Source organism: Papaver somniferum, chromosome 9 (assembly GCF_003573695.1).
Source record: "Papaver somniferum cultivar HN1 chromosome 9, ASM357369v1, whole genome shotgun sequence".
Lineage (NCBI taxonomy): Eukaryota > Viridiplantae > Streptophyta > Magnoliopsida > Ranunculales > Papaveraceae > Papaver > Papaver somniferum.
In genome coordinates, this window is record NC_039366.1 from 28,579,572 (window position 1) to 28,650,719 (window position 71,148).

General features: G+C 37.7%; 6 protein-coding genes across 10 annotated transcripts; 2 read left to right on the forward strand and 4 right to left on the reverse strand.

Moving 5' to 3' along the window:
• Nucleotides 1-16,652: 16,652 nt before the first annotated feature.
• Nucleotides 16,653-18,834, reverse strand: LOC113308546 (protein MHF1 homolog). The gene is made up of 4 exons (XM_026557011.1): nucleotides 18,670-18,834; nucleotides 18,505-18,578; nucleotides 17,402-17,482; nucleotides 16,653-17,051 (listed from the first exon to the last, which is right to left on the reverse strand). The coding sequence occupies exons 1-4, from the start codon at nucleotides 18,777-18,779 to the stop codon at nucleotides 16,909-16,911; spliced, it is 408 nt and encodes a 135-aa protein (XP_026412796.1). The 5' UTR covers nucleotides 18,780-18,834; the 3' UTR covers nucleotides 16,653-16,908.
• Nucleotides 18,835-19,277: 443 nt separating this feature from the next.
• Nucleotides 19,278-24,132, reverse strand: LOC113310025 (nucleolar and coiled-body phosphoprotein 1-like). Of its 3 annotated transcripts, XM_026558565.1 has the most exons (9): nucleotides 23,877-24,131; nucleotides 23,390-23,644; nucleotides 22,919-23,179; nucleotides 22,496-22,530; nucleotides 22,326-22,400; nucleotides 21,929-22,082; nucleotides 21,021-21,841; nucleotides 19,849-20,896; nucleotides 19,278-19,654 (listed from the first exon to the last, which is right to left on the reverse strand). In XM_026558565.1, the coding sequence occupies exons 1-8, from the start codon at nucleotides 23,974-23,976 to the stop codon at nucleotides 19,892-19,894; spliced, it is 2,706 nt and encodes a 901-aa protein (XP_026414350.1). In that variant the 5' UTR covers nucleotides 23,977-24,131; the 3' UTR covers nucleotides 19,278-19,654; nucleotides 19,849-19,891. The 3 variants fall into 3 exon arrangements, with proteins under 3 accessions (XP_026414350.1, XP_026414351.1, XP_026414349.1); XM_026558566.1 differs by lacking the exon at nucleotides 19,278-19,654 and having other exon boundaries at nucleotides 19,689-20,896; nucleotides 21,021-21,835; nucleotides 23,877-24,132; XM_026558564.1 differs by lacking the exon at nucleotides 19,278-19,654 and having other exon boundaries at nucleotides 19,689-20,896.
• Nucleotides 24,133-33,560: 9,428 nt separating this feature from the next.
• LOC113309373 (F-box protein At4g22280-like) lies at nucleotides 33,561-35,814 on the forward strand. 2 transcript variants are annotated; one of them, XM_026557791.1, is made up of 4 exons: nucleotides 33,561-33,635; nucleotides 33,878-34,787; nucleotides 34,902-35,051; nucleotides 35,163-35,814. In XM_026557791.1, the coding sequence occupies exons 2-4, from the start codon at nucleotides 34,218-34,220 to the stop codon at nucleotides 35,622-35,624; spliced, it is 1,182 nt and encodes a 393-aa protein (XP_026413576.1). In that variant the 5' UTR covers nucleotides 33,561-33,635; nucleotides 33,878-34,217; the 3' UTR covers nucleotides 35,625-35,814. The 2 variants fall into 2 exon arrangements, with proteins under 2 accessions (XP_026413576.1, XP_026413577.1); XM_026557792.1 differs by having other exon boundaries at nucleotides 33,881-34,787.
• Nucleotides 35,815-36,174: 360 nt separating this feature from the next.
• On the reverse strand, nucleotides 36,175-36,963 carry LOC113311661 (E3 ubiquitin-protein ligase RDUF1-like). Its single transcript, XM_026560468.1, has one exon. The coding sequence runs from the start codon at nucleotides 36,961-36,963 to the stop codon at nucleotides 36,175-36,177; it is 789 nt and encodes a 262-aa protein (XP_026416253.1).
• A 20,057-nt stretch (nucleotides 36,964-57,020) lies between these two features.
• LOC113309372 (F-box protein At4g22280-like) lies at nucleotides 57,021-59,432 on the forward strand. 2 transcript variants are annotated; one of them, XM_026557789.1, is made up of 4 exons: nucleotides 57,021-57,121; nucleotides 57,343-58,244; nucleotides 58,363-58,512; nucleotides 58,626-59,432. In XM_026557789.1, exons 2-4 carry the CDS (start codon nucleotides 57,576-57,578, stop codon nucleotides 59,115-59,117), a joined length of 1,311 nt encoding a protein of 436 aa, XP_026413574.1. In that variant the 5' UTR covers nucleotides 57,021-57,121; nucleotides 57,343-57,575; the 3' UTR covers nucleotides 59,118-59,432. The 2 variants fall into 2 exon arrangements, with proteins under 2 accessions (XP_026413574.1, XP_026413575.1); XM_026557790.1 differs by having other exon boundaries at nucleotides 58,395-58,512.
• Nucleotides 59,433-66,097: 6,665 nt separating this feature from the next.
• On the reverse strand, nucleotides 66,098-68,277 carry LOC113309374 (dof zinc finger protein DOF5.3-like). The gene is made up of 2 exons (XM_026557793.1): nucleotides 68,009-68,277; nucleotides 66,098-67,471 (listed from the first exon to the last, which is right to left on the reverse strand). The coding sequence occupies exons 1-2, from the start codon at nucleotides 68,039-68,041 to the stop codon at nucleotides 66,341-66,343; spliced, it is 1,164 nt and encodes a 387-aa protein (XP_026413578.1). The 5' UTR covers nucleotides 68,042-68,277; the 3' UTR covers nucleotides 66,098-66,340.
• Nucleotides 68,278-71,148: the final 2,871 nt, after the last annotated feature.

Sequence of the window (71,148 nt, forward strand, 5' to 3'; positions counted from 1 at the left end):
CAAACCTCAACCTATCAATCAAGCAAACTTTTGGCAAAAAATAGTCAATACATGGAGCAACATAGTAACAAGACGACTGCGTGTAAATATAACACCTCACGAGAACCCTACACCTGTAAATACTTCATCCTCCTGTTTTTTACTATTTACTACCTCAGAGGTTCCATCAATGGAATTCTTTTAAATGTAACTCAACAAACTGAATATACACTTTAACCCTCTTTCACCCGTCGACGTAGACACTCTGTTGTCGAACCACGTAAACACTGGTGTTAATTGTTGTTCTATTTTACTTGGGGAAAATAGTCACCTACAATCTCTCGGGACTCCCCTATCAGCGTCTATAAGTGTAGGACCATGGGGACGGCATCCAGCAGAAAGAGATACCCAACCAATCTTATGGCAACGGGTTGACGTAATGAACGTACATTCCAAACAACTCATATCCTAGAACGCTTCCCCAACCCCCACCATCTGGGAATCTTCTGGCCCAGGATTAGCCAGCGGGGTGACAGGTCTCAAGACGTTCACGAAGATACACATATCTTCGGGTTCGCACTCAAACACTTCACTTACACTTATGGAAGCGGGCCGACGGAATGAACGTACATTCCAAACAACTCATATCCTAGAACGTTGCCCCGACCCCCACCGTCTGGGAATCCTCTACCCAGGATTATCCAGCGGGGTGACAGGTCTCAAGACGTTCACGAAGATACACATATCTTCCGGTTCGCACCCAAACACTTCACTATCCCTGATTACATTCAGTTATATTCCAAATTAACCATAACAATAATCAATTCATTAAAAGTTGATTACAGGCTTGGAAATGATACGCGGAAACAAGAAAATAGAAAAAGAATCTTACGAAGCCTCATAATCAACAAAGATCAACTCTTTACAAAAATCTACTTGGATGGTTCAACCCCACCAGCGGGTTTATCAATCTTCCCCTTCTGCGTTGAAGGTACGCTCCCACCCGAGGAAGGGCCTGAAGAACCAGATTTAGGGGGCGGGGGTTTCTCACGGCGCGGATAGCTCTTGATAAGGCCATGCTCGGTCTTAAGATCATACTCAATGCTACCCAGAATTTTTTTAGTCTCTTCCACTAGTTGACACCGAGCCTTGTACGCAATAACAGTATTCATCATCTCAGCCTTTGACAACAACGAGAAAAGGCGACTCACTTCCTTCGAAGCGGCTTGGGCAGCCTCGTCCCTTGCTGTAGCTAAACCTTTATGATAATTAATCTTACTTTCCTGATGCACTAATTGAGATTGAGCCTCTGCAATCTCTTCATTTGCAGAGCGAAGCTGTCCCCGGAGCTTTACAAGGAAAGAAAAATGCAGATGGTTAGGTCCAGGAAATTACAGAATCACACTCGATAATATAAGCATATACCTTCGACTCTCGCCGAAGCTATTTCATATTCGTTAACAATAGCATCTCGGGCTTCACCAAGAAAATCATACTCATCTGACAACTTCTTATAATCCGCTTGAAGGGTTGAAAGGGCGTACTGACTCGCATCTAATTCTACCTGTTTCATTGAATCCAAGTGACGAAGATGATTGACCTCATTGTTTAAACCCTCCAGACCCTTGTTGATCCGATACATATTTACTTCAAGATTTATCTCAGCCTAAGCTTGGCGTACCACATCATCCCTAGACGCAGCTAAAGCTTTGATAAGAGCACCATCCTCAGCCCTAGCGTCATCTCTCTCCCTAGCAAGACGCTGAAGGTAATCTTTAACGTCATAAGATTGAGAAGAACGAGCTTGACGCAATTCTTCTTCCAAGAGATTGATTTTAGCTTCCAATGATGAGACATGTTCTCGGGATTCACGAAGATTATCACGCGTCCACAACAACGTTCCATCAAACAAACGACGATCATTGTTATATTGGTTCTGCAAATCAATCATTTGGACTCGTCTGACCCGCCACTTCTCTGCCGGAGCATTATGTTCATCGGAATGAGCATTCCACTTATCATCCTCGCTCTTTATCTTCTCTACCAACTATGCGATGCGAGATTTCTGACGTTGGCGCTCCTTCCGAAGCCATAATAACTCAGGAACTCCACCCACTGAAGATAGGGTGGGGGAGGGAGACTCAGACAGAACACTATTTACAGTAAAGGACAAGAGCAAGGAAGAGAACAGATAATCAAACCTGTAACAGCCGAAGAATTCTTCTTGGCCTCCTCAAACTCACTACGAGCCATAGCAAGATCCATGCGAAGCTTCTCCTCCTCCTTTCCTTGTTGCTCCTTAGCCTTGAGGAGACTCTTCAACTCACATATCTCCCTATCCCTATCAGCAATGACAGTCTCAGCCACAGTAAGCTCCTCTTCCCGAAGACGAAGCTTAGCCTCCAACTTAAGGGATTTGGCCTTAAAAAACTGGTATAACATGTGATTTCAATGCTCACTCCTCATCATCTGTGAATCAGAAGATTAGAACACCCTGACTCTAAAAATTGTTAAAAATTGATTCCAGGCAAAATGATAAGAGAACTCACCTCTAACATCCGCTGTTGGGGAAATCCATACTGATACCCATCAGCCAACGCCATCATATCAGCAACAGTCGAGGGAGCGTCGACTACTAGAGAAGCCTCCGAGGCCCGAAGATTTTTATCCCACGCTTCTGCAACCTGGTCCTCGGGATACAATTGCATCATCTTACGAGTATAGGCATCAGATTTCTTCTCACCCTCCACCACAGGAGCTGGATTGGGTACGAACATCAAGTTCTTCTTATTAAACCAAGCTAAGATGGCATCAACACCCTCAAGGATCACTTACTGAGGAAAATCATCTCCAGAAGACCCAACCGAGGCCTTACCCATGTCCGTGAATTTAGCACCCGAAGAGTTCGAGGCTACTCCTGCATCCAAATCTGGAAGGTCTCTAGCACCGCTCCCCTCTGGAACATCACTAGCATCCACGAATCCCTTTCCCTTTCCATCCGCCTTGTTAGAGTTACCAAGCACATCCCAATCATCGTTTGGGGAAAGCAGGTTGAACTTAGAAGCCAGGCCTAGGGCAGCGTTTATGTCAAAACTATCCTCCGCAGAATAAATCCGACCAAAGGAAAACTCCTGAGACATAGCAGGAATTTCACCACCAACACCCTCATCACCAAGGCCAGTGCTATCATCACCAGCATCACTGCAACCCGCAGGATTAGCTTCGGCACCAGCATCATGACACCCTGCGGGATTAATTTCACCACCAATACCGCTTCCACCAGCGGTAGTATTCCTTTCAACAAATTCATCATCATCATGACCGGGAGGGGATATATCAGTACGCTCTTCTATGTCAGACACATCTTCATCCTCGCCTAGCTCAGTCACAGGACTGTTAACTTCTTCATAAACCTCTGCCTCCTCGATTGTTGTGGTGGTGGACTGCTTGGGATTTATCCTCCTCTTCTTCGTCGCCTAAAAAGACAAGGCACAAGAATAAAAATCGCTGACTTTGAAAAGAATTAAAACTACCTCAACTAAAGGACAAGGCATATGGAAATCTTACCTTGACAACCGCAGCATTCTTCGCCTGAAGATCAGCATCGGAACTCTCTTCGTAATCTCCATCAACAACATCGAGGGCATATTGGAAATTCATGCCCTCAAAATTCAAATGCCAAGGACGGAAATTCCCATAACGAGCAGGAGGAGCCGCACGTATCTGGCTATCTGCGGTAGGACGCCATCCTTGCGTACCTGAAACCCACCCCCAAGCCCAGGGACCAACAACCTCAATAACAGTTGCGTGCCATTCATAGTCATGGTCACGCTTGATCCGCTCACGAGTAGGAAACACCAGTTTGTTAGTAGAATTCTCTGTACCCGGGATGTACTTCACCTTAGCACCACTTACTTCACTCAGAAGGCGGATCTCACCATGAGGAGCGGCAATATTCCGAAGACTCACACTCCACGGTTTACGATTCCTACTGTTAACATAGTCACCGAAAGACTTGTTAAAATTCTCAGGTGTATACCACTCCCTTTCCTCAGGATTGGGAACATAAAGAGTCATCATTGTCTCTCCTTTGCTCCGAAGATAACACTCCCTCAGTGCACGAAGATAATTCCCATGAAGTTGGGAAATAGAGAGACAGTGTGTGTTCTTCGAAGAACCCTCTCGACCAGCCAGCACATCATAATAAAAAGAATCCCCAGACTTGTACAAAGGCAACATAAGACCCGCTTCAAAGGCCCCCACCGTGGTCAGCAGATAAAATTCATCAAACTTATACGTCGATATCATCTCATAAGTAATATCATCATCAGCAGCGTAAAAACGAACACTGAATAGCTGAAGACCATGCTTTTCCTTGAAAACCTCCAGATCAATATGTTTGAAGGTCACTTTCTTCTCCCCAACAGCGACGCTGCGTATCTCCTGAGAAATATCCTCCTCCTCCACGGGATCAGGCGCAGAATCCTTCGAAGGGTTTCTATCGGAAGATTTTCTCTTAGGATGAATCTTAGATGCATCAGTCTTCGAAACCACTTCTTTCGAAGACCTCCCCTTGGGTTGAGACACTGGAGGGGGAGGTAGAGGATGTTGATGAGACGCGGAAAGAGACGCCACGGACCGAAGAGGTAGGACATCCCGCGTTCTCTTAGGATCATCACGCGGATTAATTAAGGGACTAGAAATGACATACCAGGAGCCTCTTTTGGCCGGTCCCCCTTCTGTGTATTCCATCTATGCGACTCACCCCTCTTAGAAGTTAAGCGCCTCTGACCAGAAGAAGACGAAACCCTATGAACGTGGGCATCACCTTGGGAAGATTTAGATGAACCTCCACCAGGTGGAGAAACATTAGGATCCCTACGCGGAGGAGATCTACGCGGACTAGGTGGTGGAGTTTGATAACAAACCCGCGGATGGTCAGCCATGTCTGCGTAGTACACAAACAAGTTTCAGATTTCCGCGGATACAAAACGAAAATCAAAAAACCCAATTTCATCCAGTTCTTCATAATCATGAACCAGATGGAAAATAAGAACAAAACCTAAATAAAAAGAGGATATAACAAATAGGGGCAACCATGCACGAAGGAAGATATCATTAATGTTTATAATGACGAACAGGGGCAATCATACACACATCTATATATATGTTCTTCATCACAAACACATATAGCAGCAACAGAAAATGAATATATTTTTCAAAAGATAATCAAACACAGTAGAACCACTTACCTATAAAGGAAAAATCAGGGTCGTAAAGAAAGCTTCGAGGAACAACAACAGCAACAGCAGAAAAGCTCCGAGGAACGACAACAGCAGCAGCAGCAAAGACAAAAACAACAGTAGCAGCAGCAACAATTAATAACAAGGAAACAAAAGCAGAGAACAAAAGTTCTGAGGAAAGAGAAGGAATGAAATTTATGACTAGAGAATTTTCATATTCCTTCTCATATATATATACTAAGAGAAATAAAACCGCCCCACTACCCAAGAAGAAGTTATTGCAAATAGTGGGGAACGTACCCTAAAATCTAGGAAAATAATAAAGAGAAGATGAAGAGAGTAACAAAGAGAAATAAAACCGCCCCACTACCCAAGAAGAAGTTATTGCAAATAATGGGATTAGGTTTTTCACTGAATTGCAGACATATAGTGAAAATAAAACCTCCACCTCCACCATCTTCTCAACCTGAGGTCAGGGAAAGTATGACATATAGTGAAAATAAGACAATAAATGGATGCCTACAGTGATACCTGCAAGTGCACAGGGTCAGTTGTAGCTTGTGTGCAAGAACAGGGTCATTCCACAGGGACTTTGGGTGTTACGAAGTTTTCCTAGCTAAGCTATATGCAAGGCAGTGACAATGAGGGATAGGCCAAGGAAGGCAGGGGGGAGTTTGTGCACTGATTTCAGTGCACAACAAGCTGTAAATTGCACAAAAACTAAACAAAGCAGCAAGGAAAATTTAACTAAGCAATAAGAAAAATAGATTCGGAGTTGCAAGTGACTGTGAAAACAAATTGTGGGTTAAGCTAAGGGCTTAGAATCCACCTTGTGTCCTAATCAAGCAATGCAATTCTAGGTTGAAATTAGAATCTTAAGCATACAAATGGAATGGAAAGAAAATTAGCTTGCTCAACTAATGTGCTCCTAGCATTGACTGTCTTTTGACAGTACAATCAATCACAAGCACACAGATGAGCACTAATTTCTCCCATTGCTCAATCAAAACAATGCACTAAGGCTCTAACCTAGCATTCCACTATCAGACAGTGCACTGAGGTTTCATCTAAACCTCAGCTGCAACAATTTAGCTCATGCTCAACATATAAACAACATTAACATTCATCACATATGATAATAAGAGAAAATTCAAACAAAACATGACTGAAAATTTACAAAACAAATGAACCAACAGTTGAGGAACTGGCTAGTCCAGTCCTCTTGGGTGAAGCTCTGGCTAATCCAGGCATAAGCCTTTACATCACACCCACAGTCATATTTATACCCAATTACAAGTTAGGGTTCTTCCCAAAAAATCCCTAAAATCAAACAGAAATTAGGTAAATTATTTCTACCTAATTTGACAGTACAAATCAGACCCATATCTTCTATAATGCTCCTCCATGCTTCTCCCTAACAATAATTAGAGTTTACTCGAAAATCCCCAAATTAACTGAAATTAGGGTTTGGGTTTTTATTACCTTGATGTGACAAATCTCCTCAATTAGCATCGACCCATGTCTTCTCTGCTTCTCCTGGTGCCTTTCCCATACCTTGATTTCTTTTCTAGCTTCACCTAATTTCTCTGCCATGTCCATCAATTCTTTTTCCCTAATTTTCAAAACCCTAGACTAGGGGAAATCAGTGAATAGGAAATGATGGGCACGTTAGAGGGATTTGGGGGTGATGATGATGGTGTTTGTTGGCAGTTGGTGGAAGTGGTGGTTGTGGAAGTGGAGTTGGTGGTGAGGATGGCGGACATGGTGGTGGTACGGGTTCTGCAGACAGGGGAAGGAAGAAGAGATGGAGAAGAAAGAAGAAGTCGATAGAGTTAGGGTTAGGGGGCGTTTGGCTAGGGGTATAGGGTGTTCGATACTTGGGTGTTAGGCGGGTTCAGCGAGGTTTGATGATCTGCGACAAGGAGCGATGGATGGGAAGATGGTAGGTGGATCCAACGGCGATACGGAGGTAAGCGTGGAGCGACCGTCGGATGAAGGGATGTAGCAAAACGGACGACCCAAGATGGAGATGGGCGTTGCGATGTAAAGCGGGGGCTTCAGAGTTTGATGTGCGATGATGGAGCGACCGTAGGATGCTGAAATGCTTCGATCTGACGGATGAAATCCGAGACGGGCTTGGATAGTGGAAATGTGTTTGAGTAAGGGTTTTGGGCCTTGGGTATGCCAAGCCCATATCTTCTTTAAGGACAATTTTTCTTCTTCAAGACCATTCCTAGCCTCTTGGTTTTGTGCACAACGTTCTTCGCGGCTTCCTTGCGTAACTCCTCCCGGCTTTTCACTACTTTTCTGCTCTATTCCGCTCCGCAATTCATCCAAACTTTATTTATTACCTAAAAATATAAAATTAAGTAAGAAAAATATTTATTCTTGAAAACAATGAAAATACAGAATATGGGATAAAATGTAGAATTAATGCACAAAGGATGAGTTAAATGCCAACAAAAAGGGATAAATATATACAATATTTGGCACTCATCACTATGTTCATACATTTATACTTTATACCTTCAATTCGATACTTATGATATATCATGTTCGTATATTTTATACTTCATCCACTATTTATCTTATTGTATGAGCTAAGGACAATGATTGTAGTTGATGAGACGAGGAAGAGTATTAGAACTCTAAGTCAAGGATTCGACATAACCAATCCATTCCCTTCAGGCGCAGCCTAATTACTGTATTATCATGAGTCTGCGCGCATTGTTTGTGAATACTCATATGACATTGATCCGTGTGTTCACGATGGATGAAGATAAAAGTCAGTGTTAAGTGTTGTTGATATGTAATTGTGCATCAATAAGAGATGCATTCTAAAGTAATCATACAGTCAGAGATGCCTTCTATGCGTACACTTTAACTTCGAATACATCCACGGCTGTAAAGGAAGAGTTGCCGCCTCATTAGCATCTAACATTACTCTTAATGCTAAAAAATGAGAGATAACCAACAGCACATTACTTTTTGGTAAGCAAGTTCCAAAAAATTTGACAGTTGAATCAACAGGCAGTGACCTTCAGAACTAAATTGCTTCAGTGAAATGATTCTCCAGGAAATCAGAAAGTGTGTTTGTTATTTCCCCCCGCAGAATGGTTGGTCATTAACAATTATGGTCTTTACCATGTTTTGACAACTTACATGGGTTCTAAAGAAGTTTCCAGTTTCCAATTTGGTTGGTGATTAAGGTCAGAGAGTTTGTTGGTTCTGATTACTTACGGAGTGTGTATCATCTGAGTCTTCAGATTAATTACTAAAGTGTGTAGCTAGCTCAACAACAAAGCTAAAGTCAGTTCAGTGTTATTGTTTTATGCATCCACTGAAAGACTGCTTTTCAGTTCCCATTTGAAGCTTCCGCGCACTTGGAGCTAGGGCTACACAACGGGTAGGGTGGGTAGGATATGGCCTATACCCGCCACCCTACCCGTTTACTGGAGGTTAAGAAAAATTTTACCCGACACCCTACCCGCCATTAAATGGGTAAGATCCTACCCAACCCATTCTCTGGTGGGTCGGGTAGGGTAGGGTGGCGGGTATAACCGTTTACTACCACCAACACAACCTCCAATTCCAGTTCATCAGCAACTGCACCACCTCTTCATACCCTGTAGTTTCTCAACTGACACAAATTCATAGATTCCTTCATTCCAGTTACAATTCAATTCCATTCATCTGCACCAAACAAACTTCCTCACTGCAGTCTGGCATTCAATTACCACTAACCCCAAAGCAACAAAATCTGTAGCAAACCTAGGTAATACTCAGCTCAACCACTACAGCTCATAATAGCTCTGTGAGTTTCTCAGCATCAGAATATCTCTATTCCATTTCAGCAGTCACACTCAACACCCAAGGCCCTTTGCATTCCAGTCAACAATGTCTTATCTACCATCTGATCTGACTGCCATAAGACATCACCTCCTGCAACAACATTTTCCCACCTTCTTCAACACATACACACTGCATTTCTTCCTTGTCTGCAATTCCATTGACACCATATTACTGCTACTGCAGCTTCTTGCAGCTCTATCTCTACCCCTTCTCGGATTTCAGCCATCTAACCATGGTAGCAACACATCTCCAGCACCATGTCCCATCTCAACCAGTTTGCAGCTTCGCATCGACAACAACCTTACAAGTCTAATATCACTTCCTGTAGCTAAAACCATCTTGATCAGTACCAACACCAGCTGGTTCTCAATCTTCTTCAGAACCATATCAGCTACCTAATTATTCAACCCAATTAGCTTCACCACAGAACAATTGGTAGCAGCACAATTCTTCTTCCATGTAGCTCCAAGCACCATCTATATCACATGCAATACAAAATTTCAGCTCCTTTTGTAACCACCATCTTCTGCTGCTTCTTTACAGTGCCCATTTCAGATCCATCTAAGATGCTTCCATAATTCCTTACCTGTAACCAATGGCAGAAACCACTTCAAGCACCAACATTACCATTGCAGCAGCTCAAGCCTGTTCCTGCCATCTCAACAGAGCCTCAACCACAAGTATAAACATGTCTAACAATGGACATGCGAAACACAGCAATGATGGTCCATGGTACTGCTAAATCACAGAGAAGCACCAGAATAACTTGTATATCTAGTAATCACTTGATTAAGCGTAGAAATAGATGTTGTGCTAGTAGACCAACGATGAATTTAGAAACAAAAGCATAACCATAAAAAATGTACAAACAAAAGTATTCTCAAGAAAAGAGTTGTATTCTTTTTGAAATAGACGATGAATACCAGCCCAATTCCATGTTCTTCACGTGACCTTGTTCTTCATCTAACAGTATCATCACCAAAAGCTCTTCATATTGACCTTCTTCTTCAATCATCATCTACGATGATGGAATAAGTACTAAGATCACCAAATAAATCTGCATACAAGTTATCTCTTGTTAGATTCAGTCATAATAGTGAATGGTTTGATGCAAAGTTCAGTCATAATACCAATATCAAGTAATATCACAACAAGTTCTGTATCTGTTAGAAGAGAGATATCACAACATCCTACTATGGAATACAATTTTTCAGACTTTTGGTTCAGTCACAATATCAAGTAATATCACAACATAATTCAGTCATAATACCAACATCAAGTAATAATACCAACATCCTACTATGGAATACAATATGGGTAAAGAAAAATTGTATTCCATAGTTCTATCACAATATCTCCAAAATGCAATATGGGTAAATAAAGAAGAGAGAGGGAAGAGGAGCACTCAGGTTTCATACTTTTGGTTGGTTCACTATTTCAACATGCAATCGCAACAGTGGACAGTCTCATTATATTAGGAGTGGCAATTACAGATGAGAATGGACCATCTTATGGGTAAAAAAAAAAACAGTGGACACTCTCAAACTGTTTCTGTTCATTTCATTTAAGGAACTCATATGCTTCAATTTTTTTTCTTTTGAAGGAACTCATCACTTGTTAGTCTGAGATCCTTATGCTTATGCTCGTCTCTTTAGATTATAAGCTTTAGATTCAGGAATATACATATGGTTATACTATATTGTAAGAAACTGAAAACATCAGAGACTTGACAAATGTAGGAGAATCAATGTAGGAAAGTTGTATACCTGACTCTAAGACGTCATCCTCCTTCTCTTCAGCTCCAAATGTAGATGGATCCATATCAATCAGTCTCCTTAACCAGTTTGTAGGAGAATCAATGCTTCCACAGTTCGGGGTTTTAAAGAACTTCGGAAATGACCAAGTATTCGCTTTCCAGTACTGAAAGCAGATTCACTTGCAACTGAAGAGACGGGAATAGCAAGTATATCTCTTGTTATAAGTGATAGAATATCAAACCTTGCAGCATTGCTTTTCCACCAAGTGAGTATATCAAACTTCGAACCATTTTTGTTGTCTTTTGTTGGTGAGTAAATCTGTTCCGATAAGTATCTTTCCACCTCTGATTTGTCAACATCCTCCGTTATAGATAACTGGGTTTTACGTTCTTCTCTATGGGCCTTATGTCTTCTCTTTCTATGTGATGTAGAACTAGAACTACAACTCTCTTGACTAGGACTACCACCAGTATCACCTACGGACTCCGACGAGGCTAACACACTTCCTACACCTATATATTCTGCATTATAAGCTGTGAATAATTCATTAAAATCCTTTTTCACTTCATCTAACCAATTTTTTACCAATCTTTGTTTCATCCAAGGAATATCATGCAAAATCAGGTCTTCTAGTATTACTTGCAGTCCACGTTCTTTTTCTCTTGGGTCAAGAAGCATAGCAATAAACAATAAAGGATTCATGTTCTTATGCTCACCCCAATACTTGTTGTATTTAAGTAACATCTTCTCACCCATATGGCTTAAGTGAGGATCATGATGAGCTTTTTTCCATTCATTTAACTCTCCACGTACATCACAAATTTCCCCCAAAAATGTATGCGAAGTGACATACGTAGAACCAGAAAACTCAACAGTGGCTTCAAAAAATACTTGTAGAAACAGTTTTAATTGTTATAGAAACTTCATATACATATCATATTAACTCGTAAGCAAAGACCAGCTTCATCACAAATTTCCCCCATTTAACTCTCCACGTACATCACAAATTTCCCCCATTTAATACCAGCTTCATCAACACTCTTTTGGAAATGCTCCCACACCGAATATGTTCTATTCCGCTTCATACTTTCCCTGACCTCAGGTTGAGAAGATGGTGGAGGTGGAGGTGGCGGAGATATAACAACACTGACCCTTTGTTGCACAGATTGATATGAATCTTGAGAGGGAATAGGAGGTCTCGTTGACATCAATTCTGTAATCTCAACCATGCTTCCTCACTAGTCACTTCTGCAACCAGTAAAGAATACTGCAACAGTTACTAAGCCTGAGAACAAAGTAGAACTTCTACTGTAGAAATCCCCATCTTGTGTTCAATGCAGAAAGCCTTCTTGTTCTTCTCTTCCCTTTAATAGATACGGATAATTTCCTGGCATGAAAAAGAAGATCACAATCAAGGAACCCTACAAGTAACCAATAAAAAAAGATATTGAAGTAAAAAAGATATTCAATAAATCGATTTCCGATCTGAAATTTCAGTTTTTGAGGAGTTTGAATAGTACCTGAAGATGGGGTTAGAGAAATGTGAAACCACTTAGAACCAAATTACTTATATGGACCCCTATACCTACATATTTAGAAATGTGAAATTTACTTATATAAGTAATTTGGTTACTTGTAGGGTTCCTTGATTGTGATCTTCTTTTTCATGCCAGGAAATTATCCGTATCTATTAAATGGAAGAGAAGAACAAGAAGGCTTTCTGCATTGAACACAAGCTGGGGATTTCTACAGTAGAAGTTCTACTTTGTTCTCAGGCTTAGTAACTGTTGCAGTAGCATTACTGGTTGCATTATTCTTTACTGGTTGCAGAAGTGACTAGTGAGGAAGCATGGTTGAGATTACAGAATTGATGTCAACGAGACCTCCTATTCCCTCTCAAAATTCATATCAATCTGTGCAACAAAGGGTCAGTGTTGTTATATCTCCGCCACCTCCACCTCCACCATCTTCTCAACCTGAGGTCAGGGAAAGTATGAAGCGGAACAGAACATATTCGGTGTGGGAGCATTTCCAAAAGAGTGTTGATGAAGCTGGTATTAAATGGGGGAAATTTGTGATGTACGTGGAGAGTTAAATGGGGGAAATTTGTGATGAAGCTGGTCTTTGCTTACGAGTTAATATGATCTGTATATGAAGTTTCTATAACAATTAAAACTGTTTCTACAGGTATTTTTTGAAGCCACTGTTGAGTTTTCTGGTTCTACGTATGTCACTTCGCATACATTTTTGGGGGAAATTTGTGATGTACGTGGAGAGTTAAATGAATGGAAAAAAGCTCATCATGATCCTCACTTAATCCATATGGGTGAGAAGATGTTACTTAAATACAACAAGTATTGGGGTGAGCATAAGAACATGAATCCTTTATTGTTTATTGCTGTGCTTCTTGACCCAAGAGAAAAAGAACGTGGACTGCAAGTAATACTAGAAGACCTGATTGTGCATGATATTCCTTGGATGAAACAAAGATTGGTAAACAATTGGTTAGATGAAGTGAAAAAGGATTTTAATGAATTATTCACAGCTTATAAGGCAGAATATATAGGTGTAGGAAGTGTGTTAGCCTCGTCGGAGTCCGTAGGTGATACTGGTGGTAGTCCTAGTCAAGAGAGTTGTAGTTCTAGTTCTACGTCACATAGAAAGAGAAGACATAAGGCCCATAGAGAAGAGCGTAAAACCCAGTTATATATAACGGAGGATGTTGACAAATCAGAGGTGGAAAGATACTTATCGGAACAGATTTACTCACCAACAAAAGACAACAAAAATGGTTCGAAGTTTGATATACTCACTTGGTGGAAAAACAATGCTGCAAGATTTGATATTCTATCACTTATAGCAAGAGATATACTTGCTATTCCCGTCTCTTCAGTTGCAAGTGAATCTGCTTTCAGTACTGGAAAACGAATACTTGGTCATTTCCGAAGTTCTTTAAAACCCCGAACTGTGGAAGCATTGATTCTCCTACAAAACTGGTTAAGGACACCGATTGATATGGATCCATCTACATTTGGAGCTGAAGAGAAGGAGGAAGACGTCTTAGAGTCAGGTATACAACTTTCCTACATTGATTCTTCTACATTTGTCAAGTCTCTACTGTTTTCAGTTTCTTACAATATAGTATAACCATATGTATATTCCTGAATCTAAAGCTTAGAATCTAAAGAGACAAGCATAAGCATAAGGATGTCAGACCAACAAGTGATGAGTTCCTTCAAAAGAAAAAAAATTGAAGCATATGAGTTCCTTAAATGAAATGAACAGAAACCAGTTTGAGACTGTCCACTGTTTTTTTTTTTTACCCATAAGATGGTCCATTCTCATCTGTAATTGCCACTCCTAATATAATGAGACTGTCCACTGTTGCGATTGCATGTTGAAATAGTGAACCAACCAAAAGTCTGAAACCTGAGTGCTCCTCTTCCCTCTCTCTTCTTTCTTTACCCATATTGCATTTTGGAGATATTGTGATAGAACTATGGAATACAATTTTTCTTTACCCATATTGTATTCCATAGTAGGATGTTGGTATTATTACTTGATGTTGGTATTATGAGTGAATTATGTTGTGATATTACTTGATATTGTGACTGAACCAAAAGTCTGAAAAATTGTATTCCATAGTAGGATGTTGTGATATCTCTCTTCTAACAGATACAGAACTTGTTGTGATATTACTTGATGTTGGTATTATGACTGAACTTTGCATCAAATCATTCACTATTATGACTGAATCTAATAAGAGATAACTTTTATGCAGATTTATTTGGTGATCTTAGTACTTATTCCATCATCGTAGATGATGATTGAAGAAGAAGGTCAATATGAAGAGCTTTTGGTGATGATACTGTTATATGAAGAACAAGGTCACGTGAAGAACATGGAATTGGGCTGGGATTCATCGTCTATTTCAAAAAGAATACACCTCTTTTCTTGAGAATACTTTTGTTTGTACATTTTTTATGGTTATGCTTTTTTGTTTCTAAATTCATCGTTGGTCTACTAGCACAACATCTATTTCTACGCTTAATCAAGCGATTACTAGATATACAAGTTATTCTGGTGCTTCTCTGTGGTTTAGCAGTACCATGGACCATCATTGTTGTGTTTCGCATGTCCATTGTTAGACATGTTTATACTTGTGGTTGAGGCTCTGTTGAGATGGCAGGAGCAGGCTTGAGCTGCTGCAATGGTAATGTTGGTGCTTGAAGTGGTTTCTGCCATTGGTTACAGGTAAGGAATTATGGAAGCATCTTAGATGGATCTGAAATGGGCACTGTAAAGAAGCAGCAGAAGATGGTGGTTACAAAAGGAGCTGAAATTTTGTATTGCATGTGATATAGATGGTGCTTGGAGCTACATGGAAGAAGAATTGTGCTGCTACCAATTGTTCTGTGGTGAAGCTAATTGGGTTGAATAATTAGGTAGCTGATATGGTTCTGAAGAAGATTGAGAACCAGCTGGTGTTGGTACTGATCAAGATGGTTTTAGCTACAGGAAGTGATATTAGACTTGTAAGGTTGTTGTCGATGCGAAGCTGCAAACTGGTTGAGATGGGACATGGTGCTGGAGCTGTGTTGCTACCATGGTTAGATGGCTGGATTTGAATCCGAGAAGGGGTAGAGATAGAGCTGCAAGAAGCTGCAGTAGCAGTAATATGGTGTCAATGGAATTGCAGACAAGGAAGAAATGCAGTGTGTATGTGTTGAAGAAGGTGGGAAAATGTTGTTGCAGGAGGTGATGTCTTATGGCAGTCAGATCAGGTGGTAGATAAGGCATTGTTGACTGGAATGCAAAGGGCCTGGGGTGTTGAGTGTGACTGCTGAAATGGAATTGAGATATTCTGATGCTGAGAAACTCACAGAGCTATGCTGAGCTGTAGTGGTTCAGCTGAGTATTACCTAGGTTTGCTACAGATTTTGTTGCTTTGGGGTCTGTGGTAATTGAATGCCAGACTGCAGTGAGGAAGTTTGTTTGGTGCAGATGAATGGAATTGAATTGTAACTGGAATGAAGGAATCTATGAATTTGTGTCAGTTGAGAAACTACAGGGTATGAAGAGGTGGTGCAGTTGCTGATGAACTGGAATTGGAGGTTGTGTTGGTGGTAGTAAACGGTTACACCCGCCACCCTACCCTACCCGACCCGCCAGAGAATGGGTTGGGTAGGATCTTACCCGTTTAATGGCGGGTAGGGTGGCGGGTAAATTTTTTCTTAACCGCTAGTAAATGGGTAGGGTGGCGGGTATAGGCCATATCCTACCCACCCTACCCGTTGTGCAGCCCTATGTAGGTACCAGTTTATGAAGAATGAGGGTGAGAGACTTACTAGAAGGAAGGAACAAGGCAGGAAAAAAAAGGGGTCGCATCAGGAATCGAACCACTGACCTCATACAGATAAGGGCTTTTAACTCTTTTAACTGTTAGATTGTCATTTCCACTTTACACTATAGTTTTTAGTCCCACAGGGAATAGATTACAACGTCTGCTTTGCTTTTTGTGCCGAAACACTTGACAACTCATCAGCGATTCAAGTGTACTGGTGGTGTGGCTTGATATTGTCAGCGGTTAGCCATGCTGTGGCTGCACGGTGGTGATTTTGCCATTTTTTTATTCTTTTTTTTTTGACTTTTTCATATTTTTTTTGATGGACCATGTTTTTTTTAAATTGGGGATGTGAATACAAGATACCAACATTCACTTCCTTTTCGCAGCTACACCCATTTTACATCATTTGTACAAAGTACTGCCATCGAAATTCGGATTCAGAACCAAGAAAATAATTCCTCTTCATGAGCTTCTTGTTCTTCTTAAAAAATCAGACAAAACTCTAAAGACAGCAAGAAACAATCTCTGCAAGAATCATCATAAGAAGTAAGTACAACTATTACTACCAGTCAAGAAGACCAATGGCATCATAAAGTTGAAGATTAACATGGTGACGATCCTAGTAAGAACGGGAAATATACATACGAGTTTGAGGCCATTTTCAGATAGGGTGCGTAACACATTGTTCACGGCACTACTACTAAAAGAAGAAAAAGAAAATGGATAGGGATCATGATATATGAAGTGCCGCAGAGGGAGTTTTGTCTTCCTTCTTTGAAGTTTTCTTCCGCTTCTTCTCAGGTTGGGGTTCTTTCCCCTTCAATTCAGAGCTGAAAAGCCTCAATGACGAGGCCAGATGTTCGTTCCTATGGGCTGCAACCAAACCAGGAGCAGTGTATTAGTACTAATGTTGAACAGCAACAGCTATTCAAGGAATAACTAAAGAGTAATATCTCCAGAAAGACTAGGTAAAATGTGTTGCGAGGAAAGGAACGATTTGGTAGTTACAAATGTACCCTCAGCAATGCACTTGAGTACATATTTAAACACAGAGTTGAAGAGTAAACCATAGCTAAAAGGAATATATCTAGTCGCGTTACGCGCTAAAGATAAGTGTGACATACTGCTCCAACACATTGAGTGCAGAAACCAGAAAATGGTTGAAATTATATCAGTTTCCCTAATAAGACATTTTTAAAATTAAAACAAGTTGATACACTTACCAGAAAGTATAACATCGTCCATGTTCACAGACTTGCGACCTGCATGCTGTGCAAATAGCTCTAGGTCCTTGGCCAACTGTTCTGATTTCCACAAGAATACCCTCCATTAGTTTCACACTTGTCAAAGAGAAGGCAGTTTTACACACAAGAGACATAAACTAGAAACTAACTCCATGCAGAGTCTTATGGACACAATGGTAAAAAACTTGAGAGAGACCCTAAAAGGCTTTTCAAACTGTAAAAAGAGGAAGAAGACATTCAAAATTTTATAGTAGGAAATTTCATTCAATAACTAAGAGCCAAGAGTTTCATTTTTGATACAAAAGGAGAGAGACCTTTTGTGGTGGCACATCACCCAACTCTTATTTCCTTATATATTCTATGTCCTAACTGTAATAAGGGTGAAGACATGCCAGAGAAGATGCAAATCCACACAGAAATCCTAAGCTCTTAGCTGTTTGGAAAAGATGAAACGCGATGAAGGTTTGTTTCATGTGTGTTCATGTAAGTAATAGAGATGAAAGGTACGGTTATTCTCTACACAGTTTACTCTCCAATTTTCTCACAACTGGAAGCATGTAATGCATTGTGCAGGAATTGAAGTATTCAAATTTTTGCAATCGTATTCAGTTTATGCATCTGCTCGTGAGAGGTACAGTAAGTGCCTTATGAAGCCCTACGAAGCATGGACTACAAGATACATTGGTAATTATGCGAATATATATGGCAGTTGGACAGGTCGCAAAGTCGTGATAATTGTTTATGTAGTAGGTTGATACGGCCAATGCGCCAACACAACTGTATCCGTCTGTCTGTATCTGTATAGTGAGAAGTTCATCCTTGTAAAACATAGCTGCTAAATTCTGTCTTAACAGTGCACATGGTAAAAGGAAATTCTACAATGTGATTGTTATAAGAAAAGGGTTAGGAAAATGAGGAAATGGAATTGCTGAAATTACAAAGGCATCGCCGCCACGTTGATCTACAACTCTACATAAAGGATACAGAAAATAAACCATTCTCATACATGTGAGTTACAACTTGTGCAAAAAAAAAATGAACATGAACATGAACAACAAGAAAATGTGACTTTTAGGATTAACCTGAAAATTTGAAGGCAAGATCAGAAATACAACCCATGACTTGCTCAGATACCTCCATATTGTTCTTCTTGCCCGTTCAAATTTCAGTAAGTTCATGGATTGAGACAAATTAAAAAAACCTTTGGAATGAGAAAATTGAAAATGAAATTGAATTTATAGAAACCTTCAGCTTCAGCAATTTTGATAACAGAAAGGCGGAATCTATCTTTCAAGACATTCCTAGTTGATTCTTCTTCTTCTTCTCTCTCGAAATCACTGTCGTCTCTTTCATCCATTGATTTGAAATTCTAGGGTTTCGCTGCTCGTTTGTTACTGTAAAGAGCGAGGGGAATAAACAAGCGGGAAAACATCCCAGTGTTGGGCTTGGGTGCCCAAGTGCCTTATAGGGTGGTTCGATAGACTTTTCGAAAAGTCAAAAGTTCATTCCGCGTCAATTTTGAAATGACTTTTACAAGCAACGATTTTCTTTTCTGCTTTTCACTGCTGAAATTGATTTTTAATTCTGAAAGGAAAAACACTTTTACTTTTTGTATCCAAACATGCTCTTATTTTAGTTATCTGATATAAATTGGAGGGCCGATGCCAGAATGGCGACTGAGAAGATGGTCTTTGGTAAGATGCAAAAGTGATGCTCCAATAGAGATGGAGTTGTCTAGTATTTACAAGTATCAAGAGATTTTTCATGTTTTGATTTTTCATCCACGCCCACTGGCAGTGGTCCTCTATATTTACTGGGAAAACATTTTTCTCAACAAGCAAAAAGTGAAAAAGTATTCCAGCAATTTGAAATATCTAACTCAGGAGGAATCGAGCTACATGTCCACTTTTCTTTCCAGCAATTTGAAATACCAAACTGAGGAATTGAGTTACATGTCCACTTTTCTTTTGCTGCAGTGCTTAGAGCTTCTTCAAACAATTTTTTTACCACCACCTCAGTTTAGTGTTTAGACTGAGTTACATGTCCACTTCAACGCTCTTGATAACTCCAACTGTAGCACAGTTTGCCTCATCCCTCCCAGCAAAACGCCCAAGTGGCGGGGACATGAGAAGATTCTCCACCACCATGGATTTGGTGGGAAGCATCTTCACAAACCTGAGCATACCGTGTTTCAAGAACTTAGGCTACCTTTCGAGTTCCTTTCCAGCTAGCCTGTCAATGTTTATAAAAATCGAACCAAACTTTACAGTAATGTGGGATGTGTGCCAGTCAAGGAAGAATCGAAGTCATGAAGAGAAAACCAGGCAATCATTAAGGTGCTGGTACAGCTCAGTCAAGTACATCTGTGGATTGTTATCTAAATATATGATTACAAGGAAATGCTAGAAACAGCCGTACTAGATTACCTTATCATCAGAACTACTTGCAAACTGCAATAGTTTAGCTGTTCTAGTTCTGTGTGTCCAAGGCAACAGCAATTGACTGTGATGCATCCACCGTAGATTCTGATTCTGACTCAAAGGGCTCACTCTTATTGCATAAAGAAATATTGTCTGCCAAAGGAGCTCTTGTGCTATATAGAATTTCCACGGTGTTTGGGGAAAGACAGAGATGATTAAGCTTTGCTGAAATCTTTTCAAGCTCCTCCTGATCATGGTCAAGAAGAGTGCAGGTATTAGAAGATACTACCACTGCATCACCAAGATCATGTTCGTTATGGGTGTCTTTCTTTCCTATTGGCTCCTCGATAACTTCCATGTTCAGATCCACTGCTGCTACTTGTTTAACCAAACCATCAACTTGATCATCAGTACAAGATAAATTTTCCTTTTCATTGTTCTTTTGTAGTAAATCCGAGCTATCTCTAGGATGCCCTTGCTCATCCAGAGGCATTTCACCTGATGTCTTAGAAGGGGTCATGCTACCAACAAAGCTTTCCTCAGATACCAGAGTTTCTCCTTCTCCAGAAGGAACAATAACATCACTTACAACACCAGTGCTATTCTTAGAAGAATGTTGAATATCCATCTTCTCTTCATTTGCAACAGAACCCTGATCAACAGGGATGATGTTTGGCAATTCTCCAACATCCAAAGATTTACAATGTTCTGTTTGGAGGGTTCCTGAAGATGGGTGCTTCTGAACTTCTAAAGCTGTATCACAATTATCCTGTAGTTTTGCAGAAGCATCCGGTAACTTGGGCGAATCAAGAGATAATTCTTGGAGTTGTTCCGAAGATGCATACTTTTTGCTTGAAGCAGAAGGTACTACAGAATCTAACTTAATGCTACCTGCTGGCTTTACACTCCTTCCCTCTTGAAGCTTATTAACCTTCGTATTGACAAGTTCCTCACTGGGGGTAACAGGTCGAGATTCTCCAGACCCAGTAAGACCATTTCGTGCGCTAGAACGAGATTGTGAACCACCCAGTGGAGTACTTAGTAAAGATTTTTCCTGAAATAGTTAAAATAAAAATAGAATCAACAAATAAAAATAGCCAAAAAATAGCTGAGAACTGTAAGAGATGTACTGAAAAGAAAAATATAAATGGTTAAAATGAAGAGAAGCAAACAGGTACCGCATCAAAAAATCCAATTTTTGGTGATGGCATTCGGAGGCCTGACGGTTTACAGGCTTTGGAGCCATTTGCTGATGCTGTATTTGAAACTAAAGCAGATACCGCAGAAGCTTTCTTGGTGCCTTGATTCAGAGAGGATTTATCAGAAGGTGGGGGAATTTCCACATTTGATGCTTGGGAAGCATGGCTCTCTCTACGCAGAGAAGATATTTTGCGAGGAGAATGAACACCCACATTAGTGGGTCCCTTGCGAGGAGTAGTATGACTAACATTTGCAGATCCTGCGCGAGGACGACTACCAACAGCATTTGCTGATCCTCCGCGGGGAGAATTAACACCAATATTTGTGGATCCTCGGTGGGGGGTACTGATACCAGCATTTGCCTTTGATCCATAAGTCAGAGTAGAAGTTGATGAAGAGGACTCAGTAGACCAGCCGTCAATTGAGCTGGAAGGTGATATGTTAGAAGGGAGCTTGGGCTTTGGAATCGAATTTAGATATGCTGTGAGACGAGAATTTTCAGGACCAGTTCTAGCTTTTGAGGAGATCCGTAAGGGGTTTTTGAGGGTTGGCTTAGAGACAGGAGCTACATTCTTGGAATCGGGTTTACTTCTCAAAGACTTTAAGGGGGATTTTGCAGTAGAATCAGAGGAAGTGCTACCACTTGTGGTAAATGAAGAACAAGAAGCTGATGGCTTCATTTTGGTAGTCGAGGGAGAATCTGAAGATGATTTTGGGCTAGGCGCAAGCCTAGAAGTAACACTTGAGCGCAGCAAACTGGGCTTCTTAAGAACAGCGGCAGTTTGTCCCTTACCTGTGACTGAGATGATAATAGTGAGATGAAGTTGTACAAAATACTAAGCATAAAGACTGTAACATGGAATCTTGTTGACCGCTAGATTTTTACCTGAAGCAGTTTTTTGAGTGTTATTATCAATTTTGACACGGCTGGGAGCAAATGTAGTCTTCTTCGTTGGAGCTGCGGAGATTGGATTGGCCCTGCCTGCTATCTTCGGCGGTTTAAGAGACGATGAGGTTGGCTCACCACTTCTTGCAGCAAGCTTTAATCCATAAAAGATACAGAAGATTAATAATTACAACAACTAGCTCTTAGATAGTTCTGCACTGTGTGGAAGGTATGCATCTCTAGTTAACAATTACATAGGCCACTGCCCAAGAGATTTTGACAGTTCAGGGAATATCACCAATCTGGTATATCCAGATTGAATTGTGTGAACCATGTGCAATGATTAATAGTATGAACATAAAGTTCAGTATTTCCTACTTCGGAGGTTCAAACTTGCCTGTGTAACTCGTGGACGAACTATAGCCTCCTTCGTGTTCACACTTTGCCTCTTGGAAGCAACAACAGGTTTCATCTGAAATTTTATAAAGAATTTGAGTTATTAAAGATTGACGGAAAGAACCTGACATGCCAAAACGGAGTTGGAAAAGTGTGATCTAGATAAATTACCTTGTTTCTACCAGCAAGCTCTGCCTTCTTCGGAGCTGAATAATAACAATTGTTAGCTTGTTGATAAACACAAAAATGAAAAAGGCAGACACGACTCAGCAAATGCAAAAGAAGCCCATCTCCATAACCTTGTACCGTTGGAGACAATCAACGTATGCCTCATTGGTTGGTCACTTTAATGTAGTGAGCACTTAGGCAAAATTTAACATTATCAGGTGGTACTAACTCCTAACCCCTTACGCCTTACCTCTAGTTCTAGCATTAACTTCAAGTGGTCAGGAGTTGAGATAGATTTATGCAAATAAGCCTAAAAAGAAAGCCACGCCTGTCTATAATACACTGCCAGGCCTTCGCTTGGCACAACTGTTTAGTCCTGAAATGAATTCAGACCTACATTTAAGAGCAGGTTTTCAAAATACAAACCTGACACTCCTGGTATCACTTTGCTGTTTGCATTAGCCACATTGGGCAATTTACTGGACCTCTGAATGGACGCCCTTACATCTTCAAAGAAATCAACTTCAAAGCTTTCTCGTGTCAAACTGTCACCATCTAACGTAGAGTTGAACGTCGAGCTTGACTCTGCAGACCTCCGCACATCTTCTTGGATTCCCGGTAGCGTGCTTGGTGCTGCCTTCCTCATTCCATTACTTATAAAAGACAACTCTTCAGCGTCTAGTACACCTGAACGTTTCAAAAATTTGTCACAAAGTCCATGTCAATAAAGATACCAGTTTATAAGCTTCGTCAGACGTGTTTATGTAAATCTAAAGTGTATTACATATAAATAATGAATGATGAAGAAAGTTCCTACACATGACCATGCATACAGCAGGGATTCTTATGTCAAAACCTTGTACAAATATCAAAACTACGATGAATACAAAACCATACCATCATTTGTAAAAAAAGCACTATCCCACGCCAAACTTTTCCGCAAATTACACTTGCCATTTTTTCTAGATCTTCCTCCTGTTTCTTTCTGGTCCATTTGTCCCTGGCCATCTCCATCATCCCTTGTATTAGGATTAGGATCCCCAGTCTCCGACAAATCAAAGCAATCATCCTTACCATCCCCCCTTTCCTCAGCATCTCCAACCACAAACAAATCAAAACAATCATCCTCATTTTGATTTTCTTCTCCAAACCCTGTCACAATTTTAACCTCATCAAATTTCGCAGCTGAAAGAACAATGTAATCTGATAACATCTTAAACCTACCAAACAAATTGAAAAAAAATAAGATCTCCCAAGTTAAACCCAAAAAAATTCATAGAAACCCAAGCAAGAACCCAAAATTCTGAACCCTAAAATCCATTATCAAGACATAATAAAAAAAATTACAGTGAACAGTTGAAGAGAGGATTAAAATGATAATTACCAGGAGTGGAGATGAGGCAATCATCTTCAGAACAAACATCAATAAGATGAAGAGGATCAACATTTACTAGATCGTTCATCATCTCTGTATTTTCAGCCATTGTTTAGAGATTTTTGAAACCCTAGATCTTGAAAATGATTTAAACTAAATATAGAAAAGAAAACAAAAAGGAAAATTGGATCGATTTATTTGATAATGGGAGTTGTGGGTTTTGTTAGAGGAGATAATAACAAGATTTGAATTTGTAGAAACAAATTATTGTTGTAATGAAAAGACCGACGGATTGAGATAAAGATTTTGTTTTTATTTAGAGACCCTTGAACTATTTAAATTTTATGGACAATTAGAGGAGCGGGAGATTTTGGTTTAGCACCCTTATTACTTTATTATTGGAAATAGTGGACACGTCTGCTGCGACAACACGTCTGAGATATGTGTATCAAAAAGTGAGGAGGAATCCTCATTTCTAAAGAGCATGCTAGTGGTGAGCATAGTTTACCACATTTTTCTACATGCTAGTAACGGGTATATATAGAGTATGATAGTAAAATTTTGTTAGGTTATAGTTGTTAGCTAGGCTGCAGATATTATACAATGACGTGGTAAGCGTTTTTTCATATCTGAAATTCTTCTCTTGAGCACGAAGAGGTTATCCACGTTTTTGGATAAACACGTATAGTTCAGTCTCAATTTACTAGTCGTGAGTATGTTTGAGAAGATGAGAAAGACGATTGTACCCTAGGTGAGGTTTATGCCTCAGTATTGGCTTGTCAAAGACTCTTCTGACAATATGGTTCATCTTGGATTATCATGAGGTTGTTTGAAGGTTAAATCATGAGATTGAGTCTCTTCAGATTCATCTAGGACATGTTTGAGACAGAGAGGCAGGCTTGTAAATGTCTCTATTAGACGTTGGCTCACTTGTCTTTGACCAGCGTATCTCACAGGGATGTGCTGGGAGTCGGTCATGACTATGTCTATATAGTGGGACCGACATGACCACTTGTATCTTGAAAGGATGTTATTGGAGTATGTCTAGTTGATTAACCAGTTGTATCTCGCGGAGACGTTTTAGGAATCATCCAAGAGGCCTCAGTAAGTCGAGTCGGGGTCTAGAGTAGACATGACCAGACAGTATCTCGCAAAGATGCGTTAGGAATTAGTCTCTGATCTCAAGTACGGGCGAGTCGTGCTTACGAGAAACGGATGTCTCCACTCATGCTCATAGGTCACTCGTGGACGTTTTATGAGTTTACAAAGCCTACATGACCAGTAATGTCTCGACGGGGAAGTATACCAGGAACCATGGCATCACGACTATATATTACTAACCTCGAACATAAGGATGATGTGTTTGTTGATGCCGATACGTCTTCAGGTTCTTCAGAGTAACACGAACAAGTCACAACATTTTAATTGTCCGTAGTGTAACCTAACAAAGTTGACTCTAATAATCTAATCAAACAACTTCCAATTTTGGAGCTAAAATATGACAAGCAAACTTGATATACGAAATCTTGGAGGTTTCAACCAAGCAATGGTCTAAAAATTGTCTTATTTGGAAAGAATTCTCTTCATATAGGTTTTAGTCAGAAATCTCAGATTTAAGACACTTATAAAGAATGGATGTAGATTCTTCATAAGAAAGCCAATTTGAGTCCCCCGCCTAGACTTTAAAGATAATATGATTTTTTTTAATGCAAAAAAGAATGACTTAATTCCGAGTTCGTTAGGTTAGTCAAACCCATGTATACTTTTGACTTCAGATATCCCACTTAAAATTTCAGGAGTTTTTCAGATTGCACTTACTTTGGTGTTGGAACCACATCTCCTAGCATGTTTGTCCGTTTGATGCGCTCTTTTGGTATGTTGCATTAAAGACATTGGAAAACATATTCATTTAATAGAGTACCCTCGAATTCCTCACACATTGTTGCCAGTTGTCAAGTCTTCACGTTGGACCGTGTGGCCATCTCTAAAGGAGTCCTTGTTTTGTTTAAACTCTTAAATCGTCGATACTTTTAGAAAATGACTCATTCATGACTTATCCTTCTTGGGGTTTAGATTCTCCTCAAGTCTCGACTTTACATCTTTTTCCTTTTTCGTTCGATGGAACATATTTTCTTGATTTTTGGAGAGATAAACTTGAATAGATTCACAGGTACTTCTTAGAGAGGGTTTCTCAAGAGTGAGATGAGGATGAGGGAAACCTTGTATTTTAATCATGAGGCTTGAAACCTCTCAAAAGAGACAAACCCTAATTGCATACCATATATATGTATGCCATGTTTCTTCACTCTCTTAGTGTACTTCTTCAAATTCCTCTCTGGTTTGTAGAGTCACATGACAAGCGAGACTTTGATGGAGACAAATACTATTACTGGCGAGAATGAGTCCGACCTCGGTAGAATGGAGATGAGACTGGCTTTATTAAAAGATAATTTCATAGGGTCTTCAAAAAGAAATTTGAGGCGCAAGGAGACAACCAACCGTCCTAGGGTGATTTCTTCGGACCCATGTTTCTTTGACTTCGAATAAGACTCTTTTGGGTGGTGGTAGTAGGGGGGTCCCTAAAAAGTTAATGGAGATATTCAAGATGCCTTGGGAAAATTTTGGCTATATTCCTACCATGGAAGGGATCACTTATGATATTCATCCCTTAATATCATAGTTGGTTATTGGTTGACCATTCTTGATACAGTAAGAGGAATGTTTCTGAACAAAATTACTTTTGATTCACTTAAAGAATCCGGTGATTACCTATAAAATCTTCGCTAGAATGTGCAGTGGTTGAGTAGGCTGGATTGTTAGAGCTAACGTTTCTCTGGGGAGGCCCTGGATATGGAAGAGAGACCAATAGTTGAGGAGACACGAAGGAAAGGATAAAATCCTTATGGAATAAGAGAGTGTTGTTCTCCAAGAGGTAGAGGCTGCTGCTACTAGATGATTTCCTTAAATATTAGTAGTTGTTTTCCGTGTATCTTGCTCGTACGCATCAAGTGAAGTAAGGAAACTTTCATGAACTCTAACTTGATGCAAACCGTATCTTGCTCAATTGCGTATGGGAGTAGGCTAAAAAACCTAAGTTAAATTTGCAATAGGAAGTCCTCCCTTGCGCGACCTTCACTCTGGAGGCTATAAAAAATTCGTTTAATGTTTGATTTCAGTAGTTGACCCTAACTTTCGAACAAAAAATACTCAGCTTTCATATACTAGTGAAAATCCATATTTTGAGATTTGCTGGTCAGTAGTAAATACAAGTGAATTCGAAATCGAAAATCTAAGAATTTTTCAACAACTATGGCTTCCAGTGTTTTGATCATATCTCTTAAATACTCAAAGGAACATCGAGACTTTTTAAGACGTGGTAGAAGGTACATATGGGATTTTTTTTTGTCAAAGGCACATTATCTAATTCTCTACCCATTTTCCCATGCGGTTATCCGACATTGTCCCCACTTAGCCACTGCGGTTATCCGGCAGTGTAGAATTTTTAATGGGCATCCCCGCGGTAATCCAGCAGAAACTTCCCGGATGGTCACCCATCCCTAGATTACTCCTGCCCAAGCACGCTTAAGTGCAAAGTTTTTTGCCAACTCTGGAGCCAATTGTGTTGAAAAGGCCTTGGTGTTAGAAAAGGATAAACCATTACTTATATTCCACTCGGCCAACCACTGCGGAATATCGGGGTATTACAATACCACCACCTTAAATTGGAATCATCCTCGGCTCCAAAATATATTCGCAAGCCCAGATCTCTGACGCTCTCTGCCCCTAAGCACCTGGACCAACCCCGTCTAGCGTACCTTACGACCCTCGGCAGGTGACCTGTCGTCGGCTCTGATACCATTTTTAATGACCCACCCTCCACTGATACTGTCCCTACTTAGCCACTACGGTTATCCGACACTGTGGGGTTTTCAACGGGCGTCGCTGCGGTAATCCAGCAGAAACTTCCAGGCTGGTCACCCATCCATGGATTACTCCCGCCCGAGCACGCTTAACTACAGAGTTTTCTGCCAACTATGGAGCCAATTTTGCTGAAAAGGCTTCGGTGTTAGGAAACCATTACTTATATTCCATTCGACCAACCACTGCCGAGTATACGGGTATTACAAGTAGAGTATAAACCATAGACTCCTCTTAAACCGATTATAAACCCTAGTTTGTCTCATACGTCTAAAGTTGAGGAATGCTTTAAATGTTTCTTCACTGGATATGAATCCTAGCGCACAATTATAAAATCCCAAAACATCTTGTAGCAACAAAATTATTCAGATTTAAATCATCGTATCCCTAGTCAGAATCTGTGATAATTTTTGAATGAAGAGAAGATACTAAAGATGATAAATTTTAAGAGAAGAGAGATGAGGCTTTAATATCTCGAGCTAAGTTCCCCTCACCAATTTGAAGACCGAGCTTTAGTACCCTAGCCCCCAATAATAACATATTGGTATATGTTGTGATGTGGGTGTGAGGACTGAAACGTGCAACAATAAGAGAATAGTCATGTTAATGTGTCTGGTTATCTCCAGTGATGATGTGTCTCACTCTCTAGAGACCCTTGTGTTGATGGTGTCCAAATCTGCTGTTTGAAAATTTGACATGCAGAAGTTTGATGTATGGTCAGTCCCCAATTTGAGATGTGACCAATGGTTCTAATAGATATGGTTATGTTTGATAATTGAAGCAAGAACTTTTTAATACTTGAGATTATAAATGATACTATGCAGGTAAAAGAAGTTTATAGAGAGCCCTGTCGAGAACTTGGCTACATAAATTTTCATGGATAACAAAATGTTTTTGTTCCACCTCTACCAGGTGCCTTGAGAGGGACTCATGTGAACTTTGTAGTAAATCTATAGAGATCTATCTTTATTTTTGAAAATGGTCAACCAAACTTGAGGGTAGTAGACGTCTTCTAGTACTAACCGAGCAGTGAAAAAACTTTATATCTAGTCGGACACTCGATTTTTGTTGACATTTTTGATGGGAGAATTCTCTGAAATCCACTAGGTACGTTCGCAAGTGGCGAGTCTTGTCTTAACTCGAGGAAGGTGTACGTGGTCTTGTCACACATAACCCTTCTGAAGTATTCCTATGGGCTGGCTGATCTTCTTGAGAGAAGATGGTTTAACATGACGGGGATGGTGGAAACCGTTTGGATGAGCATATTGCGACTTAAATATTTCTCTTGTTTACTCCGCTGATAACTTTCAGAGTGTTTGCTCCCATGAACATCATAGCTTTATTCTCCTTCGAAATGTTTGGCGGCTTTGAGCAGACGCTGAGGAAGTAGATCTCTTAGAAACTTTGTGAAATCTTGAAAATATTTGAAGTTGAAGATTTTCTAATAGACATATGTATACGAGAAACATGATGTTGATACAGATCTTCATTAATCATAATTATGTTACAAACTGGCCATGGCCACCTAGGGATTTAGTCCCTCCGAGAAGAGTGGAACACTACATCTTGATTGAATGTGGTTATCTTTGACAGTAGGCAGCTCTGTAACACTCTTACTTGGGTCACGAATTTGTTGGAGCCTTTCTGATAACATTATATTGTAAACGATAAAAAGATGAATCTAATGGGAAAAGAACGAGTTCCATCAGATAAGGAATGAAAGAGTTGTGGGTAAAATAGTGAAGCGAAGTAAACTGTATGAGTCTCTTGTGATCGGTTGTTGGGAAGTTACCTAAACAAATTTTGGAGCAAATATTCTTCATAACTTCAAGTTTAAAGAGTATTGCGATCTTTGAGAGTGATGACGCAGGTTGCATGGTTTCACCTTTGCTTTTTCGCGTTCGTTATGAGCTTTATCTTGTCCAGCGAGGCCTACTGAAGAGTGACTCTCGTTCGTGCTACTCTTAGCAATTTTAGTACTCATTCTTTGGGAAACATGAACTCGATCTAGATTTTTTGGACCTATCCCTACTGGTCATTCTACATGTGTCTTCAGATAAGTTAGAATGCCAATCTGAGTTTTTGCAAGATTCTGTTGAGTTCCCGGGAGATGGCTTTGGTGCTTACCCAACATTTTCATGCTTTAGTAGTATATTTTTATAGAAGTAGGTTATTGGGGAATTTTTTCTATGGAGGGAGAGATTCAGGTGATCCAAGATGTCACTAACCTATTCACTAATGCCAAACACTCGTCTGAGAGAAAAAAGTGTTGGTAGGGATAACCCTCTCGACTATGTATGTAGTAGATTTATAGAGATTGAGAATGAGACATTTTTCTGTTTGGATTGGTGGAAGCGGCTTCCTTCCTAATAATAACCATGATTAAGATCTCTAACTGAGTGGCCAACCTCCAACTGGGGTTGCCAAATGTAGTTACCTAAAATCAGTGAGATGATAAAAGTGGAATTTTGGGTTTTGTAAGTGAGTTACGGGAGGTTGAGAACGAACAATCCTCGCCTAAACCGAGATAATTGTCATCCAAGGTCTTCTACAGTCATATGAGAGATTATGGATGATCTTAGGGAGGGAAAAAAATATAATAAAGAGATCAGAGAATAAACTAAGATGAATTTATATTGTTATTCCACATCCTTTACTCTCTCTTGGTGAGAAATAAATCGGTAATTTCTCACCTATGCCGTAGCCATCACACCAATATCCTAATTGATATCCCCAGTTTGTGGATGACTGAGTCAGCCTTTGTAATTATATGTTGGGTAGAGAAAATATTTTTTATAGCCGACGTTGGCCAAGATAAAGAAATATTTTATGATTTGTGAGCATGACTAGGATGAGTCACTTGAAAAGGAAAATACTGCTTAGAAATCGTGTGTAGAGAGAGGAGATGATATTGGGATCTATCTTCTATGGTCGGTCCCATAGGTCACGTTGAGGCCGAATTCTTTCCTGTGGGTCCTTTTGTTGAGCGTGAGAAGCTCAAGGGAATTCATTCACGTGTTTTTTTTTTGATAAATATGTGCAGTTCAGACTCAATTTACTAGTTGTGAGTGTGTTTGAGAAGTTGAGAAAGATGGTTGTACCCTAGGATTATCATCAGGTCGGTTGAGGCTTAGCTCATGAGATTGAGTCTCTTCAGATTCAGCTGGGACATGTTCGAGACAGACAGGGAAGCCTGTAAATGTCTCGATGGGATCTTACCTCACTTGTGTTTGACCATCGTATGTTGCAGGGATGTGTTGGGAGTCGGTTATGACGATGTCCATATTGTGGGGACGACATGATCAGTTGTATCTCGAAAGGATATTGTAGGAGTTTGTCTAGATAAATAACCAGTTGTATCTTGCTGGGATGTTCTAGGAATTATCCAAGAGGCCTTAGTAAGTCGATTCAGATCCTAGAGTAGACATGAACTGTCAATATCTCGCGAGGATGTACTAGGAATTAGTCTCTGATCTCAAATAGGGGAGAGTTGTGCTTACGGGAGATATATGTCTCCGCTCATGGTCATTGGTCATCATGGACGTTTTATGAGTCTACAGATCCTCCATGACCATTAATTTCTCGACCAAGAAGTATATACAGAACCATGGCATTATGACTAGCTGTATCTCGCGGTGATGTATGTTAGGAATCAAAGCATCACGACCAGTAGTGTCTCGCAGAGACGTATACTAGAAATCGTGGGTTTAAGTGCCTTGAAGACCAAGGCCATATTCTCTCTCGTGAGAGTTTAGTTTTGACATATGAGATTGATCATGTGTTTTGGTTGAACTTATCTTCAAAGCTCTCTTTTTACGTTCAGTCTTCAGACATCTCTCATTTTAGTTTTGTTAAACCTCAAAGCAACTATTGACTCATAATGATGACTCACCCCTAGTTGTAAACTTAACGTGTTTCCTATGGTCTTGAAATGACCATGCTTCTCTTCATCTAAAAAAAATTCACCATCTGCAGATATATAGCCATGTCTATGCTCAAGTATCAAATTATTGAGGAAAAAAAAGAAAGGAAAAAGTATCATTCTTTTGGGGATCTACTGCACCCAAGTTTTGTCCCGTGATCCAAAATCTCTCCCCTTCTACATGTATTATTAGAAATCTGCACTATAATCCAAAATTTATTGATAACTCACAATATATCAAATCCTCAAAAATTTGCCAAACCAAATTTCATCAAGTATTTTAGAATCTTCATCAATATTCTCTCATGACGTAAACCTTGGCTCGTTATTCAAAATTTATGCTGAAAGCAGAATTTGTCAACATGACCAAGACAAGCATGTAAAACTTGTCTCCTCACTTTAATTATACCAAGACTCGTATTTTGACATGACTCAATATTTATCTCATAATTTATCAAAACTAGCATATAACCTATCTATCACACTTGAAGTCAACATACCAAGTCTTCATTCTAAAGACCGCGAAAGTGGGGATCTCATGAAAACCCATGTTATATATAAGCATATACCCGGAAAAGATATTTACTCCTCACCTAACATTTGCTCGGTGATTTACAGGGGTAGTCAAACAAGATTTCTATGGACTTTCATAGATTTTGAATTTGATTGACTCCCATAGATTCTATGAAAATCTTGAGATTTCTAGTGATTCTCTAAGAGTATTTTAGAGACTCTTTGTGACTTGTAGAGACAAAAAATGAGATTTGTAAGGACAAAAAAAATGAGACTTGTAGATAGTTTATGTGATTTGAAAAGAAAAAATTGTAGAATATCCCCTGATTAATTCCAAACATTACCGATTTTTTTTATTATTCATGTTACAGTAATAATAAAAGTGCCATGACTACTTAATAAAATATGTCCATTGTCAAAATATGTCCATTGTCAATATACTTAACAAAATATGTCCATTGTCAAAATACATCTCATTGTTATCCTATGCCAAATGTTCATTCACTTTATTCCACTCGCCCCACATCTTATTTTCTATGCTATCTCACCACTGATTTTATATGTGGATTTTCCGACAACTTCAAATCGGAAAAAAAATCATAACCTCTAAAACATATATTTTAAAATCGATATATATCGCAAAGACTGACATAGCCGATTTTAACTTCTAAAAAAATCATAACTTCCAAAATATATATTCTCCAATTTAAAAAATCATTTTATTTTATATTTTGTCTTAATTACCCTTTTCCAAGTGGCCCTAAGTGTATTACTGCACAAGGAGAAATGGTTCACTCCCCAGACCAAAAAATCTCCAAATTTCCAAGTCTCTTGAAATATCACCTCTTGATGAGAAATTTCTACCATCCTTATTTTCAAGAAAAAAAATCTTTCCAAATCTCTGAAAACAACAAATCAATGCTTTTCAATTCTCCTTCGAATAATAGGAGTGTTGGAGTGACTCTTATGAAATCCTAATCCAATAACATGGAGTTTCAAAGAATTTAAATGACTTGAATAAAATCTCCAACCAATAACAAAAGGCACTAAGAAACTCTCCAAAGATCTCTATGGACTAACAATAGATTGGTGAATTCCCTTGAAGTCATTCTAAACCTCATTCGACTGCACCTGTTATCCATGGCTTAACATTTGCGCCTAGGTCCAAATTTAAATTTGGTAAATAATTTCTTAAATTATTACCTCGATTACGGGGTACCATTCTTCTTTGATTCGGCAAGGAACTGTTGACCGCAAAGAGCCAAAGAGAACGGGCCCATGAAGACCAAAAGAGTAAAACCCCAGTCTCCCAGTTCTCCAAACTCATTTCCTCTTTTCCTCGGTTTTCACTCTTTCGGTCTCAAATCACACACAAATCAGTGTTGCTGCTGCGGACGGAGTCCTGGTGATTTAAGGTATTTTCTACTACTACTGCTCCTGAATCCAAATCCTTTATTTCCTTCTTCTAATTAGTTTAATTTTCATTAGTTTATACTGTTGAAGTGAAATCTAGGTATTTGAATATAGATGATTCTTAGTAACAAAAAATGAAACCAGAAACACCTTATATTGCTGTTTAACATTTATTTTTTTCTAGATAATTTAAGGATTTTAACTAGTTTTTCTTCTTTTCCTTTTCTTTGTATGTTTATTTAAGAAGCTACTGAAGCAAGTTTGAAAGGGAATTTCAGTATGAGCAAGTCTAGGGATAGGATCAGTAACTTACCTGAATCACTTCTGCACCATATCATTTGTTTCCTGGAAATCAAGGATGGCGCTCGTACTAGCGTATTATCGAAAAGATGGAACTCAATTTGGACCTCCATCCCCACCCTTAGGTTCCACATGCCTCTTTCCTGTTGCATCCCTCCCTCATCCGCCGAGACCGATAAATTCATGGATTTTGTGGATGGAACATTGCATCGTCATAATTCGTCAAATATAGATAACTTCTTTCTCTTCTGGCGTGAGCACTTGAATGAAACTCGGGTTCATTCATGGATCTCTACTGTAACAAGGGGGACGTTAAAGAGCTCCGTCTATACTTAAACCAAACTCAACCCTTATTTATCCCAGTATCTCTTTTTACTTGTGAATCACTGACATCGTTGGAGCTAGGAGCAGAAAATAATGTCACTCTTCCTAAATATATTTCTTTTCCAAGACTCAAGCGCCTTAAACTTCAAAAATTTGAGTTTAGCGACGAGTGCTGGAATGATGAACTCTTTTCAAATTCCACTGTCCTTGAAGAGTTGATTCTGGACTTCTGCATTTTTCGTATGAGGAATTTCTGTATTTCAATTCCTACGTTGAAGCTTTTGAGAATTCGTTGTTCGGAGCACGTGATAGATGGTTTACAAGACTGTGCTCTCAGAATTAATGCACCAAGTCTGTTGACATTCGCCTACTGGGCCGATGTTGCAAAAGAATATGCCATGCCTAGCTTTCTAACGCTGGTGGAAGCAGATGTTCGCTTTAAATTAGGAAAAAAAGGTGCGCAAATAAGTCTGTTACTTCGAGCCCTTGCACATGTGAAACGTCTAACTTTCAGTGATTCAACCCTACAGGTATTCTTGCTTGCTGCTATCTTTATAGTAGTTAGTTTCTGTGTTTCTACTTCTATGGTTTAATCTGACTCCTAGTAACTGACTTATTTGCTGCTATTGCCTTGTGATAGATAGGCTATCTGCTCTGCATATGATTTGTCGAACAATTTGCTGTCATTTCATAATGTCAAAGTGTTGAACGTATCTGACGTATTAACCACAGATCAAGGACTTATTGCTTTGCTCAAAGCAGTACCTAATCTGGAGTTGCTCGTATTTAACGAGGCAAGTGTTCAGAACTAATGATCTGCTTACCGTCATTAGATATATAACAATATACAAGTCTTGGAATAAACAATCATTTCATATCTTTTTACATTTCAATTTCATTTCCAGTATATGAATGATGAAGAAGAAGAAGATAGTGATGAGGACGACAGTGAAGGCGCTCAGGACGATGATCCCGACTCTGTTGAGGGCGAAAACAACCATGGCAATGAAGACAAAGGAGATGTCTCTGACGCTGTTGAGTGTGACGACGAAAGCAAATATGGCAATGATGAAGATGATAGTTGGGCGCTCAGTACTGTGACCACTGGGTGTTTGTTTCCACATCTTAAATCAGTTTTCTTTGAGCAATTTGTTGGGAACCCAAGGGAGCTGAAGTGGGTGAAACTGATTTTGAAGAATGCAAAAGCTTTGCAAATGATGAATATTCGTGTCTATGGTGATTATTTCTGTTTTGTAATTGGGAAAAGTGAAGAAGAACTTATGGCAGAGATACCAAGTTTTCCAAGAGCCTCAACAGGTTGTGTGTTTAGATTCTGTTCTTTGGATGGGATCTCGGTTATTCATTGAAAACAAAATTAGGTTAAAATCAGCTTTATTTCAGTCTCTTACTGTACATCCGACTGTTATTCATTTCTGATTCAGACTCAGAAAATGGTGAACCATATGAAGAATCCCAAAAATGAAACACGAGTCTGAGGTTTCTGTTGTAGACTGCAAATTTGTCTGTCTGGCTTGAAAATTACAATTACAATTTGTTCGGAGCAAAGGTTTTAAATTGGGTATACTAGAGTTTGTTTTACAAGGTCAAACAAATTACTGCCCAAGTTCACATGAAGGCCATGCCAGAGCTAATATCTCCATCTGAAGTCCAGGAAGAATTTAGTGTTCCTGTTGGTAATGTTACTTGTTATCATATTCTTTACCAAATCAATTAGAGAAAGGATCATTGCATTGGCTCAAAGGGGCTATAATCCTCAAGGCGTGCACAGCCAACACCTCTTGTCACAGTCTCACGACTCGTGGAGTCTTATTTGGAACAAATACACACCCGAGTTTGAGGAATGCGCAAAAACACAAATACATTTAGAGTAATCTTTTCCAATGTAATCCGCAGCTATCAACCAATTCCCAGTACCTGCTTGAATGAGACGGCGAGGGAGACGAACTTCGTCGGGAACATATTTCGGAATACATTCCTGATCGTAGAACTAGACCGATCATACACACCATTTATTATTACCAACTCCAATAATAGTATCCTAGGTGCACCAGGTATGTTAAGCCCACCATCCATATCAATAGGTAATTCATGTCGACAGACAGGACAAGAGTTTTTTAACGAAAGCCATGGAAGTATACAATCCGTATGGTATATATGTTTACAAGGCATTTCTCTATATTCTGATCCAAGCTCGAAAACTTTGTGGCAAACCCCGCAGTGTGATTCATGGCAATCACTAATCTCAATAACCGGCGTAGATTCTACTACTGCTTTTGATGCTCGTTGACATGGACCGTCAGTTTGGGTATGTGCCAATCGAGTGAGAACATATCCTACATCCCTCAAGCTATCTTGCACAGCTGATGAACATGGTAGCAGAAGACCTGAACCTTCATCATAATAAAGTTCATAATCACTACCTCTTTCTCCGTCATTAACACCATCACCTCCTCTAATAATGATCGCGGTATTGAAACTACGAGGATGATTTTTACGTTTTCGTAGATGAAACCTATAATTTGTATTATCACTTGACAAATTTATGGATTCAGTATGTGTGGATAGAGATGGAGTTTCAATTTCTTCTATAAACTCAGATTCACATTCAAGACAAACACCTAAGAATTCTCTAACAAATTTACCACACTTATAACACCAGTATGAAAAACGTCCATTTGAATCCATCACAAATTTCACTTCAAACAATAACCCTTAAATCTATTCAACCCACAATTTTCTTCCCTGTTCAGAGTGCAGTCTTATGACTCTTATTTATATAAGTCGTCCTGAATAGGATTATAGAAACTGGAAATCCGAGTCTCTGTAGAATTTGGAAAGACACAGGAAATCCGAGTCTCTGTAGAATTTGGAACCGTGTTATTTATTCATCGTTCTTCGAATGATGTATACAACGTTGAGCTTCGATCTTGTGGTGACAATTTGGTTAGGGGCACACCCATCAATAACTTATTTATTAGTTTATCTTATTTTTTTGATATTTCTTGGTTTTTTATTATTATTTTATTTTTCACAATTTATTTATTTTTTTCATTGTTAAATGTTCAGTTTTTATTTTTCTTATTTTTTGTCGATTTAATTGTGTATTAATTTTTTAATATCCTTATTTTTGTTTCTTATTTAATTTTTTATTATTACTCAAAAAGAAACTTATTTCAATTAGATTTATTCATAATACATTCTTCTTTTTTCAGGGAAAACTTTATTTATAAATAACAAACAAAACAAAGTATTTACAAGAAACTGGTTGGGAGTCTCGCAACAAGCCGAGCTCCAACGCCTTTTTGAATAACAATACCTAACCTGTGAAAAAGAGACCTCCCTACCTTGTCGTTTATCTTATGGTTCGACAAACAATTCCTAAGTCTCTTCATAAAAACCACCGCCTCGTCACTAAGTTCACCTAAAATGGTAAAAGCAAACACACAAAATTCTTAACCAAGTGACGTGCATCTATCCAAGTATTTTTTACGTTTACGAGTAATTGCTCTAGAGATGGCTTGGCCTGGTGTAAAATTACGCGCGCCACCACCTGAGAACGGCGAGATCCCTGTAACGTCAAAGCACGTGTCTCGACCATTCTCCCAATTATACACTAGGATATCTGCCGGCCTCAATTAGAGTCATTGGCTGATTGGAACCCCAAGGTCACTTCTTTACGAGCTGCTACTCCTGATTTGAAACAAATATCAGCCAATACGTCTCGAATTGAGTCATGCCTGAACTTAATACCAACATCACTTGCACAATGCAATGCATGATCTCCAAAAGCATCCATCAAAGTACCGCAACTGGGACAAGGACTATTTTCTTCGAAAAGCGATATACCCATCCTGTAACATAAAACAGATCCAAATTGTCTCGACCCCATACATTGATTTAGTCCACTAATAGGTATAGCCAACAAATAATCCTAAGCATGAGCAGTTTTATTACATTGCCATAGTATTGAATCTCTCTCGGTCATCACAAAATTCTCGGGTATCTCTTTCACCAAAGCGTCAAAGTATGGTACTTGAAGGGTCTTCATAGAATGAGGGGCAGTTTCAGTAATGTTGTGGTTAGAATAGGGTAAGCTACATACCTGCAAGTAGTCATGTAGAACTTGATGTGAGATTAAGCTTGTTTCAGGGACAATTGTGCTGATGAGGATAATTTTCTGCAGATTGAAAGTCTGAAGTTGTGATGCCAGGTAACAATAATGGATAGTGTCATACATGGTGTAGACACCTAGGCCACCTTGTTTGATCGACAAAGTAGCAATACGTTGCTGTAAAAGACCAAAACCAGCACCATCTCCTGTAATTAGCTGTCTTAGATACTGCAGTAAGTGAGTATCATACCTGACTTTAACTTGTTGCAGAGCTTGTGGGTGTGTGGTGCGCATTGTGAAGTACAACCTGGAGACTCCGGTACAGCTGTGTAACAATGAAAGCTCACTTTGAGGGTCCTGAAGTTTCCTAATGGTATCCACTAAACTGATTGTTTTCTCAACCCTGCATTGCACCATATCATCACAAAATTGTAAATCCAAGCTCACGGGACTTCCTAATAATTTAACCCCCAATGATGGTCTGCTGATGTTGTTGGGGAAAACACCTTCCACATAACTTTTGGGATCAGGTGTAGGCCAGAACAATTCCGTTTTGCTGATATTCAGATACAAACCCCTACAAATACCCTCACATTGTATAATTTTCATGGCTTTAGAGACTTCGACTGTATCACCTACCAAAGTATACCATCATCCAAGTACCATGCGTGTAGATCAAGGGTGCATTGGGACACAATTTTCTTAACCAATGGATGCAGATCCAAAGCAAAGAGTAAAGATCCAAGGGGGTCTCCCTGTTGTACACCTTGAGATGATGATAATGTGAAATTGATATAATAAAATTTTGCAGGTCTGGTGTAACAGAATTCCACCCACTTAGAGATAGATGGACACTGAATTCTCACCTCTTTGATGATAGTTGATTTGTCGACAAGGTTGAAAGCATTAGAGAAGTCTATTAGCAACATAGACATGTCTGCAAGGTGTCCTTTGTGCTCCAAGAGTCTGTTAACTGAATGTAAGATGCATTCACCACCGCAAGAAATTCCAACACCAAATTGGTGGTCACCCAAGTAAACAATCATCTCTTTGCAAACTGAAGATGCAACAAGCTTAGAAACTAATCGCTCCATATTGTACCCACTGCGATGGGCCTAATGATAGACACATTTTTGTGTTTAATTTGATCTCAATATTATATATTGTTGGCACTCGAGTTTGTACTAACTTTGGTGTTTTATGTGTTTGTAGGCACCTTTGGAAAATAAACATTTTTTGAAAAATTCGGCTCGAAAAGTTGGTAAAAGCCTCGGAGGACACGTGTTATTCGGACTCACTGTTGGATAAGGGGCACCTCAATTACTAAGGGGCACCCCAGGTCACCCCAAAAGGCATCTGCTATTCGCACCCCAGTACAGGATTAGGGGGAGGTCATCTTCTCCATTTGAATTTTGTTTTTGGCGGGAAAATGGAGAACACTTCTGCAGATTTTTGATCGAATTGTTGAACGTGTTCTAAGGAGATTCAATGGTTGATTTTTGGTAGATAGTTGTGATATGGCCTATTAAACACACTGTGGGCGTTTGGTCTGACCAGAATTGGATAGAATCAGCTAAACAATTCACGGGTTGAAAACAGGGCAGTTCGTGTATATCACGGGTTTCACGTGATTTGGAGAAGATTCAACGTGTTTTGTGCGTGCATGGAAGACCCTAACAGCCTGTTGGAGCGTGAAGGAGTTAAATATGGTAATTTGGAGGCTTGAAAACGCATGAGAAGATGAAACAGGAAAGAAAATATTCCCAGAAATATTTTCTTTACTGCCGAGTTAAAGAGAATTATATGGAGTGAATGAGCGAGATTCGATGGGTCTGTTGGCTATAAATAGGTTGCTCGGGTTGAGTAGAAAGGGTGTCGAGAGTCTGGGGGGCTGAGGAGAGCCAGAGAAGAAGAAATTCGAGTTTTCCCAAACTCGGTTTCGGCTGCTACTGCTGCTGAAGAACATGAAGAACGGACCTGCACCAACAGTCGTTTTTCTACAGTAATAACGACTCACAACTGTGGGTCGTACATCAGGCAGACTTATTTGCTACAGCGTTTACGACACAGCTGCAGCAGTCTTATTTTGTCACTGAGGGTCGTAGTTCTCTGGTTTGTAACAAATATAATTGTTACAAACCCGGTTTTATTGTATTTCTCATATTCTCATCATTTGTAAACCATTTTTGAGCATCAATGAAATGTTTTGAGAGGTTTTCCAACATGATGAGCGGCTAACCAAGGCAATGGAGGAAGCTATTCACGCAACATAAATGGGTAACTATTTCATTTAATTATATAATTCACCTAATCGCTGCTTTTGCAGAGTTTTAAATTATTTGAATGATTGTCTTAATTATTTGTTATTCAGTTTGATAGGTTATGCTTGGTTTAATCTCTTGATAATCTATGCTTAAGGTTTACGAATAATGTTTGAGAATCTGTATGATTGATAGTGAATTAAAGATAAAAGAGGACTTAAGAATTGAATAGAGTTTTGAAATATTTATCATTCAATTTTGCATAATAGTGGAATCTAGTGTCTTGGTTACCTCTCGCGCCCATTGTTAATATTTTTGTATATATAATTTTATCAAATCTTTAAATTTAATCTTCACAAGTTCGAGAGTTTGAACCTCATTACTACAACATCGTCAAAAAATATTATCAATTTTTGGCGCCGCCGACGCGGATTTGTGCTTAGGTAGAATTTTTAGGTTTTTATTATTTATTATTATTCCATTTGTTCTTTTTACGTCTTTTTGGTTGTGTCTTTGTATTACAGGTTTGAAGCTGGATACTAAAGACCTTGAAATCAAAGCTTAAAGCTAAAAGAGAAGGAAAAAAGACAAAGCAAAAAAAAAAAAGAAAAAAGAGAGAAAAAAAAAGAGAGAGAGTTATTTATTTATTTTAAGAGACTTTCCATTTTTTTATTTTTATTTTTTTTGTAATTATAATTATTATTTGTATTTCTTTTCATTGGACTGGACTTTGGACAATTTATTTTAATTTTAAACCCTACGGAAGGGTTATATAAAAAAAAATTAAATATAAACTATTTGCAGGGAAGGACGACGATTACAATATCGTCTCGGCCCCTCGGGTTCGCACACTGACACCGGAGTCAGTGTCCCGAGTCGACTACAGCGGTTCTTCGCCCGTCTGGTACGGGAGGTAAACTTCTAAACACCCGCGAATCTCCTGTCAGCGGGTTTACTGTCTGCCTTAAGGTGATTATATGTTGAGGACTGAACCGACTGCTTTAATTTCCTAGTAAAGGGCAAGAACTGGCCATATAAGATAAGAGTTCGGATTTCATCACCGTTCCCTTCTTGCCCGCCTTAGGTAAACGAAACCTAACGCGAACCCAAGCTTAAAATTTGATTAGAACGAGACCGATAGGGTAACGAGCTTAGTAGGAAAGTCGTTCGAAAAATATTGGTTACTCTTTTAGCATACTTCGAAGTTCATGATGGTTTCTGTGAGTTGAATGCGTGACTGCGCCGCCTTGTGATAGCGTTGAGGCCTTGGGTATCAAAGATCCACTGAGCTTCCCTCGCCTCAATTCAACTTACTTTGACTCGTATTGATTCCAGAGGGGTTTGCTTAAATGTAACAAATTCCCTTTCGAAGGATTAGAAGCTGGTCTAGAAACAATCTAAGTGGAGCCATCATGCTTTTTGTTTGCTAGAAATCAGTAGGTTTGATTTGGTCGAGTCAGCCTTGTTTGTGATTGGGTAGAATTCCCTTGCAATTAAGAATGTCGAACTGGTATGACAGAAGCCAATACAATGAGTATCGATCTGAATTTGAATATGGACATCATCATTTTTATGACCATGGTGGGAATAGTAGTTGGGAACGCCAACCTTTTCAAGGTTATGGTTCATACCATGGTGAGCCCAATTACTATCCACACGCGAATTGGTCTTACGAGCAAGAAAATCAGGAACACTGTAGTACTGGTTACTCGTTTTTGGAAACTAGTCCTGATTATGATATTTCTGAACCTGTTCCATCTCTAGAAGAGACCCAACAACGGATTTTAAAGGACGTATAAACGTTTAGTTGCAATGAATAGTTCAAAAGAAGAGTGTACACGATATTCTGAGATGATAAACGAGAGTGGTAAACGTATAAGTGTTGTGCTCAGTGAAATTCAGGCACGTCTAGAGGCAGAAAATGAACAGTTGGCTAATGCTTCTCGAAATAATCTAAATATCCAAAATAGGGTTTCTAATTCTACCCTTGATATCAATAGTGAATATTTGCCTAATTTAGAGGACGAGGCTAGAATAAAAGACACTACTTATTTAGATAAGGTTCAATCATCTTTGTACTATTATGATGATGAGGATAGTAGTAATGAAGAATCTGAAATATGTAGGCATAGTAATCAGGAATCTATTAATCCAATTGAGCTTTATAATGATTATATTATTTCTAGTTCAAATCCAAATAATTTTTATGATTATTCACCTATTCAAAAGGACGAGGATTTGATTAGGGATACCACCATTTTAGACGATGTAGTTTTTCCTTTTGATTACGAAGCCGATAGTGGTTTAGAGGAACGGGTTTATTCCGAAAATGTTGTTTTAGAGTCTAGCGACTTAGAAACAATAATATTAGATGAAGAAGATATACCCGTAGAGATGAGTGAGAATGAACCCGACTTAGAAGAATCAATTGACCATTTTCGGGAATTTGATGACCTAGAAATTAGCTAGTCTTTATAGAGACACAGAAAACTCTAAGTTTGGGGGTGATTATCATTATCCGTGTGCTTTAACTCTTAAAAAGTTCCCTCGTGTAGGAATTGACATTTGTGCCTAAACCATCTTACAAGATTATCTTCGTATACTTTTTCCTGAACCTAATGATGTCCAAAGAGAAGCTTAGTTGTTAGAAACCCATCCTCTGGTTGATGTGGTTGACCCAGGCTATGATATCAAGATTGACTTTGTTTTCCCACCAACAAATTTTCTTCCAATTGTGGGAACATTTGATTTTAAGATGTGTCGGTTATTAAGTTTTGAGACTAAACCTAATTACTTTAGGAGAATAGGGTCGACACATTTTCTTAAGGAAGACCAACTCTTTCATTGTGGTCAGTTTTTTGAGTCAAGTCTAATTGACTTTAAGGATCCTCAGTTGTTCAGGTTATTGTTATGTGCTTCTAAGTTCCTACTTGAGTATTTCCAGACTCTACAACCTGATCTTAAGAATCCTTCTTTTGAGGAAGTCCAGCCTATGAAAGCATTTTATTTAGACCCTTTTATAGAGCCTGAACCTGAGCCACAACTAGAGATAGTTGTCTTAAACAAAAAGTTAAATAAGGGTATGTTCGGTATCTTCTTGGTCTGTTGCAGTTTCCTCTTCTTGTGGTTAGTACTTTTTGATCCAGATGACCCACAATTATTCCGGCTATTTCTATATGATTCTATGAGGTGACTAATTCCTTCCGATGTCTGGCTGAAGACTTTAAACTTAGCACTTCTTGGGAGGTAACCCAATCTCATGCAACATGGTAATATCTTTCCTTAACCCTTTTGCTTCAAATGGTAACAGTTTCTCCTTGTTCATATGCTTTTAATTTTATCTTTAGAACATTGAGGACAATGTTATATTTAAGTTTGGGGGTATGGGAGAAACTTTTTAGTTGCATTTTTGAAACTTCTAGCATCACATGGTATCCGGTTAGCTAAGTTTACATACTGTTTCTCACCGAAAATATAGAAATTTGAATGCTAGGGATAACAACTTATTGACACATTAGAGAAAAATACATTGAGATCCTTGAAATTCAGGAGAGAACTTGTTCCTTTTAGAGGGTAACCGTGATGGACCTAACAATACATGATGGAAAGGCAAGTAGGTCAGGGAAATTCCAGAAAGACAAAGCAACCTCACAATGTAGTCTTAGTTATTGGATTGCGACTCTCTCTCAGTAGAAACTTATCATCATCAACAAGCGGAGCGACATCAAAATCTATGAAGAAAGTGAAGACGTTTTAGGTTTAGAAGCAACAATAGAAGAGAATAATTCAAAATCAAAGTTGAAGTTATAAGAGCAAATGATATAAGTTGTTAGAATCCATGATACCAAGACATCACAAGTTGCGAAGATCCAAGTTTTGAAAGTCCTTCTCTCATGGCCATGTAAATTTTTGTCTTGTAATTTTTTTGTTCATCAAAAAAAAAAAAAAAACATCATTACGTTCTTTTTGTTCAATAAGGCCATAGGGAAGAAGAAATTTATAAGTCAAGCAAGAAATCGAAGAGAAGAGTTAATTGTCAAGGTTCTATGAGGTTCGAGAGTTTATCATCAACAATTGAAGACCGAAGAAGACGTTATTTCTACTGAGCACTGTGAGAGAGTCGAAGAAAGATGCATTTTGGTTGCTTTGTTAGTCTGCTTTCAATCTGGCACAAGATCTTTCTAGCACTGGTTTAACTCATCACACGTAATTATTCCAGCTGTGTAGCAGATGTCCCTCTCATTTTTATCTCTCTCCTAATCTTATCCAGCTGTAAAGCAGCGGACGCATCTTACAATGTTTATCTAGATGTGTAGCGGATATCTCTTTATCTAGCAGTGGTGCGGATGTGTCTCCCCTTTTCTTCAGTCAGCTTTAGAGCTGACACCTTTGATTTCTCTGGCATTCTACTTACTTGGAGATAGGTTGAGAATATGTATGTCCTCATAGCTCTTTGGATACTTGTGATCAATTAGGAGTAAAGGTTTTGTGGGTACACCTCTGGTAAACCCTCCGGAGACAACACTCCGCGGCTAGGGCCACCTAGCGGTTTAACGGCCTGCTGCACGTGCTAAGTGTAGTCTTTTTATCTTTTCAAAAATAAATTTTGCTCGAGGACTAGCAAATAATAAGTTTGGGGGTATTTGATAGACACATTTTTGTGTTTAATTTGATCTCAATACTATATATTGTTGGCACTCGAGTTTGTACTAATTTTGGTGTTTTATGTGTTTGTAGGCACCTTTGGAAAATAAACATTTTTTGGAAAATTCGGCTCGAAAAGTTGGTAAAAGCCCCGGAGGACACGTGTTATTCGGACTCTCACCGTTGGATAAGGGGAACCTCAATTCCTAAGGGGCACCCAAGGTCACCCCAAAAGGCATCTGCTATTCGCACCCCAGTACAGGATTAGGGGGAGGTCATCTTCTCCATTTGAATTTTGTTTTTGGCGGGAAAATGGAGAACACTTCTGCAGATTTTTGATCGAATTGTTGAACGTGTTCTAGGGAGATTCAATGGCTGATTTTTGGTAGATAGTTGTGATATGGCCTATTAAACACATTGTGGGCGTTTGGTTCGACCAGAATTGGCTAGAATCAGCTAAACAATTCACGGGTTGAAAACAGGGCAGTTCGTGTATATCACGGGTTTCACGTGATTTGCAGAAGATTCAACGTGTTTTGTGCGTGCATGGAAGACCCTAACAGCCTGTTGGAGCGTGAAGGAGTTAAATATGGTAATTTGGAGGCTTGAAAACGCATGAGAAGATGAAACAGGAAAGAAAATATTCCCAGAAATATTTTCTTTACTGCCGAGTTAAAGAGAATTATATGGAGTGAATGAGCGAGATTCGATGGGTCTGTTGGTTATAAATAGGTTGCTCGGGTTGAGTAGAAAGGGTGTCGAGAGTCTGGGGGGATGAGGAGATCCAGAGAAGAAGAAATTCGAGTTTTCCCAAACTCGGTTTCGGCTGCTGCTGCTGCTGAAGAACATGAAGAACGGACCTGCACCAGCAGTCATTTTTCTACAGTAATAACGACTCACACCTGTGGGTCGTACATCGGGCAGACTTATTTGCTACAGCGTTTGCGACACAGCTGCAGCAGTCTTATTTTGTCACTGAGGGTCGTAGTTCTCTGGTTTGTAACAAATATAATTGTTACAAACCCGGTTTTATTGTATTTCTCATATTCTCATCATTTGTAAACCATTTTTGAGCATCAATGAAATATTTTGAGAGGTTTTCCAACATGATGAGCGGCTAATTCCCTCGTAACCAAGGCAATGGAGGAAGCTATTCACGCAACATAAATGGGTAACTATTTCATTTAATTATATAATTCACCTAATCGCTGCTTTTGCAGAGTTTTAAATTATTTGAATGATTGTCTTAATTATTTTTTATTCAGTTTGATAGGTTATGCTTGGTTTAATCTCTTGATAATCTATGCTTAAGTTTACAAATAATGTTTGAGAATCTGTATGATTGATAGTGAATTAAAGATAAAAGAGGACTTAAGAATTGAATAGAGTTTAGAAATATTTATCATTCAATTTTGCATAATAGTGGAATCTAGTGTCTTGGTTACCTCTCGCACCCATTGTTAATATTTTTGTATATATAATTTTATCAAATCTTTAAATTTAATCTTCACAAGTCCGAGAGTTTGAACCTCATTACTACAACATCATCAAAAAAATATTATCACCTAATACCACCTCCAAGTTTCAATAATGGAGTTAAAGGAGCACTTGCAATGAATTCTCCCAAAGCAGCAGGACATTGACCATCAAGCAACAAGTTAACAACTCATGTAATGGAAATTAAAAGATCTTCTGCGACAGCTGCTGCAGGACCACTTATTGCATCCAAAAGATGTTGTACACGTAAACCGTCCCTGCCACAAGAAGTGCCTCTAGGAAAACTTTTTATAGCATTTAAGACAGCATTAGTGTTAACAGAAACTGAAGCAGCAGAAATAGGATCTGGGGGAAATGTAGGTGGCAGTGCATAAGGATGTTTTTATTGTAAATCAGCTAAAGTAGCATCATTGGAAGGCGCAATACCACTCGAGGAGAGGACACGGATAGCTGCACTGAAAAGTCCGTAACTCAACTTCTTACAACAAGCCTGCAAATTGACAGCATCCTGCAATTTCTTCTTTCGTGGCTTACCTACAGGCTTTGAGTTAGATAGCTCCAACAACTTTTGAGTCAAAAGGAGGCAACCATCTGGTTCACGCCACTTTGAGAGAGCTTGATTGATGGAGGCAACTTGTAGCCTCTTTCTATTACCAGAGCGTTCCTCTACAGAACTTGTAGGTGTATACAGTTTAAGGGTGCAAGTTGGCAACAAAATTAAACGCAACCAAGCAAATAAATCTTTAGGATTTTGAATTACCTTGTCAAGCGTAGCCTTCAGTGCTCGTGAAAAATTCAATCTGCAATGATGGGGTATGCAAGCTACAGTTGGGACTTGTTTGATGAAAATTTGATCAAGTAAGTCCAAAGAGAGGCTAAGGGATGTAGCCTCAACAACTTATGCAATATATGACTCAGCGGTATTGGGTTGAGGTCTCATAATACTATGAATAAGGAAATTAGAACCTGTTCCATTGAATGGCCTTCTATGACATCACCTGTATGCAAACGACAGTGTCTCTTCCATGAATGTAAGTGCATACATTTAAAACATAACCACATTTGAAGATGATTCAAAACCCCCTCCCATGCGTCAAAAACTTCAACAATGGTGCGTATCCTATCTCTACAGAGTGCTTTGGCATCCTCTGTTGCACAATGTTTATCTTTTAAGTGTGTGTAGAAAGAAGGAATGCCATACTCTCTACCACCTACACCATCAGTACACCCATCATAACCCTTGAAGGGGCAATGGTATTTATCACCCTGAGAAACTGAAGTTAAACAAGTATGTGACGATGAAGGAGAACTGGAAGGAAAAAGATGTATGTTAGCATCCTTACCTGTTGCAGGATTATGTCTATGAACTGCAGAAGATGAAGAACGTGTTCTAAGCATGTTAATTAGAATTTAAAGAATGGAAATTCAAGATTTCAAATTGAATGAAACCTCAAAAAACCATATATCAAAAACTAATTAAACAACACGCCAAAACCCCCAAAATAGTTTCTAAAAACTCAGAAAAACAAACCCTTATCTTCAGAGAAGAATTATAAAACAACGAATTGAGTCTACAAACTATAGGGTTAAACAAAAAGAAGAGAAAGGAAACCGAGAAGAAAAACGAGAGGGGGAAGAGGAATTCGAGTCTTCAAAACCCCTAATTGAAACTGCAAAGATGAATTAGAAAACACCTAAGTGAATCTGCAAAACACTGGATGAATCGGAAAAAAAAAAAAACCAGGAAAAAGAGAAGAAAAACGAGAGGGGGAAGAGGAATTCGAGTCTTCAAAACCCCTAATTGAAACTGCAAAGATGAACTACAAAACACCTAAGTGAATCTGCAAAACACTAGATGAATCGGAAATTAGCACTTTTTTCATTTATTCATAATTTTTATTTTTCTTATAATTAGATTTTAAAGTTAGAATTCCACTTTTCTTTTACATCAATTTTATTTTTATGCCAAATATTAGACCATTAAACTACATGTAGTTCCATTGCATGACTTTACAACTACATGTAATCGGCAATGTTTTGCATTGTTAACTCGTGTGCCAGTTGGACCCTAAGATCTACATTCGGAGATCCGATCTATGCTAGAAAGCAATTTTCCTGAAAGATAAAAATGCGTGTCTTGCACAAACTGGCTATGTAAAATGAAAATTTAATTAAATATCCAGTCAATGGTGCGGTATTCAGAGAAAATACGAAAATAAAGTAGAACTTCGATAAACTGATGCTCGATAAATTAATTACTTCGTTAAAATAATAAAATTCTATGGTCCCAACTAGGTTTGGATAAACTAAATTTTAACTCGATAAATTAATAACTTCGCTGAAATACTAATTTTGTTTGGTCCTAACGCTATTAATTTATCGAAGTTTTACTATATGTGTTTCATGCGTTTCGCATACGCTGATTTAACATCTAAAATTTGACATAAATATAAAGTTTTTGTGATGATTTTAACAACATCTGATTTCATTGACAACCTTTCTGATCAAAGTCGACCTCATCAACATTGTCATTCTGTTTTTGTGACGTATCTTATTTGTAACGGAGTACAAAATGATGATAGGTATCTTCTACTTGATTGTAATGTAGTAAATTTAATTCGCTTTCTATTCGGAATTTGAAAAAGTTATAAATAAGTCGTTTAGTCTGAAAAAATCGCATTTCTGGGTTGGGGTTGCAAAAGGATGACGGTTTTATATGGGAATGCGTAGTTCGCGAATAGTCACGACAAATTCGGAAAAAATGTGCAAAACCGCTGACTACTTACAATTACAACTAACTAAATAAACTAGAAATAACATGTGTCGTAACAACACACATGAGAAAAAATAGTTTTTGGGTCATAATGATTTAAATATATACTTATAAATTATAAGGCTTATATTGACCCATGAGAACTTGTAGCTATGAAAATCTTATATATTTGTCATCCAAATAATTATAAATTTGGTTACACTTGTAATTGATTAAACTAATAATTTTTGATAAAAATGCGAGGTAAATCATTTTATTTTGCCCTAAAATAATAATTTTCTAGTCGATCCCCAAAGATTGGTGGTCTTTGATACTATTTTGTTGTATTCAGACCATTATGTTGAATCTTCATCGATATTTGCAACCTCCCGGATGAAAATATAACACCACTCTGCGTGTTTTCCATATCCGATATTTACACACCAAATCAGAAGTTTGAGAAGCTCGAGGCAAATCATAATAATAAAGAAGGATTTGGTGACAGTGATGGACCAGTAATTGAAGGTTTAGATGGCGATGCTCAATCGCGTTGTTATGGAGGAAAAGATAATTAAGATCAGGAAGATAAAAAAATGAATTTAGTAGATGCAGAGGAAAAAGGAGACCACCCAAAAAGTCAGAGAGGTTTATAAAAGATTGAGGTTTCAGTGTCAGTGTAGCTTATAAAAGGAATGCGATCCCAAGCAAGATTGCCAACCATTTGCAAGATTGTTGGGTACAAAGAATGCAAGCTTGCGAGTCTGCATGTCCTAGATAGGTCAATTATAAGCTTTAAAATAACATTTATTTTTTCACTAAAATTAAAATTAGGCTTATGATTGAAGTGAAAAGTTTTGGTGATTCACTATTTTGATAGATCTCAATTGTATTTATATTTCTATTTTCCGATTCTGTCGGAAAAAAAAACCGAGTCAAATGAAAATTAACATAATATTCTTTGTTCTTTACAGGTTGACGAAGGACAATTAACTTATTTCAAGATAGAAATAATGGTTTTGCATGTTGTAACCGCAGATGTTCTAATGTTATTTGTTTTTTGTAGGTTGACTAGAAATAACCAGTGACGTAACGACACTGGATAATTCCACCATTCAGCCAAAGCCAACCAGTCTGTCCAAAGTTTAGGAGTGGTACCTGACATGCATCTTAAATACTGCTCCAATCATGCATTAGTTTTTTCTGTCTGTCCATCTGATTGAGGATGGTAAGCAGTATTGAGATTCAAAGTGGTAACCAAGGATTTGAGTAACTCATACCAGAATTGACCGATAAAAATTTTGTCTCTGTCAGACACTATAGAAGATGGTAACCAATGTAACTTAAAGATGTGATGGAGAAACTCTTTAGTTACAACCACCAAAATAACATACTTTCTATTAGATAATGACAATTTTTCAATCAAATTCATAGATATATGTTGGCATGTAGTTCAGGAATCGGCAAGGGTCGTAAAAGACCAACATGAGACTTATGTTCATTTTTGTATTGCATTGGCACACATCAAAATTTGCAACAAAGTGCAGGATATCTTGCTTCATTTTGGACCAAAAAAATATGCTCTAGGTCTTGTACAAGTACCCAACATCCATGAATGGCCACCAATAGTTGAAGCATGGACTGACTGCATAATGAAATTTCAAATATGGTTGTTTGAACCAATATAAAGTCTAGACTTGTACCTGAGGATGCCACCATGTAAGGAAAAAGACTTGTGACAAGGGGTGACTAACAGTTGTGCCAAGATTTGTTGAACAATTGCATCAGATCCATTGAGGTTGTGCCAATGAGAGAGCTAAGCATTCAGATGGGTGAGGAAGTCTTGACAAAGCATCAACAAATATATTATCTTCTCCCTTCTTATATCTTATCACATAATCCAAGCCTAAAAGCATCATGAGCCATTTTTGATGGAGTACAAAAGTCATTCTTTGCTTTATAAAGAACTTCAAGCTCTGGTGATTAGTGTTGATGATGAATTGATTATGAGAAAGGTAATGTCTCCATTTTTGCACAACCAACGTTATCGCTAAAAGTTCTTTTTCATAAGTAGATAGAGTTAAGGCTTTGGGACCAAGAGGCTTACTGGAGAAAGCAGTGGGTTTGCCAAATTGCATCAATACAACACCAACTCCCTTGAGCAGGCATCAGTCTCTAATACAAATAGAGAGGAAAAATCTGGTACGACCAACACTGGAGCAGTTTTCATGGCCTGTTTGAGGTCTGTAAATGCTTGTAAGGCAGTGGAAGACCACATAAAGGAATCCTTCTTGAGCATGTCAGTGAGTGGTTTGCTAATGGTGCCATAACCTTTGATGCACCTCCTATAATAACCAGTAAGACCCCAAAAAACCCCTCAACTACTTAAGTTTGGCGGGTTGTGGCCAATTTTTCATGACAATTATCTTCTCATAGTCAGCAGCAACTCCGTCAGAAGAAACGAGATGTCCCAAATAGTCTAATTGAAGTTGAGCAAAACAACATTTATTGAAATTGGCAGAGATACAATGTTGTTTTAGTAAGGCAAGTATTTGAGAAAGATGGACAATATGCTCTTCAAGTGATTTACTTTAGATCAGAATCAAAGAACACTAGAACACACTTCTTGATAAAAGGTTGAAATACCTTGTTCATAAGTTCTTGGAACGTAGCAAGGGTATTAGTAAAACCAAAAGGCATCACTTTAAGCTCATAATAGTCATGATAAGTTCTGAAGGCAGTTTTGTAGATATCTTGAATATGCATTGTGATTTGATGATACTCTGCACTAAGATCCAATTTAGTGAATACAATAGCTCCATTCAGTTCATCAAGCAATTCATTAATTAGAGTAATTGGAAATTTGTCTTTGACAGTCATGTCATTCAATATCTTATAATCTGCACAAAATCTCCAATACCCATCTTTTTTCTTGACTAATGATATGTAGCAGCAAGTGGGTTGTTATTGTCTTGTATAAGACCATCATCTAACATTTCTTGAATTAGTTTTTCAACCACTACTTTCTGTATGTAGGGATACATGTAGGGTCTTTTAGATGTAGGAATTGAATTTGTCTTTAAAGGAATTTTGTGGTCTAAATCCCTTGGAGGAGGGAGTGTAAATGGTTCATCAAAGACATCTTGATAGGTGTCTAATAGAGATGTAATTTCTGGTGGAATACGGAAAATAGGAGTGGCTAACATAGAGAAAAATTGACCAATAATAGTAGGTTGTTTGCTCTTAAGAAATTTGAAGAAAGATTCACCACTGAGCATACTGCAAGAAGGAGTAGAGGAATGGCCTTGTAATGTAATCTGTTTTCCCAGAAGCTTGAAAGAAACTTTAAGTTCAACCAGATTAAACATGACACCACCCAATTGCTTCAACCAATCCACTCCTAATACCATATTACAACCACCCAAAGGAAGTACCCTCAAATCACCAGATAAATGAAAGCCTTGCATAAACCACTATAATCCGTGACAAACACCATGACTGATAGTTGTGTCACCATTTTATATTGTAACTAACATTTGACTAGTTGGAGCAATGTGTAGTTGTAAGTTGGCAGCCAATGTGGCATCAACAAAACCATGTGTGATGCATGTGTCTATCAAAACAGAAATATATATCATGTTTGTTAAGTTTACCTGGAACTCGAATATTACTTTGAGTAACAAGGCCAGTTAGTGCATGGAGTAAAATTTCCATAGTGGTATCCACAGAGGTTGTTGGAGAAGCTTCCTCCTTTCAGAATCATCAACAGGTGGTGAAGAATTTTCCTCATCAGAAGCAACTAGCATGAATAACTGCTAAGATTTACAACGGTGACCTGGTCTATACAAAACACCACAATTGTAACATAATCCTTTGTCATGTCTGAATTTCATTTGAGCAGGTGTGAGTCTTTAATTATTGGTGTTGGTGGATCTGGTTTATAAGGTGTCAGGGGATGAGTAATTATTGGTTTATCTGAAGATAACGAGGGTTTATGGATGTTGGTGAATGGAGACAATGAAGGTTTATATCCTGAAGAGGGTGAAAATGAATTAGTAGATGGATGGAACTGTCTCGGAGAAGGTTTATACCTCTTAGTTTGAGAATCAACCGAAGCCTGTTATAAATGAGCCAAAAAAAGGCTTTAGTATTAGAATTGGGTTTGAACACTTATATAGGATTGCAAATTTCTTCTTTTAACCCACTGATAAAACTCGTAGTGAAATATTCTTCGGAAAAGATTTTATTCTTAGCTTTCATTAAAGCCTTCAAAGATTCATATCTTTTATAGTATTCCTCTATTGTAGTTGTCTGAGACAAGTTGTTAAAACTACCAACATAATTATCGTAAGCTACATCTTCAAATCGAAAACAAACATCAGCAACAAATGTACTCTAATCAATAAACAATTTACCCTATTGATAGTCTAAAAACCAAGCATCTACTCTATCATCTAGATGAATAGAAGTTAGATCTACCCTCTTTGTATTATAAATAGAATTGAGGTAAAAATAACGCTCACATTTGTAAATCTATCCTCTAGAACTAGAGCCATCAAATCTAGGAAAATCAATTTTTGGTTGACGAATAAAGTTACCTGTGGATAGATGAAAACTAGAGAGTTGACCATATTCATTAATTGGAGGAACATGATGAGCATCATAGGTAGAGCTTGGATTTGGTGCAAGATTAGCTAGGGAAACAACCAAAATTGAGACTCCAAGATGTCGATAGATCGTAGCGAACTGAAAACTCAGGGTTTCTTCAATTGAAGTAATCTTAAGTTTTATGTCTGATACAACTTTTTTTAGAACTGATAGTCGTTCTCCATTAAGCTTTTGCTGATGAACAACGTCCTTTACTGTAGGTGCTTTCTCACCTCCTATCATGAATCAAAAACACATGATCGACGAATCTGATACCAAATGTTATGAATCAACAAGTTGGATTTGAAACACACATAGCAGTAACCTACTCTTCCAAAGGAATGAGCCTAAAATTGATTTATTTCTTTCTTACCGAGTTCAACAAATGATTTGCAATAAATAAAACACTTAAATCTTAGTCACTCAATACTCTATCTCAGTCGTTGGATCGAGATTACCCTATATTCCGGCGATTACAAATAAGCACTCACTAACTCATAGAAAGACGATAGTCAAGGTAAATAACCGGCCATTCAGCTAACACATGACTTGACTAATAGTCATATGACTAATTCGGCAAATAGGCTATGACACTAATACTTCTAATAATTCTTCAGTGCCAGTTATTTCAGATATTTCTTCGAATGCAGAGAAGGTAAGTTATTCTATGTATTCTCCACTTGACTCTAAAATGCATACAAGATCTAAGTCTGTCATTGATACGACTAAGATATTGGATTCTGATTTTGTAGATTTTAATAATTGGACTGCAAGACAACATGCTAGTCATCAGGTTATGCTAGAACACACAAAATATCATATATAACTTCTTTTTGTGTTGTATCTACTCCTCATACAGAACCCATAACTTTTAAATAGGATGCCAAACAACCAGTATGGATTCAAGTAATGAAGAATGAGTATACTGCTCTACATGAGAATGATATTTGGGAGGAGGTTACATATGTTCCTGACATGAATGTTTTAGGCAGTAAATGGGTTTATAAGACCAAATTAAAGTGAGATGGCACTGTGGAAATACACAAGATGGATTAGTGGTCAAAGGTAATCATCAAATTGATGGTGTTGATTATGATGAGACTTCTAGTCCTGTTGTGAAGGCCACTACCATTAGATGTGTCTTGAGTTTAGTTATGAGCGACAAATGACTATGAGACAACTTGATGTGTCTAATGCATTTCTGCATGGGTATTTGGATGAAGATGTCTATATGGAACATCCATTGGGTTTTTTTCTTTTGAGATTTTTTCTTATTGTATCATTTTCAGAAATCTTTATATGGATTGAAACAAGCCCATATGGCTTGGTTTGATAGGTTTAACACATTTTTTTTTTGGTTATGGTTTATAAAGTCATAAGTAGATAATTCAATGTTTTATTACAACAAGTCCAGATTGAAGATTACATTGTTAGTCTATGTGGAGGATATCATCTTGATTAAAGAAACTGATTCTTTACTTCAGTCATTGATACTTGCATTGAGTTCTGAATTTGCTATGAAGGATTTAGGAAAATTGAGCTATTTTCTGGGAATAGAAGCTTCATTGAACTCTACTTTAGACAAGCATGTTCTCACACAAAACAAGTATTTTCTGGATTTACTCAAGAAACATGCTATGAATGACTCTGTAAACCATGCAGAACACTTGTTGCTTAGGGACCAAGAGTTTTTATTCTTGATGATACTGCTTTGCCAGATGCTAGTTCCTACAGAAGTTTAGTAGGTGGTCTTCAATACTTAATACTCACAAGACCACACATTAGTTTTGTTGTAAACTATGTCTCTCAGTTCATGCACTCTCCCGCTGATGTGCATCTGCAGTTGATTAAACGTTTCCTGAGATACTTAAAAGGGTTCTTTGGGCTCAAGAATTTTTATTGGCTCAGGTCCTTGACATTCCATCAAGGGATTCTCCGATAGTGATTGGGCAGGTTGTCCAGATTCTCGCAAGTCAACTATGGGTTATTGCGTCTTTTGGATGATAATTTGGTTTCCTGGTCATCCAAGAAGCATCCCACAATTTCTCGCTGCTCCACTGAGACAAAGTACAAAGTCTTGACAGTTACTTCTTCTGAAATTTTGTGGGCCTCCTATTTCTTAACTGAATTGTAGGTAGCCTTACGTACTCCTTGCACTTTATTTTGTGACAATTTAGGTGCCACAAGTCTTGTTGCGAATCCTATTTACCATGCTCGTACCAAACATGTAGAGATTGACTATCACACTAATAGATTTTTGCGTTTTGAGTATGTTCCAACTTTGGAGCAAGTTGCAGATCTGTTTACCAATAAGGGGTTGTAAACGAAGTTGTTTTTCAAGCTGCGCGCAAAGCAAATTGATGGACTATCACAGTGCTCAGTTTGAGGAGGAGTGTAAGAGCAAGTACAACTCAGCTAATTTGCATGTCACTAATACAACACACTCTTATTGGTTTATTATATACAATGTCTTTATGACAACGATGCTATGTAAATATCGAGTCCTGTAAGGATATTATAAGTATCAGTCCTTTTCATTTTCTATTTTATCTGATTTTAAACAACTCAGTAACAGATCGTTAATACAATTCATTATCTTCTTCAATACAACTTATTGTTTTTCCATTACAACTTAGTTTAGATCTTATCAGATCTTTCATGGAACATCAATCATCCATAATATGAGATGCATCAATTTATCTTATGGTAGATTTATTTGGTTCGGCACGGAGCTAATGAGAAGATAGTTTCGTTAACAGGCCGGCCCATGAAGACCAAAGGATTAAAATTTAAAACCCCAGTCTCCCAGCTCTCCAATCTCATTTTCTCATTTTCTCTTTCATTCACTCTCTCAGTCTCTCTGAGTAACTCATTTCTCTCAGAATCACACACAAATCAGTGTTGTTGCTACGGACTGAGTCTTGATGATTTAAGGTATTTTCTACTACTACTACTCATAAATCCAAACCCTTTATTTCCTTCTAATTCCATTATTTTATACTGTTGATTGTTGAAGTGAAATCTAGGTATTTGAATGTAAATGAACAAATGAAACCCAAACACCTTATATTGCTGTTTAACATTTAATTCTTCTAGTTAATCTAAGGATTTTAACTAGGGTTTTACTTTTTTTCCTTTTCTCTTTATGTTTATAGAAGCTACTGAAGTTTTTAAAGGACACATCAATATGAGCGAGTCTATGGATAGGATCAGTAACATACCTGAATCACTTCTTCACCATATTATTTGTTTCCTTGAAATCAAGGACGGTGCTCGTACTAGGATGTTATCGAAAAGATGGAACTCATTTTGGACCTCTATCCCCACCCTTAGATTCCACAGGCCTCTTTACTGTACCCTCCCCCCTCCCTCTTAGACCGACAAATTCATGGATTTTGTGGATGGAACATTGCATCGTCATAATTCGTCAAATATACAAAACTTCTTTCTCTACTGGCGTGTGCACTTGAATGAAACTCGGGTTCATTCATGGATCTCTACTGTAATAAGGGGGAACGTTAAAGAGCTCGGTCTATACTTAACCCAAACTCAACCCTTATTTATTCCCGTATCTCTTTTTACTTGTGAATCACTGACGTCGTTGGAGCTAGGAGCACAACATAATGTCACCCTTCCCAAATATATCTCTTTTCCAAGACTCAAACGCCTTAAACTTTATAAATTGGTGTTTAGCGATGAGTGCTGGAATGATGAACTCTTTTCAAATTCCACTGCCCTTGAAGAATTGATTCTGGACTTCTGCATTTTTGATATGAGGAGTTTCTGTATTTCAATTCCTACGTTGAAGCTTTTGAAAATTCATTGTCTGGTGATATATGATGGTTTACAAGACTGTGCTCTCAAAATTAATGCACCAAGTCTTTTGACGTTCGCCTACTCGGCCGATGTTGCAAAAGAATATGCCATCCCTAGCTTTCTGACACTGGTGGAAGCAGTTGTTTGCTTTAAATTTGAACGAAAAGGTGCTCAAATAAGTCGGTTACTTCGAGCCCTTGCACATGTAAAACGTCTAACTGTCAATGATTCAACCCTACAGGTATCCTTGCTTACTGCTATCTTTAGAGTAGTTAGTTTCCGTGTTACTTTCTCTTTCTATTGTTTAACCTGACTCCTTGTAACTGACTTAGTTGCTGCTATTGCCTTCTGATAAATAGACTATGTGCTCTGCATATGATCCGTCGAACAGTTTGCTGACATTTCATAATGTCAAAATGTTGAACGTATCTGACGTACTAACCACCGATCAAGGACTAATTGCTTTGCTCAAAGCAGTACCTAATCTGGAGTCGCTCGTATTTAATGAGGCAAGTGTTCAGAACTAATGATCTGCATTCCGTGATTGAATATGTAACAAGATATAAGTTTTGGTGAATAATCAGTCATTTGATATCTTTTTATGTTTCAATTTCAATTCCAGTATATTAATGATGAACGAGAAGAAGATAGTGACGAGGACGATGAGGACGACAGTGAAGGCGCTCAGGAAGATGGGGATGAGGACGATGATGTCGACTCTGTTGAGGGCGAAAACAACCTCGGCAATGAAGACGAAGGAGATGTCTCTGACGCTGCTGAGTGTGACGACAAAAAAGAGGGTGAAAGCAATGATGAAGATGATAGTTGGGCGCTTGGTACTGTGACCACTGGATGTTTATTTCCACATCTTAAATCAGTTTTCTTTGAGGAATTTGCTGGGAACCCAAGGGAGCTGAAGTGGGTGAAGCTGATTTTGAAGAATGCAAAAGCTTTGCAGACGATGAATATCTGTTACTATGATACTGCTTTATGCTTCGTAAATGGGAAAAGTGAAAAAGAACTTATGGAAGAGATACCAAGTTTTCCAAGAGCCTCGACAGGTTGTGTGGTTAGATTCCGTTCTTTGGATGGGAACTCGGTTGTTATTCATTGAAAGCAGAAGTAAGTTAAAATCAGCTTTGTACATCTGACTGTTCTCCATTTCTGAATCAGACTCACAAATGGTAAACATGTAGAACCCCAAAAATGAAACACAAGTTTGAGGTTTCTGTTTACAAAGCCAAACAATTGATTGTTTTGCATATTTTGATGCAGTAGACTGCAAATTTATCTAACTAGCTTGAAAATTACAATTGCAATTCTTTCGGAAATAGGTTTTAAACTGTGATAGAGAGAAAACATTGATTCATTTGTGATTACTCAAGAGTCTGTAATCCTTGGCCCTAGAGGTCATGGTTGTTTTAACCTAGCTAGCTTTCGAACCAATAAGCTTTATTTCGCTACAAACACCAGAATTGTTTCTGACAAAGCTACTGCATCTATAACACCAATACAAAAAATCCATCACGAATTCTTTGAATATATCAATTTTTTTACAAATCTCTTCAAATCTTCAGAACAATAACCCTTAAATCCAAATTTTGATTTAACCCAGCCCTTACCTAAGAAACCTTCTAAGAGTTTGAAACCCTCTCAAACTAGTATCTCTGGAGAACTCAGTTGCAAGCAATGCCTAACCGTTCCTAGGATCAGCATGTCATTTAATTTTGTGTTCCGGTTGGCAATGTTACTTGTCGTTGTTTACGAGAAGAAAAAAAGAGACTAAAAACAAAAGAATTTACGGACACAAAGAATGCAAAACAAAAAAAACAATCATCCAAATTACACTGTATTGTTTTTGGCTTAATGCCATGTCCAACAAATCGCTACCGAGCATAAAAAATGCGCAAAAACACAAATAAAAGTAAAATTTAGCGGAATCTTTGCCAATGTAAACCGCCACTGTCAACCAATTTCCAGTACCTGCCTGGGGACGAATCACGTCTAAAGAACGAGAACACATTTCGAAATACTTTCTTAATGGCAGAATCAGACCGGACATTTATTATTAACTCACATAATATTATCCTGGGAATCTCAGTAACCGGCATAGTTTTTTCTACAACTGCTTTTGATGCTCTTTGATGATCACAATGTTCTTCTGCGAGTTGAGCGAGAGCTCGATCATATTTAGATTTCCTGACGCAATCATTCAAAGTCGATGAACATGGTTGAAGACCTGAACCATTATCAACATAAAGTTCATGAGAACTACCACTTTCTCCACCACCAACACCATCATCACATCCTCTAATAACGATCGCAAGTATTAAACGACGAAGATGATTTTCACGTTTTCTTGGACGATACTTATAATTTTTATCATCACTCAACTGATTCATGGCATCTGATAGAAATGATACGATTTTGGATTCAGTATATGGAGCTTCAATTTCTTCTATGAACGATTTACATTTAGAGCAAACACCAAGATCAACTCGAACAAATTTACTACATCTATAACACCAGTATGAAGAACGTCCATTTGAATCCATCACAAATTTGTACTTCGCACCTCCAGAAACAATTGCTTTTAAATCTAAATTTCAATTTCACCCACAAATTATTTTCCCCTGTTCAGAGTGTAGCCTTATATAGATGGCTGTGAATAGAGGGAATAGAAATCGGTAGAATTTGGAAAGAATTCTAGAAACAGGAAATCCGCGTTTTTCTGTATACGAATTTGGCCAAAAATTTACTTGCATCCAATATATGGGAAGCAACTAATTTTACATTTCGGGAATTTAAATCTGCTATATACCCGATAGTTTTCGATCCATAAAAATGCCTCGTGACTGAGAAAGTGAGAAGGCCAGAATTTGCAACTGAATCCAAAAGCTGATCTTTTACGATATCTCCCATATACTCTCAACTTAAAGATAACACGCCCCATGGCTGTCTACATCGATATAAGATAGGCCCAATAAAACAAATGATTTAAAAAAACCCCAAAACCCCAGAATTGTCCGAAATAACCTTTGTTTTTCACCCCAAAGCTAAAAGAACAACTAAACACTCACATTTCCTCGATTCCATCGTTCTTCTTTTTCCTATTCTCTTTCCTTTGTTTCTCGAAAATCAGAAACAGATCTACGAAATCGTTTTTCTTTCGTTTGAACTGATAAACAATCGATTCTCCTGAAACCTAAGATTGGAAATCAAAATTGAAACAAATTATGACCTAAAATCAAAAGAGTAGAAACCAAAACCAAAAAATCTGGTAAAAATGGTGAAGAAAAATGCTCAACAAGTGAAGAAGAAAGATGAATTGCTCTGTAAAACAATCGAAAATACTCCAAAAGGTAAATTGAATCTTTTGTTTCATGTTCTTCGTAAATTATTAAGCGTTTGAACTAATATGGATTGGCGTTTTATCTATTTGGATTCATCGTCATTTTATCTGTTCTTCGTAAACTAATTAATAGTGATGAATTGCTTAGTAAAATAATTACTCGTGTTGGACTTATTTAGACTGAAACCATTTTTTGAACAAGTAACTCTAATCAAATTTGGTTACTGTATTTTCACTTTTGTCAAATTTGGTTCCACCAAAAATCTGTTGGTGTGTTGATTAACTCTGTCGTTTTGATGAAACCATTGTTGGTTGCATTATTTTCAATTCGTATAATTTGGTTCCACCAAAACTCTGTAAGTGTGTTGATTAACTCTGGTAGTTTTGATGAAACCAAAAATGGTTTCATCATTCTTCCCTTGTCAAATTTGGTTCCACCAATACTGATTTGGTGCTTTTGGTTAATTATGGTCAAATTTGATGAAACCATTTTTGGTTTCATCATTCTTCCCTTGTCTGGTTCTACCAGTATTGATTCTGCAGTGTTAGTTTATTCTATTTTTTGGTTAAAATCAGTTTTGTTTTGAAGGGAAAAGACGTGAAGATTCGTTTAGGTGTTCATTGACACATTTGTGTGTGGAGACTCCTAAAATAAAGGCTTTGATAGAGAATAAAAAGGAGCATATGAAGGCCCTTAGGTTAGGTTAGACAAATGGGTTAACTCTTGAAATGCAAGAGGTGTTATTTTTATGCCAAATTCATTATAAAGATCAAAGATCAAGTTTATGCAGTTTCTATCAGCTAAATTCACTATAAAGATCAAAGATCGAAGGGAATATATCAAAAAAATGATGGAAAACATGAGAGCAAAAGATGTGCAAGATCCTGATGGAAAAAACACTGAAGAATTTGAAAACAAGATATTATTGTTACCGCATACATAAAAATTAGTGTACTATCAGCTAGTTGTAATACCTTTTGCAACATTATTTTTTTCTTTCTAAATGCTTACAATATTTTATAAAAGATTTAAATGGTTTATGAATTGTTTCAATTATGATTATCACATTTATGTTTATTGGCACCCTGCAACTGAACCCAAACCATATTTCTTTGCTGGATATGCAGCGAAAAGCTATGTTTTTAGCTGTTTTATGATGAAACCAAAAAGGGTTCCAACATATTTTGGTTTCATCATAACAGTAAAAAATGATGGAACCAAAAAGAGTTCCAACGTATTGCAGGTGAAACCAAAAGGAAAGAGTCGTATCACAGCTTAATCTTGTACGATGTAGGAAAATAAATATTTTCTATATATAGAGTTCTCGACCAGGAAGTGGTCCTGATTTAAAATCTTTATCACAACTTGTATTCTTAACTTAGACACAACTTTCTACAACAATGGTATGACTTGTTATATAGGTTTCGTTCCTGGCTTAAGACATACATACACCATAACTAAGGATGTTGAGATTTAAAGGCAAAATTTTGATGTATTTATAGGCAAGAACATTTCATGTTCCAAGGAAGAAGTCTAATTACACCGAAAAATATTAAACTACAACTGAAAACACAATAATGCACAACTTGCAGTATGTTTAGGTGAGTTTTTATTCTTACATAGTAGTAAAAATGATGAAACCAAAAAGGGTTTCAACATATTGCAGGTGAACCAAAAAGAAAAAACTTAATCCAAATGAAACAAAGATGAAACACCAACAAAAACTTAATCCAAATGAAACAAAGATGAAACACCAACAAAAACTTAACATGTTTAACTGTAAAAAAAATGTAGAACATCAGGTCCAAGAACAATACATGATAGCTACCACAAGTTATCATCTTCTTCTTTAGAATTGAACATATATTAATTAGGAATTCTTTCTTCTTACCTGGATGACCTGATTGTGGCATAATGATAGGTTGAAGAACAACAAACTTTGATGAGACTTTCACGGACCTTTCAGCTGTGGAAGTAAGATGAACTGGTCGTAAATACGACTCTCAATAGAACTTAGTTGTAAAGTAATGTTGAACATATTTATAAGCATCTTCTCCTTGAGATTATCTATAAATCGTTTCCAGATCGCATTATTCTCATATGAAACCAAAGCATAATCTAAAGGAAAAATTTCTGCAAATTAAAATTAAACAAGACGGGGAAAAAATGATCAAACAAAACAAGACAAAAATGATGAAACCAACATAACAGAAAAAAGGTTTCAACAAAAAAAGATGTTGGAACCAACAATTTTTTTTTCATTGCTAACAATTTGAATATGAACAACAACAGAGATAAAAAGAAATTGTAATATTATTGTAGGTTCTATAACGAAATCAACTAGAAACTTCAAAAAAAAAAAAAAAAAATCAAGTCAGTAAAATAAAAATACCCGAAATCGAATATTTGAGTCTCTGATGAATGATTCCACTACTACGATTAGATCAACCTAAAGATGAATGACTTACTGATACTTCTCTTCCCTTCTTCGAATTATGCTGAAAAAGAATACGAGAACTGAAAACCGAAATACTCCAATTCCTTCACCAATAACAATCAATCTTCAGATAAATTCGAATGATTGAAATCACCGATCTCTTCTTTAATTCAACTGAACGGAAACGAAAAAGATATCTCAAAATTATTTTCTGAGATGATCAAATATGATATTGAACCGTAGAATCCGATCAAAATAGTTCATGAATTGAATATATTGATAAAATAGGGAGAATTTGATATATATATATATAAATCCTAAAATCAAAATACATGATGATTACGGTAGAAAAGATCTCGAATTTTCTCTGTAAATTTGATCCCAAATTTCATGTTGTAATTCCATCAAAGTTTCCATTTTAAAGATCGTCTATATATGGGGAAGGACAACACTGGAAATATAGAATCTAATAAACACTAAATTTAACACTTTTAAATGAAAATGGAGGTTTTGTTCATTTTTATTGAATATGGTCTTTATTTAGGCCAAATAATATGACTAGTGTTTTTGTAACTCAATGAGCATCACCTTGGCTTTTTAGAGCTGAAATTTTCTTGTTCCCAAATCTACCTCATTAGTAAAACAATTTCCCGACGACATAGAATGTGCCTCGGCCAAAATATATTGCTGCTGCACAGAGTCTGTATCGTGACCTGGTATCTGTTGTTGTGACTCAAAATTTGTTCCCTAACCTAAAACATTTCTTGTGGCCTAAAATTTCTACGGTGACCTTAAACCTACCACTATGATTTACAATTTGTTAAATAACTCAAAATTTGTAGTGTCTCAAAGCTTGCCCTCATATTCAAATTGACCTCTTGTAGCCCTTTTGAAATTCTGGCTCCACCTGTATAGTTCGACTGTTAATTAGCATTCGTACTTCAACCAAACAATACATTCATACTTAAAGAAATTTTTGAGTGATGCTAGGTTGACGCCCAAATAAATAGGACAAAAATTTTCGGGATATGATGAACGAGGATAATGCCCTCTAACATTGGGATTATAAATGGGCAAAAATAGGTCCCATAAATTATGAGTTAAGGTAGGAATCTAGGAATATAAAACATTTTGGACGAGTTTTTAGTTCTTGTTTTTAATATAGATGTTTCCTAATATTTTATATATTCGGTGTCGTACTGTATTTTCTTGTACTTTTTTTCAGTCAATACATTTTTTTTTACCGATTAAACAAAAGAACTACGACAATTGATTTCCATAAAAATACAGCGGGATCTTTAGGAAAACTCCATCACTGCTTTAGTGCATAAATATGAACCTACATGATTTAGCTTTTTTGACTTTGTTCTCCGATTGTAGTTAAGCCTCCTAGTTCATTTCTAACTCTCCAGAGTTTCACGGATGGTCAGTATTCTTTCGGAAGACCTCTTATCTTAATGGAACGATTATCTCCTTAACTGGCATCTTCTTGCTTTTAGCAGCCTGAGAACATTTACCACCCTTCCATCTACATACTCTAATTCCCATTCCATTACCCATTCTATAGGCTTACAAATCTACGTGTTTTACACGTGAATGTAAAAGCAGGAGAAAGTACAATGTTGCACCTAAACACTCACAGTTTTCACTCAAAAAGTAATTTAGAGAGAGAGTGAAAACTGTAAAGTAACTGATGTTGGAAACCCCAGACCCAGAGCACTATTTTATTCCCGCCAAACAAACTTAAAAGAACCCCTGGATAAAAAACACAAAAACACAGAATCTAAGCAAATTTAATGCTTCTTAATCTAGATTTAGCTTACCATCATGCACGCCAAAATCTAATTTGGAATATTGTCTGTTAAAACGATCAAAATCAATCCCGAAATTAACGCTCATGCAGGTTTCGATCCCACACAAGATTCTTAACCTTAATTCCAAGCACAATCAAAATTAAAATATTGGGGTTAATCAGAATACAGTACTAGTAATCGCATAGACAAAACAAGAGAGAGACAATATATAATGGCATGGCAGAATGAGAATATATTGGAACTTGTTGTCAAGAATAAAACACCGAATCCCTACACAACCTAGCTAGCCATCTACTTCAGTCAGTCTGATGATGTCTGTGATCAGTTCATCAAGACAACATCCACCAGACCTTGAAGAAGAATAAGAATATTTTCCATTGCTTATTAAATTCATCTTCTTCAATCTTTTCCTCATTTTAGAAACATGAAATAAAATAAATGGACCAATCCTTGTTTTTCATTACCCGAATTAGTTTCATGACAAAAGGAAGAATTTAACAAAAATTCTTTAGTGCGTGTTTCAATCAATAACACAAGAACAACAACAATGACAGGAAGAAGAAGAAAAGAAAAGACAATTGATTAATTAAGTAATAAAGTTAATAATAATGAAAAAACACTCCAAATACAAAGAAAGAAGACCCAAATTTAGTAGCAGAGTCCTGGTTTTTAACTTAAAAAGGAAATTTTCTCTATAGATCTCTTAACTTCTCGTTGTGTGATCACCCCCTCTCTACATCAAAGGACTATTAACAAGTCCATGCCATCCATTTAATCCATTCCAGTCTCTTACTCCTGATGATGTATCAATAACATTACCCATGATATTGTTATGGATGCTGTTGTTGTTGTGGTGGTGGTGGTTGCCTTGTTCACCACCAAACTGCCCATGCCATGGAAAGTTCCATAAAATCTTGGTTTCATTATCTTTTAACATCTCTTGTTTTGTTGCTGTTGTTATAGTTGATGATGTTGTACTTGTTAAACCCATTTCCACTTGATCATAATTTGGTAAAACCACTTGCTCATCCCTGTGATGTTGATCATCATCTTCTTCATGACAATTACCATTAATAATACTTCCACCATTATTATTATTATTATTATTATTACTCTCAACTTGCTGTTGTTGCTGGTGTTGTTGATGATGATCTCCCATACTGATTCCATTTCCATAACTAGAATAAAAATTATGAAACCCACTTGAAGGATCAAGAAACCCACTCCTCAATGCATCAATAAAACCAGGATTAGCAGTATTACTAGAATTGGATGATGAGTTAATAAGGTTTCCAATAATACTATTTGTGTTTCCATAACTGGTTTGATGATGTTCATGATCAAACCCTAACTGCCTAGTAGTAGTGGGTTGTTGTTTATGAAGTCTACCAAAAGCAAGAGTGAGGTCATTAGTGTCATAACTTAGAGATGATGGGAAAGTAAGTAATGGGTTGATAATAGAGTTGGTATTGAGATAAATTTGGTTATTGTTATTATCTTGATGATGATGATGATGAGATGATATTGATGACGAAGGTGATGACTTAGCTTTAGACGTCGCTGAAGATGATGAACAAGAAGAGATTCTTTTGTTATTCTTTCTACATCCTCCACCTACTGGAACATTTCTTAATGATCCTCCTTTTGTCCAGTACCTTCTACATGCTTTGCAGAAATACCTTGGTTGTGTTAAACTGTAATTGTTGTAGTAACAGAATTTGGTGTTTGAAGAATCACATCTTGGGCATTTTAAGGCTTCTGGTTGTGGTCTGTTCATCAGTGATCTCTTCTGCCGTTCTTGTAGTTCCTTTGCTGATGGACAGTTTAGTACATCTTCAAATGCAGGAGTGTGGGTTGCCATTCCCTGCACAAATTTTCAAGATTACTCCAATGAGATACAATCCAAAAACTTACACAAATACTGAATATGTAGAATTAACAATGCAATTTCGTCGATATGCCTCTTTCAGAGATAATTGAGTGACAATTTCACATAGATATAAATGCATGAGGAGGAAGAAGAGGAGGATCTTAATAGATTATGAAAGATTTTTTTTTTTTCAGAAGAAAACAATAACTTCAAGTACTTGTCTTTGGAAAATCCTTGCAAAAAATTAATTGCAAGAATCCATTTGCTTAACTTGTAAAACCAAAATCCAACAAGTGTACATATTTGTCTAGTAATTCCACAATTGTGTGTTCGTTTCTAACGTGTACACATTTCAAACAAACCCTAAAATGAAAAGAATTTCAAAACAAAAATTAACTACTTCTGGTATGAACTAACCAAAATATCATGGGGTTTGATTCATACCCATGATTTCACATAACTAAGAAGCAACCAAAAGAAAACAAGAAGAAAAAACCATCTTAGGGTAATGTTTCATGTTATGCTAGTTACCTGCTGGTGTTGGTGTGAGTTAGAAGGATCCATCCATGCAAATCTAGATTCTAGAGAGTTAGAAAGAAAGGGTTGTTGAAAGCAAAGAGAGTAGAAGAAAGAAGAAAGGAAGAAATGGAGAAGTGAAGTGAATTAAGGGAGTTTGAGTTGGAGAGTTATAACATGCATAGAAAGTAAAGGGAGTAGTGGGGGGTCTATAAATAACTAAAGCCGAAGAGAGATAGAGGGGGGTTAAGTTAGCTTTCCGTACTAGATGATCGATGTGTCCTAGACCATCTGATCTGATCTGATCAGATCAATTTCTGCAACGGATTCATCACCACTAACACTAGAATCAAAAATGTGTAAGCTGGGCTGACGGTCCCATTTTGGCGTATGATTCAACAAACAAATTGGACCGTGTGGGGCCCACTCATAGTGTGAATTTGTGGGCCCGTGAATTTGTTTATGTACTCGTTTTTTTTTGTTTGTTCATCAGTGATCACGTTAATCACGAAGCAAACAAAATACCAAAACGAAGAAGGAACATTCTGATCTCTGACTGTTTGTTGTTGATAAAACAAACAAAACAAAAACAACTCTTAACGCCTGTTGGTCCTACTGGTTTCCTCTTAATGGAAGGGATTGTCTCTTTTGGAATCTATCAAAGGACTCTGATTGATTATTCTAGTTACAAAAAAATGGCAGGATATCTTGGAATTACCAAAAATCTTGACTGACCAGACCCCACTCTGGTCATTCAAGGAATCCCCAAGCTTCTTCTTTTTTGCAGAATGAATAAAAAATAATGGCAATGCGGAGTATTTTGTAGCAGTAACCAGCTCAAAATTTGCACGATAAATTTGAATAAGGGAATATATGCAGGCGATGGCATTGTTTAGATCTGCATTTTAATGCTCAAAATGCTTGTTCTTATCACATTGCCTCAACCCTCAAGGATCATGCAAGAAGCACACCACTGCTGCTCTGGCAACAGTGACGAAAGCAGGAGTAAACACTTAGGCGGACTAAATTAGTAAAATGGGGCTATAGATTAAACTTTTGAGGAGTTATTTTCATTCTTTCAAAAAATCACCGGTGGGAATTTAGAGTGTTATGGTGATGCTCCGGCCACCTCTAGTTTCAATATTTGTAGCTTCCCGTGGTGGACATTTAATCAACTTTTGACTCACTATTTGGAGGTTTATATTGGGATCAGGAGAAGTAGATGAAGAACATGTCAGAATTCGTTAGAAGAGATTTCTTTGACTGCAGCTCGGCCGGCGTGCATAGATTCGCTAATCCCGTTGTGGTAACATTCATTTACTACGACTTAAACATAAATTAATTAACAAAAATACAGTACTGGTAATGCTAACTACAATTAGGTGCATGATTTAAATGAACAAAGATACTTCTATCATTCCCATCAACTTTGTCGATTACAACGGTCCCCCCTCCGATCAGCATTACCAATCAGAGAGATACTTTAATTAATCAAGAATCTTAAGATGAATAATCTATTAACTTAAAATCTTTGAATGGTTACAAAAAGCAAACATAAATAAACCTAGAGTTAGTCCCTAGCTAAGCCTAAAAAGATCTTTGTCCACATTATTAACTCCATCCATAATCATTAATCCCACTACTAATCTAATTAGGCCTTCAAATCCAACACCCAATCCATTTAGAATCCTATGATCTATTCTAAAATATTCTCCTAAAACATTTTTTAACGTATTCAAACTAAAACCTCGAGGTTCATGCATTAGAAAATCTTGATTAGGATTTGAAAATATTTGGCGCCTTTGCGGCACGAGCATCAATGGGTGCGCCACTTAAGACAAAGATAATGAATGAACGGGGATGGACTTAGTTATTGGGATCTGTGTTTAGTTTATTTTGTTGACTGGTCAAACTGTCTATTCCAAAAGAAAGACTGCCCTGCTCCAAGAAGGGAAAAAAGTGAAAGTAGATAGAGATGGAGAAATAAAAAAGAAGTAGACATCATGTGCCCCCGACATATATTGTGTGAATGAAGAAAAGTATCTAAGCATTTTCCCACACAGTCTCTCTAGCTAAGAGAATCTAACGTATCCCTGTACCACAAGCTGCACCACCATTAAACACATTTTCCTTGTCTTCCAAAATCCTAAAACATAGAAGAATGCTATCATAAATCAGTATCCGGGGGCCGGAGTTAAAACATTGCTAAGGATTTATCTTTAGATGTCATCTAATTTTGAATATAGAAATAGAAGTCAGAAACAAGACTATATTGTTTCAAAAATAGTTAACTTTTCGATCGTGAGAGCGTTACCCATCACAATTAAGAAATTAAGGGAAATTTAGAGATACAATAAATTCTCATCACCTTTTCTTTTACTAGGTTATGAGAGCCAACCCCAGTTATGTTAAAGATTTGTAGCTTGCAAAACTTATTGTTAATCTTGTGCAGAAGAACCAATATAATTTGTGGAGGTAAAACATTACTTGCACTGTAAATTATTTCTGAGTGTGAGCATCCAAGTCACTGTGTGATAATATCAATAATCTGAGCTTAATACTCATTAACACTAAATTATTCAAAATGAGGAGGATCTATGGACATTCTTAGATGGACAAGGTCGGACAAGATTTACACCATTTTTCTTCGCAAAACCCAAACGATAATGAATTTAAATCTAATATTTTGATGATATATATATTCTTCTTATAAGACTCTGCATTCCTACAAAAAAATGAGCACAATTCGAGATGTATAAAATCACCATCTATCCCTTTGAATATCAACCGTTAATTAACGGTTGAAATTATGATCGGTAGATGGTCAAGTTTGCTATCTCGAATTTCACTCATTTTTAGTAGGAATATAAAGTTTTATAATAAGAACATATCATTAAAATATTAAACTTAAAATTCATTGTCATTTGAGTTTGACGGAGAAAATGTGCAAATTTTGTCCTGACACTGTAGAATGTCCATGGTCCTCACTCATTTTAAATTAAAGAAATATTTATTAATCCTTTGGAACTCAAGTAAGGGCACGACTTCTCATGTATCGGTGGGTCAATCTTGCTTAAACTGGTTTTTGCGTATGTAAATTTTTTCAATTTATGCGGCAAATTTTCATTCCTATGCCGCGAGTTAGATACGTAATC

Bases quoted from the DNA above. Each gene is read 5' to 3' on its own strand.
- LOC113311661 (XM_026560468.1), bottom strand. From the start codon at position 36,963: ATGGATTCAAATGGACGTTTTTCATACTGGTGTTATAAGTGTGGTAAA.
- LOC113308546 (XM_026557011.1), bottom strand. From the start codon at position 18,779: ATGGATGAAAGAGACGACAGTGATTTCGAGAGAGAAGAAGAAGAAGAA. The intron at 18,579-18,669 runs AGGTTTCTATAA...TGAAATTTGAAC, and splicing joins ATCAAAATTGCTGAAGCTGA to GGGCAAGAAGAACAATATGG. The intron at 17,483-18,504 runs GTTAATCCTAAA...TGTGGAAATCAG, and splicing joins TCTTGCCTTCAAATTTTCAG to AACAGTTGGCCAAGGACCTA.
- LOC113309374 (XM_026557793.1), bottom strand. From the start codon at position 68,041: ATGGATCCTTCTAACTCACACCAACACCAGCAG. The intron at 67,472-68,008 runs GTAACTAGCATA...AAATTTGTGCAG, and splicing joins ACTCACACCAACACCAGCAG to GGAATGGCAACCCACACTCC.
- LOC113309372 (XM_026557789.1), top strand. From the start codon at position 57,576: ATGGATTTTGTGGATGGAACATTGCATCGTCATAATTCGTCAAATATA. The intron at 58,245-58,362 runs GTATCCTTGCTT...TCTGATAAATAG, and splicing joins TCAATGATTCAACCCTACAG to ACTATGTGCTCTGCATATGA. The intron at 58,513-58,625 runs GCAAGTGTTCAG...TTTCAATTCCAG, and splicing joins AGTCGCTCGTATTTAATGAG to TATATTAATGATGAACGAGA.
- LOC113310025 (XM_026558565.1), bottom strand. From the start codon at position 23,976: ATGGCTGAAAATACAGAGATGATGAACGATCTAGTAAATGTTGATCCT. The intron at 22,531-22,918 runs GTTTGTATTTTG...GTTATTATTCAG, and splicing joins AGTGATACCAGGAGTGTCAG to CTCCGAAGAAGGCAGAGCTT. The intron at 20,897-21,020 runs GTACCTGTTTGC...TAACTATTTCAG, and splicing joins AAATTGGATTTTTTGATGCG to GAAAAATCTTTACTAAGTAC.
- LOC113309373 (XM_026557791.1), top strand. From the start codon at position 34,218: ATGGATCTCTACTGTAACAAGGGGGACGTTAAAGAGCTCCGTCTATAC. The intron at 34,788-34,901 runs GTATTCTTGCTT...TGTGATAGATAG, and splicing joins TCAGTGATTCAACCCTACAG to GCTATCTGCTCTGCATATGA. The intron at 35,052-35,162 runs GCAAGTGTTCAG...TTTCATTTCCAG, and splicing joins AGTTGCTCGTATTTAACGAG to TATATGAATGATGAAGAAGA.